At 42.2% G+C, this 72,089-nt stretch overlaps 1 pseudogene; it reads left to right on the top strand.

Annotated features, from left to right (window-relative positions):
• Positions 1 to 18,411: 18,411 nt before the first annotated feature.
• Positions 18,412 to 43,534, top strand: LOC129537103 (HAUS augmin-like complex subunit 8; annotated as a pseudogene).
• Positions 43,535 to 72,089: the final 28,555 nt, after the last annotated feature.

Consider the following 72,089-nt stretch of genomic DNA (forward strand, 5'->3'; position numbering starts at 1 on the left):
ATGTTCCTGTAGATGCTTAACCACCTGTAATGCCTATTCATTGTGTGGAATGCTTCTAATGACAAATGGCTAATGTAGGAACTCTTCAGGCTTATCGTTTCTTTAGATGAATTTTCTTGACAGGGTTAAGAAATGAACATCAGTGTTTGCAAATGAGTGTACCGTGCATCCCCAGTAGCTATTCTTAATGCGGCCTTTGTTCAGACTGTACAAACTGGGATGATAAATCAACTGCATAGTCGCAGGGGAGGGATGGGTTGACTGGGGTGGGAGGGGGGCTGGAGAAGATATTAAAAAGTCCATAAAGTGAAACTGAGTCACCCCTGCTGAATCTATGATTAACCTCTCTATCCAAAATTTTACTCCCTTTCCTGTCCGGCCCTTATTCCCCTCGAGAAAAGGAGTATCAAAAAAAAAAGGAACAGCTGAAGCCAGGCAAGACCATGCAGGGCCTTGCCAAGTTCAAAAAACCCTCCATTTGAACTTTCCCCCATTTCTGAATTGCAGGGGAAAAAAGGCTTTAGTCTCCTAGGCCCTTCTTGAGCTCCAAAGAGCAGGTCCAGGTGGTTAATGATCAGGACCAGATTCAGAGGGTTGCAAGTTCCTTCTGAAGGGAAACAGGTAACATATGCATATCTTTCAGTTGTTCTGTAGGAACTAAGACCCCCACTCAAGAGGAGGGTGGAGGCTACATGCTAGCCACAAGCACAGAGACCGCAGACTGGTTGGAGTCCGATGGTTGAGATCCTCCATACTACCCTGTTACATCACCATCAGCCAATTAGAAGGTGCTCCCTGAGCTGATCACGCAGCCTGTGACTCTCTCCCCTAACACTGTCTTTAAAAACTCTTGCCTGAAAGCTATAGGGGCATTTGGGTCTTTTGAACATAAGCTACCCACTCTCCTGATTGGTGCCCTACAATTAAACTCTCACTTTGCTGCAAACGTTCACTGTCACAGTTTGGTTTTCTATGCATATGAGACCTTGCTGCTGCTGCTGCTGCTAAGTCACTTCAGTCATGTCCAACTCTGTGTGACCCCATAGACGGAGGCCCACCAGGCTCCCCCGTCCCTGGGATTCTCCAGGCAAGAACACTGGAGTGGGTTGCCATTTCCTTCTCCAGTGTGTGAAAGTGGAAAGTGAAAAGTGAAAGTGAAGTCGCTCAGTCGTGTCCGACCCTTAGCGACCCCACGGACTGCAGCCTACCAGGCTCCTCCATCCATGGGATTTTCTAGGCAATAGTACTGGAGTGGCTTGCCATTGCCTTCTCCGATATGAGACCTTAATTAGTAACAAAAGCATGTATATCAACACTGTATTTAATATATTTACAAATTTATTTAAAATGCTTTTCACCTAAAGTGATGGCTTCACTGATTTTTGCTCCAAGTTCCCTAAATGAGCAGGCCCTAAAAATGAAAGCATCTATTACTCAAATCTTGCTGCTGCTTCCTGATTAGGATAATTCATCAAACCAGCTCTAGGGTACAGAGTTCATTACTAAACTACTCATATACATTATTACACTGCCTGTGAGAAAGTATTCTCAATAAATTACAGGCAATAGAACATAAGCACCAAAACACTAGCAGGTACAAAAGTCCTATTGGGTCCAGGGAAGGAGGAATGTATTCAGCCTGAGGGTCAGGGAGGCTTCATAAGGAGGTGATATTTGAATGGAGTCTTGAAGTTCAGTGAGGAGAAGACAGCTGAGTACACGAATTCCAAACGGAAAGAACGGGTACAAAAGGACAAAAACAAGCACATGGCCAGATGCCATAAGCAGCCCACTGCTCCTGAAACATGGAGTGAACAGAGCGGCAGAGGGAGAAAGGTGAAGGAAGGGTGTGAGGCCCAGCAAGCAGCAAGTAGCTCAGACCACCTTCACTTCCTTCCTGTCCCTTTCATTTCCATCAGCAGGAGATCGTAGAGAGAACACAGGCCTCCTAGTCAGAATTTGTCACTTCTTGGTCGTTTAACTTCGGGCAAGTGATCCATTGGACTTCATTCATTAAAATGTTGATTCAGAGACCTGGTTAATCATTGAATCAAAATACTATTTCTCAGTCCCCCTCCCACACCTCCTGAATCAGATATTCTGGAGATGGCCCCAGTAAGCTGTGCATTTTCAGCTCCCAGTTTGTGAATCACTGCCTTAAGTACAATATTATGTGGAGGAAATCACCTTTGTTAAAAATGCCATAAGTGAGTGTTATTTCTTTTGGCCTTATTTCTTCCAAGGAGGAAAAAAAAAAAGAGCAGTAATCTGAGGAGTCTGACTTTATATTTAAAACAAACAATTAAAAAATACCTTTAAAAATCCTTTAGCTGGATTGTGGCATTTGCAGGGGGAGAGAGAGATTATCCCAAGGTAAGAGACTTTTCTTCCTTTGAAGCTGTATTGGTATGAAGTGAATCAAACCATTCATGCAGAGAACAAAAGCACCTTTGACTTCAAGAGCCAGTTAAGATGGTAACTTAAATAAACAGGGAGGAAAAGAGATATGACAAAAGGTCAACTTAGTCATAGCTTCTTGAGCTTCATTTGAAGTAATGCCTAAGGCTGAACAGCTGAATTGGGTTTGCAATTATTCACCCTTCCAGAAGTTCCCAACCTGAAGTTACCAGATCTGTGAATTCAGTTCAGGGGGTGATCTGGAAGTTTTGCTCAGTATTTCAAAATTTCTAACGCAGAGCTTCTCAAAGTGTGGTTCAAGGAACAATGAGATCTGAACAAGCTGAAAAATGAGAACAACGCTTATTAAAAATGAGGATTCCTGTTTCCCAACCCAAGAGATTATATTTCAGAATGTTGGGTATAAAGCCTGGAAATCAGTATTTCTTTTAAAACACTACCTGATTCTGAGAGAATTTGTTTGTGATAAGTCTCATGAAATAGGAGGAAGGGATAGTTAGGCAGTTTGGAGTGGACATGTCACATTGCTATATTTAAAACGGACAACCAGCAAGGACCTACTGTATAGCAGACAACTCTGCTCAACGTTATGCAACAGCCTGAATGGGAGGGGAGTTTGTAGGAGAATAGATACATGTCTCTGTATGGCTGAGTTTCTGCTGTCCACCTGAAACTATTACAACGCTGTTAGTCACCTACACTCCAATATAAGATAAAAAGATTTTTCACAAAAGAAAAACCTTCACATGAAGCCTTCACATCTTTAGCAGAATTGGGTAAAGGAATTACGGTTCATGCATGCACTAAAATATAATGTTGCCATTAATAATGAAGTATAAGAATAGCATGCAATTAAGTGGAAGTAAGTTTTCAGACTTAAAAAATATATAATTTAAATTTATAGCTTTATAGCTGATTTTTGAGAAAGAAAAGAAAAGATGCAGTATAAACACAATATATTCTATTGTTTAATTCTAGTTTTTTAAATTATACTACATATTATTTTTTTAATGACTCATTAAAATATCCCTAAAGTAGCATCCCAATTTATTCTATTTTAGCCAAAAGGATTAAGTCAACTTAGCACATGCTAATTAGAATTTCTAACAATCAGACACAGGTCTTTGATTAATAAAAGGGGGGTAATAAGCTATTATGTAATAAATTTGCTTAGTAGAGAAAAATCTATCAAGACACGGGACTACAGGGTAACTCTTTTAAAGGAACCCTTGATAGTAAAATTTGAAATGGCTTACCTTTGTCTGCTCTCCTCCCCCATTCTTGGGTAAACTTGTTGTCTAGAATCTAGTAGTAAAAAAAAAAAACCCTAGTGGAAGCAAGTACCCTAGTTTATCCTATTTTCTACTCAACATCATTCCCCTTACCGATGTTCTCCACATGCTTCCCTTCTGTCAAATGGAGATAGCTCACAGTTGACATTTGGGCATACGCCATGCGCGCTATGAGGGAACCTACACTGCTGAAATAAAAACCAGTGATCCACCATTAGTGGATATAAAAGGTATTTCCAGAGCTAGATTTTTAAGGCTTTGCCACAAGTTCACTTCTCCTACTTAAGTGGAATGACGTTTGGAAGTTTTGACCTGAACAGTTATTGAAGAGAAAGAGCACTAAAATTTAATCCTGCTATTCCAATGAGCATGTGAAAGTGAAAGTGTCAGCCACTCAGTCGTGTCCGACTCCATGCAACCCCGTGGACTGTAGCCCACCAGGTTCCTTTGTCCTTGGAATTCTCCCCGCAAGAATATTGAAGTGGCTTGCCATTCCCTTCTTCGGGGGATCTTCCTGACCAGAGATTGAACCTGAGTCTCCTGCATTGCAGGCCGATCCTTTACTATCTGAGCCACCAATCATGTGATATGAGTCCATAATTATAAAATATAAAACACAGGATTCCATCAAATTTGGTGACCTTTAAAATTCACTGGGAGAGACATTTGCATAGTTAAAAGCTGAAGAATTACAACATCTAATCAAACAATGTAGGGATTGTAGATTCCCCTAAGTAGAAAATTAAAAATCCTGATTTATGAAACCACCACCTCCCCTGCAGTTATGAATTCAATGACATAACAACTATAATCCAGTTCCATCAATGTTGCCAAAAAGAATCTCCTCTTATTATGCAACCATAAGTTAATTGCAAAATTGCATGGAAAGATGTTTCCAACTGACTTAAGTCAAATTGGTTAGGATCAACCATCAGGTTCTTCTTGGTGAATTCCAGGAGTACTCACCCAGAACCTCACTACTATGCTATTCAGCAGATAAAGCTCAAACCAAATCTACCATACATACAGATACATGAAAGGTAAAACTGAAGGACGAGCAAGATTCATATGCTCTTCACCAAAAGTAAAGACAGTCTCAAATGTTTTAGCCAAACCACATATCTTTAATAGCTCTAATTCCACATATAACAGCATATTTCTCTCATCTTTTATGCTAGCAAGACACTATTTCAAATATCTCTATTGTATGAATTAGACAAAAAGTTTGGTGATAAAGATAGATGAAGCTTTTGCAGAAGCTGCCTGTAGAATTAGATCTTCCTGATCACATGCAACTAACAACACTAGGAGTGTGAATTCCTAATCAGTGTTACTGATTATCCCCACAGTTCAGCTTAAACTAACACCCACAAAAATACACATACTTATATCTCAAAGTGAGCAAGGAGGGGCACGATGCAATCCTTTCCTTAGCACGATCAGTATATTTTAATCTAAGGAAGATTAAAAATAAAGCATAAAATTTGTTTCTGCATTAAAACAAAAAAAATATTACTGTGTTAAGAGAGTTGCACATACTGGATTTATTTGTGTAATGTTTTATAAAATTTACTTTATTAGAATAACAGGTCAATAATAACTGCTTATTGAAATTAAAAATACATATTGGAGGAACTAATTTAAACTTGTGAATTTAAGTTGAAATCTTGCTAAGTCTATGTACAATATTACAAATTTTAACTACACTCAAGTTTGCAATGTCTATAATGCACCTCCTAGATTTACTGATGCTAAAGCTGAAACTCCAATATTTTGGCCACCTCATGCGACGAGTTGACTCACTGGAAAAGACTCTGATGCTGGGAAAGGTTGGGGGCGGGAGGAGAAGGGGATGACAGAGAATGAGATGGCTGGATGGCATCACCGACTCTGTGGATATGAGTTTGAGTGAACTCCGGGAGATGGTGATGGACAGGGAGGCCTGGCGTGATGTGATTCATGGGGTCGCAAAGAGTCAGACACAACTGAGCGACTGAACTGAAGTATAGAGAAAGTTTGAAAGCCAGCTAAAGCCTTTTAGAAGAGTTCAAATCTATAAAATGTTATTCAAAATGTTTCAGTTCAGTTCAGTCGCTCAGTCATGTCCAACTCTTTGTAACTCCATGGACTGCAGCACACCAGGCCTCCCTGTCCATCACCAACTCCTGGAGCTTACTCAAACTCATGTACATCGAGTCAGTGATACAATCCAACCATCTCATCTCCTGTCATCCCCTTCTTCTCACGTCTTCAACCTTTCCCAGCATCAGGGTTTTTTCCAATGAGTCAGTTCTTCGCATCAGGTGGCCAAAATATTGGAGTTTCAGCTTCAGCATCAGTCCTTCCAATGAACACCCAGGATTGATCTCCTTTAGAATAGACTGGTTGGATCTCCTTGCACTCCAAGGGACTCTCAAGAGTCTTCTCCAATACCACAGTTTGAAAGCATCAATTCTTCACTGCTAAGTTTTCTTTATAGTCCAAATCTAACATCCATACATGACCACTGGAAAAACCATAGCCTTGACTAGACAGACCTTTTCTGGCAAAGTAATGTCTCCGCTTTTTAACATGCTGTCTAGGTTGGTCATAACTTTTCTTCCAAGGAGTAAGCGTCTTTTAATTCCATGGCTGCAGTCACCATCTGCAGTGATTTTTGAGCCCAAAAAAATAAAGTCTGTCCTTATTTCCATTGTTTCCCCATCTATTTGCCATGAAGTAATGGGACCAGATGCCATGATCTTTGTTTTCTGAATGTTGAGTTATAAGTCAATTTTTTCACTCTCCTCTTTCACTTTCATCAAGAGGCTCTTTAGTTCTTCTTCACTTTCTGCCATTATTGTGGTATCATCTGCATATCTGAGGTTATTGATATTTCTCCCGGCAATCTTGATTCCAGCTTGTGCTTCATCCAGCCCGGCATTTCACATGATGTACACTGCATAAAAGTTAAATAAGCAGGGTGACAATACACAACCTTGATGTACTGATTTGGAACCAGTCTGTTGTTACATGTCCAATTCTAACTATTGCTTCTTGATCTGCATACAGATTTCTCAGGAGGCAGGTCAGGTGGTCTGGTATTCCCATCTCTTAAAGACTTTTCCACAGTTTGTTGTGATCCACCCAGTCAAAGGCTTTGGCATAGTCAATAAAGCAGAAATAGATGTGTTTCTGGAACTCTCTTGCTTTTTCCATGATCCAGCGGATGTTGGCAATTTGACCTCTGGTTCCTCAGACTTTTCTAAATCCAGCTTGAACATCTAGAAGTTCACGACTCACATACTGTTGAAGCCTGGCTTGGAGAATTTTGAGCATGACTTTACTAGCATGTGAGATGAGTGCAATTGTGCGGTAGTTTGAGCATTCTTTGGGATTGGAATGAAAACTGACATTTTCCAGTCCTGTGGCCACTACTGAGTTTTCCAAATTTGCTAGCATATTGACTGCAGCACTTTCACAGCATCATCTCTTAGGATTTGAAATAGCTTAACTGGAATTCCAGCACCTCCACTAGCTTTGTTTGTAGTGATGCTTCCTAAGGCCCACTTGACTTCACATTTCAGGATGTCTGGCTCTACGTGAGTGATCACACTATCATGGTTATCTGTGTCATGAAGATCTTTTTCTATAGCTCTTCTGTATATTCTTGCCACCTCTTCCTAATATCTTCTGCTTCTGTAAAATGTTTAACAGTATTGAAATGACTAAACATTAATGGGACCAAATATTATTCAAAAATTCATCAGAGCAGTAGCTAAAATTCACTAGATAAAAATTCACCTCAAGCTGAATTAGAGGTTAACAGAAGTAGATTTTTTATTTGTCCAGAAAAACATCTATTTCTGCTTCATTGACTATGCCAAAGCCTTTGACTGTGTGGATCACAATAAACTGTGGAACATTCTGAAAGAGATGGGAATCCCAGACCACCTGACCTGCCTCTTGAGAAACCTGTATGCAGGTCAGGAAGCAACAGTTAGAACCGGTCATGGAACAACAGACTGGTTCCAAATAGGAAAAGGTGTACGTCAAGGTTGTATATTGTCACCTTGCTTATTTAACTTATATGCAGAGTACATCATGAGGAACGCTGGGCTGGAAGAAGCACAAGCTGGAATCAAGATTGCTGGGAGAAATATCAATAACCTTAGATATGCAGATGACACTACCCTTATGGCAGAAAGTGAAGAGGAACTCAAAAGCCTCTTGATGAAAGTGAAAGAGGAGAGTGAAAAGGTTGGCTTGAAGCTCAACATTCAGAAAACAAAGATCATGGCATCTGGTCCCATCACTTCATGGGAAATAGATGGAAAAACAATGGAAACAGTGTCAGACTTTGTTTTTTTGGGCTCCAAAATCACTGCAGATGCTGATTGCAGCCATGAAATTAAAAGACGCTTGCTCCTTGGCAGGAAAGTTATGACCAACCTTGATAGTATATTAAAAAGCAGAGACATTACTTTGCCGACCAAGGTCCGTCTAGTCAAGGCTATGGTTTTTCCCGTGGTCATGTATGGATGTGAGAGTTGGACTGTGAAGAAAGCTGATCGCCGAAGAATCGATGCTTTTGAACTGTGGTGTTGGAGAAGACTCTTGAGAGTCCTTTATACTGCAAGGAGATCCAACCAGTCCATTCTAAAGGAGATCAATCCTGGATGTTCATTGGAGGGACTGATGCTAAAGCTGAAACTCCAATACTTTGGCCACCTCATGAGACGAGTTGACTCACTGGAAAAGACTCTGATGCTGGGAAAGGTTGGGGGCGGGAGGAGAAGGGGACGACGGAGAATGAGATGGCTGGATGGCATCACCGACTCTGTGGACATGAGTTTGAGTGTACTCCGGGAGTTGGTGATGGACAGGGAGGCCTGGCGTGCTGTGATTCATGGGGTCGCGGAGAGTCGGACACGACTGAGCGACTGAACTGAACTGAACTGAACTGAACTTTATTAAACTGAATACTAATTTCTATGACCAAAGTAGAATTGAATTAGCTTTTTCTATGTATAAAATTCACTTTCAGGGTACCAAACGTTCATTATCAACATCATTGAATAACCTCTCTTTGCCACTAAGATGACCTGGGCTTGCAGAATTTCTCATTTTTTTTAATATTAGAGTAATCCCTTTGGGGTCTACAAAGAGAAGAATCAAGCAACTCCATCCCACTGCTTGTGGAGTCAGATTATTACAATAATCAGTGGTAATTTTAGAATTAGACTGGGGTCACAGAGGCCATTTGATCCAATCTATAGAGGAAGAAACAAACTGAGACCCAAGAAGAGTGACTTGTCTGACATACTCTGTAAACCAGTAGCAAAGCCAGGATTAAATATGAGTCTCATGACCCCCAAACCAGCATTCTTTCAATACTATTGAATGATTATTAAGTGCTTACTATGAGTCAGTCACTCTTTCTAGACACAGGAGATACAGAAGTGATGAGGACAAAATCTTTTAACTTCTAAGAGGTTGGAGATAGATGATAAATGCATATATAAACGAGAAAAGGTGAGTTGGTATAATTGCTCTACAGAAAACAAAGCAACAAATGGTGTCATGAAGGACAGTGGTATGCCTGACAGGCGGCTGGGGGTTGGGATGTGACACTTTTATTTAGGTTTGTGGAGGAAAGTCATCTCTACAGGGTTGGCATTTGGACTGGTACTCAAATGATGAGAGAAGACTGCCTGGCAAAGAGCTATGGGAAAAGTATCTTCAGTATTACAAAGTATGGTAAGTACCAAGAGCTTGGGGTGAAGAAGAGCTCGGAAGGCAGGAAGAGTGAACGTTAGAACTTGCAGGCAATGCACGCTTGTTTGGATTTTATTCAGAATACATCAGGAGACCGCTGGAGGATGTTGAGCAAGAGTGACATAATTAGATTTACCTTTTAAAGGATCACACCAGCTACTATGAAGAGAGTGTCCTGAAGGGGTGCAAAGGAGGAGCAGGAAATTGTTAGGAGATTGTGGTATGGGCGGTGGTACAGGGATGGGGGAAACAGTTGGGCTCTGAGTGTATTTTGGAGGTAGGGTCTATAGCGGCGGTCTCCAACCTTACTGGCACCAGGACTGGTTTTGTAGAAGACAGTTTTTCCACGGACTGGTGGTGGTAGGGTGGGGTGATGTCTTGGGGATGAACCAAGCACATTGCATTCATTGTGCACTTTATTTCTGATATTATTACAGCTCCACTTCAGATCATCAGGCATGAGATCCCAGAGGTCCGGGACCTCTGCGATACAGGATGTATACAGACACACTTTTTTGTGTGACTAACAGATATTTCTTGTTTCTCTCTGGTCCTATCTGCTATGTTAAGTGACAAGCAGCCGTGATAGTTGCTCAAAATTTGGGATCCCCATATTTTAAAATAGAAGAGGATATAAGTTTTTGGTTAATTCCAAATAAATAGATCCCCAACCCCAGACAGGACCCATCTCAAATCCCCTCATCATTCAGAGATTCTTAAGATGTCAGCAGTGCCTGAGACATGGATTTTATATGCTAATTACTCAAGAGATAAGGAAATAAAGCAGAAAAGGCCTTAGAGACAGCCGTGTCTGTGCTCAGTAGCTCAGTTGTGGATGACTCTTGGCAGCCCCCTGGACTGTAGCTCGCCAGGCTCCTCTGTCCATGGGATTCTCCAGGCAAGAATGCTGGAGTAGGTTGCCATTTCCTCCTCCAGGGGATCTTTCCAGCCCTGATATTGAAACTCAAGTATCCTGCACTGGCAGGTGGATTCTTTACCCCTGTACTACCTGGAAAACCTAGAAAGAGACCTGGCACACCCCAGCACCACAGCTTACCAGGTCCGTGATCTTGAACAAATTTCCTGATTTTTTTGGACCCTGGCTCTACTTTCTATGAAATGGGTAGAGTTTTTTCTGTTTTTAATATCTAAAATGCTTTGCACATTACCTGATTATGCTTATACTAGGTATTCAGAAAGAATGCTTACTACCTTGAACTTGTTCTCTATGATCTCTCCCATTTTACTAGTAAGAGACTATACCAGAATCTGGTGAATTTCAACCCTTTAAGTTGAGAAGTGAGTATATACCATAAAGGCACATTTTATGGAGCCTTGGAGGATCTCAGTATCATTGTAAATATCTTCTGCTAGGTTCACAAATATTTAAAGTAGAGGGCCACTGATCACAGACTGACCTGAAACTATGATTTTACAGTTGATCTCCTGAGGCTTTGTGAAATTGCCTAGAGCCCCTCATGTGAAATATCTTAATTAAAACTTTCATTGTGAGAGAAATAATCCAGGATGGAAAAAGTTAGAGATGGTCCCCTTGCTGCTGAAATTACCTAGAGCACAAAACAAGAGCCTCAAGGTCAAGCACTATTGAACCAAGCTTAGTAGAGATATTTTCAGACTCTCACACAAATCAAAACTACTAGGTTAAATATAATTCTGAGCACAGTATGCAGACAGGTCAGCTAAGCCTCTCTCCCCTTCCTAACACCTATAATTTGTCATATGTACTTAAATGTTCCCTTTTTGGCATCTTCAGCTCTGCAATTAATGGGAGAATAAATCATATGCTAATGCATTGCCTCTGTCCACAAATATCACCATTTTTAGTTTTCAAGGTCTCTCACCAGACTTTGGCCTCACAGAGTTTTATCTTTGTTATCTTAAAGGTCAACTGCCTGCACTTCTTATGGACAGCAACAGCTCTGCCAAGTGACTGGTCAATAGTCAATTATATATCCATGAGTCTTTCCTTGTCCCCTGTCTCACAGCTCACATCCCTGATCTTTCAAGAATCTTAAACTCATGATTCCTCCCTAAACACAACCACCACCCAAGCATAAACAACGTCCTAGGATGTGCCCCAACATACTTTCCATTCCAATACCAGGGCACGAAATTGGCTGCAGAAAACTAGTAGGGTAATAGAGTCAGACAGTTCATCATCACGCAGACACCAGTATCTTAGGGGTCTCATCAAATTAGTCAGTGTTGATCATTACCTTATACGGTGGTTTTTCATGACATTCCCTTCATAAAGCACTTACTTGTGCAGAGATTCTATTGTTTTGATGGTTCTTGTATTTATCCTGTGCTGTTTTACACAAAAATAACAACTAATATTTACATGGTGCTGTCTGATGCTGGGAAGGATTGGGGGCGGGAGGAGAAGGGGACGACAGAGAATGAGATGGCTGGACGGCATCACCGACTCATCATCATCACTCATCATCACTCACTGACATGAGTTTGAGTGAACTCCAGGAGTTGGTGATGGACAGGGAGGCCTGGCATGCTGTGATTAATGGGGTCGTGAAGAGTCAGACACGACTGAGCGACTGAACTGAACTATATTCTAGGTCAGTGATCATGTTATCGTGATTATCTTGGTCGTGAAGATCTTTTTTGTGACCTAGAGCCAGACATCTTGGAAAGTGAAGTCAAGTGGGCCTTAGAAAGCATCACTACGAACAAAGCTAGTGGAGGTGATGGAATTCCAATTGAGCTATTTCAAATCCTGAAAGATGATGCTGTGAAAGTGCTGCACTCAATATGCCAGCAAATTTGGAAAACTCAGCAGTGGCCACAGGACTGGAAAAGGTCAGTTTTCATCCCAATCCCAAAGAAAGGCAATGCCAAAGAATGCTCAAACTACCGCACAATTGCACTCATCTCACACACTAGTAAAGTCATGCTCAAAATTCTCCAAGCCAGGCTTCAGCAATATGTGAACCATGAACTTCCAGAAGTTCAAGCAGGTTTTAGGAAAGGCAGAGGCACCAGAGATCAAATTGCCAACATCCACTGGATCATGGAGAAAGCAAGAGAGTTCCAGAAAAACATCTATTTCTGCTTCTTTGACTATGCCAAAGCCTTTGACTGGCTGGATCACAATAAACTGTGGAAAATTCTTTAAGAGATGGGAATATCAGACCACCTGACGTGCCTCTTGAGAAACCTGTAGGCAGGTCAGGAAGCAACAGTCAGAACTGTACATGGAACAACAGACTGGTTCCAAATAGGAAAAGGAGTACGTCAAGGTTGTATATTGTCACCCTGCTTATTTAACTTATATGCAGAGTACATCTTGGGGAACGCTGGGCTGGAAGAAGCACAAGCTGGAATCAAGATTGCCGGGAGAAATATCAATAACCTCAGATATGCAGATGACACCACCCTTATGGCAGAAAGTGAAGAGGAACTCAAAAGCCTCTTGATGAAAGTGAAAGAGGAGAGTGAAAAGGTTGGCTTGAAGCTCAGAAAGCAAAGCTCATGGCATCTGGTCCCATCACTTCTTGGGAAATAGATGGAAAAACAGTGGAAACAGTGTCAGACTTTATTTTTTTGGGCTCCAAAATCACTGCAGATGCTGACTGCAGCCATGAAATTAAAAAACGCTTACTCCTTGGAAGGAAAGTTATGACCAACCTAGATAGTACATTAAAAAGCAGAGACATTACTTTGCCAACAAAGGTCCGTCTAGTCAAGGCAATGGTTTTTCCCGTGGTCATGTATGGATGTGAGAGTTGGACTGTGAAGAAAGCTGATTGCTGAAGAATTGATGCTTTTGAACTGTGGTGCTGGAGAAGACTCTTGAGAGTCCCTTGGACTGCAAGGTGATCCAACCAGTCCATTCTAAAGGAGATCAATCCTGGGTGTTCATTGGAAGGACTGATGCTAAAGCTGAAACTCCGATACTTTGGTCACCTCATGCAACGAGTTGACTCACTGGAAAAGACTCTGATGCTGGGAAGGATCGGGGGTGGGAGGAGACGGGGACGACAGAGAATGAGATAGCTGGATGGCATCACCGACTTGATGGACATGAGTTTGAGTGAACTCCGGGAGTTGGTGATGGACAGGGAAGCCTGGCGTATTGTGATTCATGGGGTCGCAGAGAGTCGGACACGACTGAGCGACTGAACTGACTGAACTATATTCTGGGCACTGTTGTGAGAACCACATACATACACTTATTGAATCCCATAATAATTGTATAAGGATCATACTATTACTTCATTTTATAGAATGGGAAGTGAGCGATGAGGTTATGTCATTTGTACAAGGTCAAATGAAACTGAGTCAGTCTGGCCCCGTAAAAGAAGCTTTTAGCTCCTATGCCAGAGTTTCTCCATCTTGGAGATTATCAAAGAGGATAATTGCTTTTTTGGCGGGGGGCTGGGGGGAGCTGTCCTGTACATTTTAAGATGTTTAGCAGCATCCCTGGCCTCTTACCCATTAGGTACCAATAGCTCCCGCAAACAAAATCCCCAGGGTTATAAAAATCAAAAATACATCTGCAGACATAGCTATAAGCCCCGTGGTGGATGGGAGATCAAATCACACTCCTCACCACCACAACCCACTAAGAATCCCCACACTGAACTGTCACTGCACAGAACAGGCAGAGGATAATGACACAGTTAAAGAAGACAAGTTAACAGACTTGTCCCTGAAATCCAGGAATTGTCATCAATTAAATGGATCTTCACCCAAATATAATTGATATTGACTCTGATTCCAATATGCTTTTCTTGTTCCTTCCTCTCTTTTCTCTTCCTAAGTTGGAAAATGGCTCATCTACGGCCCCTAGGCTGCTTAGTTGAAGATCTCAGGCTTTTCTTCGAGTCTGTGACTGAAGCCTTGAAAGAAGTGTACAGCTTTTAAAGCAGTAACTGCAGCTGACCTCCAAAAAATTAAAAGCTTTTACCATCTTGAAGGCGTGAAGAGAGGCAAGCACAAATAGAACTTCACTCCCTTTCAGAAAGGAGAGTTACTTTCCTCTTTGGACCCATTGCAGGTTATTGCTGCTCTGTTCCCTAAACAAATATTGTTTGTGGGTTAAACCATTGCGTGGTTCACAGGATTCTAAAGGTTGATGTGCTCACGCTGTCTAGCTTAGGTTCTCCCTGGATCCTTTCTGCAGGAATATACCAAGAACTTGCCACTTGTTCTTATCTCCTTAATATTTTCTGAGATGAAATACATTGAGTTGAAAATAAAGAAGACTTTATCTCAGCTTTTCAAGTCTCCATAACCAACAGGATGCCTTTGGTAATCTTGGAAACTACTGCCAGAGTGAACATGTTTCGTGGCCAATGCCTGGTAAGTAGGTAGAAGACCGCACCTGATCAATAAACAATGGTGGGCTTGTTCGCATGATCCCTGTTCTCCATGGACTCAACCCAAGCAAATCACCCCATACATAAATCACCAGCCAGCATGGTATCTTGAAGGCATCAGACTATGCTCAACTAGAATAAAAACATTCAATCGCATGTCATCAGGCTTTTGGAAGCTCTTAGAATTTTTCCTTGAGGTAATGATTTTGTTGAACACTGATGTAATAAGCACTTATTGCACGTGCTTGGAACCATTATGCTGTTCTTCACTCACCCACAACTTCTCTGGCAGAAACTACAGTGAAAATTTCAATGAGGTAGAAATCAAGAGATCTTGGGTTCCATTGTTTTTTCTGCTAATAATAAAGTTGCAACCTTTACTAAGCTACATAACCTTATGAGAGTCAGATTCTCCAACCTAAAATTGAGGAGTTTGGATCGTTAGACAAACTGTAAGTTCTCCTACAACAACTCTAGAGTTCTGTAATTTTTTAAATTTCTTTTTCAAGCTTATTGTGTCATGCACTAAAGTTCTAACACTTTACATGTATTGTTACACCTAAATTTCACAATAACACTGTAAGGTAGTTCCTATTATCTCCATGTTAAGGATGAGAAGTAATTCTATAATGCAGTTCAATGTACTGCTTCACTGAGAGGAAGCCTGCTATTCTGATGGATGGAGAAACACACTAGACAGTGAGCAGTCTAAGGCCAAATCACTGACTTCCATCAGCACCCATCACAGGTTCTGGCAAACAAAGGAAGTTAGTAGGTACTGATCATAGACATAGATGAAAGAAAATGTAGTAGCACTTATGTCAGATATATTAATAAGGATGGGAAGCTATACTTTGCAGGTTTGGAGCCCATTCAGAAGCTCATTCTGAGTTTCAAAACAGTTGAGGATACAGTTGTCATTTTAGTTTGTGATGCATCAAGCCTGCAATGTGGGAGACCTGGGTTTGATCCCTGGGTTGAGAAGATTCCCTGGAGAAGGAAAAGGTTACCCACTCCAAAATTCTAGCCTGGAGAATTCCACGGACTCTATAGTCCATGTGGGTCACAAAGAGTCGGACACAATTGAGTGACTTTCACTTTCACTTCCCTTTGAAGAGTATCCTTGACCTGCTTTATAAAGATAAATGTCTTCACATGATGGCAGAACTTTAAAAGTGTATTAAATATTAACCATGGCCTTTCATTGATAATTCTAGACTGTGGGGGAGTGTTCCTTTTCTAACCCTGGTCCAAAAAAATATTTTGAGGGCGTGAACTTCACTGCAATCTTATTCTGAAAATTTTCATAGAGAAATTAAATATTTTGTCACTATCTCAGAGTGTTACTTTGTCCTTTTGGTATGCCTGATACATTTTACAGAAGCAAAAAAATACATAATTTATGAATAAAAAAGAGGCATTCTTATCTAGACTTCAGACAAGGTGAGCTCTCTGTCACTCAGGTGATATGAAGACTGTTGACGTCTATGTCATGTGGTTTAACGGCTCCAAAGCAAAACATCTAACTCCCCATTGCCTGTGCCAGAGTGTGAAATCAGCAGCATTGCTACTCCATCAGGCTGAAGCATTAAGATATTCTGTTAAAATTTAACCGTACTCTTACACCCATTAGAATGGCTACTGACAACAATAACAGCAAAAACAAATAACCAGCTTGGTGGGGATGCCTAGAAGTTGGAATCCTTGTGCACCATCAATAGGATTAGTAAGATGGCTCAACTGCTGTCGAAAACAGCACGGCAGCTCCTCAAAAACTCAAAACAGAATTGCACTATGATCCAGGGATACATATACTTTCTAGGTATACAACCAAAAGAATTAAAAGGAGGGTCTTAAAAAGTATTTGCACATCCATGTTGAAAGAGGAGAGTGAAAAGGTTGGCTTGAAGCTCAACATTCAGAAAACAAACATCATGGCATCTGGTCCCATCACTTCATGGGAAATAGATGGGGAAACAGTGTCAGACTTTATTTTTTTGGGCTCCAAAATCACTGTGGATGCTGACTGCAGCCATGAAATTAAAAGACGCTTACTCCTTGGAAGGAAAGGTATGACCAACCTGGATAGTATATTAAAAAAGCAGAGACATTACTTTGCCAACAAAGGTCCGTCTAGTCAAGGCTATGGTTTTTCCTATGGTCATGTATGGATGTGAGAGTTGGACTGTGAAGAAAGCTGATCGCTGAAGAATTGATGCTTTTGAACTGTGGTGCTGGAGAAGACTCTTGAGAGTCCCTTGGACTGCAAGGAGATCCAACCAGTCCATTCTGGGGGAGATCAATCCTGGGTGTTCAATGGAAGGACTGATGCTAAGGCTGAAGCTCCAATATTTGGCCACCTCATGCGACAAGTTGACTCGCTGGAAAAGACTCTGATGCTGGGAGGGATTGGGGGCAGGAGGAGAAAGGGACGACAGAGAGTGAGATGGTTGGATGGCATCACCGACTCGATGGACATGAGTTTGAGTGAACTGCGGGAGTTGGTGATGGACAGGGAGGTCTGGCGTGCTGTGATTCATGGGGTCGCAAAGAGTTGGACACGACTGAGCGACTGAACTGAACTGATGCACAATAGCCCAAAGGTAGAAGCAACCCAACTGTTGATCAATGGATGAATGAATAAACAAAATGCGGTATGTGCGTGCAATGGAATACTTAAAAAAGAAGGAAAAATGAGGAAGATGAGGGACTTCTCTGGTGGTCCAGTGGTTAAGAGTCTGCCTGCCAGTGTAGGGGACAGGGGTTCAACCCCAGGTCCGGGAACTAAGAGCCCACACGCCACAGGGCAAGTCAGCCCATGGACCATAACTACTCGGCCTGTGCTCTCCAGCCCAGGCACTGCAACTCCTGAAGCCAGCGCACCCGAGAGCCCATGTTCTGCAACAAGAGAAGCCACCGCGATGAGAAGCCCACATGCTGCAGCTAGAGAAAGCCCGCGAGTATCAGTGAAGGCCCAGAACCACCAACAAAAATAAGATGCTTCAGACGGTAAATTTTGTGAAATGCGTTTTTTAACCACAATTTGAAACAATGTTCCATATTCAGTATAACAGGTCATTCTAAACCATCTTCCTCTGTATTTTACCGTGAATTCACTTATCAGATGAGCGTCCTTCCCTGGAGGACGGATGTGTCAGTTTTGATGAGGAAGAGAGAGTGAGATCTCAGACAAGCGGCTATTATTTAGGAAAGGTGGCTCAGGGACCACGGCAGTCTCCAGGCATCCAGACAGCATGGGCGAGGCTCAAAAAATACATTTTCTTCTTCGTCGTCCTATTTCCCCGAAAGCTGCTCTCTTGTGCTGACCTCAGTAACTGGCAGGCAAGGAGCCCCTGCCCTGCAAAGACGGCTCAGACAGGCACCAAGAACCAGAGGCTCTGAAGACCCTGAAGGGCCCTTCTGGCGCGCGCGCCGCCGCCGAGTCCTCGGAGCCGCAGGGGCAGACTTCAGCGCCTCCCGTGAGGGGCGGCGCACTCCGCCGCACTCTGCCGCACTCTGCGCGCCCTGATGATCGTCATTTTTAGGCACGTTTTCCTCTTTCCATGACTGAGTGGGAGCTGTGAAGCATGGGAGAACTCCGAGCCAAGGCAAAGTCTCCGTTTGCAGGAAACCACAGCAGAGAGAGAGAAATGTTGGCCCCGGGCTCCCGTCTCTCTGGCAGAGCAGGGACGTCTGGTGGCCTCGGGCAGGAAAGCAGACGTGAACTTGGGGCTGAGGAAGCCCTCGGAGCCCAACAGTCCCTACTGGCTTCAGCTAATGAAGTGGTGCTGAGTGTTACCCCGGCGCCGCCTCCGGTGGTTGATTCCTCATTGATGGGCTTTCCCAGCCTGCCTGGACCTGCCCCGGGCACTCACAGCCACAGGCAGGCTTCCCAGCCTCCAGCTACTCATCCTGCTTTGTCCAACCTGGCCTGGAGTTCTCAAGGCCCCCCAGGGTTCCCGGCAGAGAAGTTCCATGTGCACAGAATGAAACTACAGGGTTTTCCAAGGGATTTCACTCAGTAAACACAGTGACACAGCTTAGAGCATAAGCCACAGTCCCTTCACTTGAGGACGTATAATAAAAAAATTAGGTAATATGCTTAGTCGCTCAATCATGTCCAACTTTTTGCAACCCTTTAAACTGTAGCCCACCAGGCTCCTCTGTCCGTGGGATTCTCCAGGCAAGAATACTGGAGTGGGTTGTCATTTCCTCCTCCAGGGGAATCTTCCCAACCCAGGGGTTGAACCTGCATCTCCTGTGACATCTGCATTGCAGGTGGACTCTTTACCCGCTGAGCCATCAGAGAAGCCCGTAAAAAACTGTACATTAGCTATTTTAATTCTTTATAAAAATCAGTTGAATTCTGACTCCAAGTCCCACTCCTATTGGACTTTGAAGATGTGAAGCCCTAGGCCTTCTTGGGACTCTCTCCTATAAAGGTAGAAAGCCCTGGGGTCTTGCCTGTCTCCAAGGTGGGGAATACCTCAGGTTGTCAGACACGAGTCCACACTGGCTACAGCTAGGTCACTCATTGTTCCAGGCTCTGCAGCTTCTTTGCTGAAACTGGAAATCTCAAGTGAACTGGAAACATGAGTCGTAGAATCCAAGCCATCTAAGGGTGCCTGCACTGTATATCATACTTCCTTCCAGAGATCTTGTCACGTCCTGGAAGTGAAAGGTGTCAGCCACTCAGTTGTATCCAACTCTGCGACAGCATGGACTGTACCTCACCAGACTCCTCTGTCCATGGGATTCTCCAGGCAAGAATACTAGAGTGGGTAGCCATTTCCTTCTCCAGGGGATCTTCCCAACCTAGGGATTGAACCCACATCTCCTGCATTGCTGGTGGATTCTTTACTGTCTGAGCCACCAGGGAAGACCTGTCACCTCCTGTGCAGAACACAAGTTCTGAAGGCAGGACATCTCTCTCTGTTCCCCAGTTGCCAGAAATCTCACCTTGCAGCCTAACTGCCTCTCCCCACTTCTTACCCCTTCCAGGATACTCTTCAGCTGCTTAGGATTTTAACACAGAGCCTTGAGTTTCATTTAAGCATTTTCTGCTTTCCACCTAGAATAAATTCCTGAGATAAGAACCACAAAGCTAAGCCAATATTAGGAACTAGGATCTCTATTTGAAACAAGGCACAGGAGGTTAAATGTTGTACACAGTACACTGGAGGCAAAATCTGGACACCAAGCCAGGTGCGCTGATGGTAGGCAAGTGTTATTTCCATGACATCTCAAAATGGCAAGTCAGAAAGCCTGCAGCAATTTGAAAGCAGCAGGAAGAAACTAAAGGCTCACTTGGGTTGTATCATCAACAGTGGGGAAGCGGAGTAAAGTCAGTGAGTGGTGGGCAGAGAGCCACAATTCACTTGATTCAGTCTTCACTCTGTGGTTACCAGCCAGTGACATCCAGGGAGAGCCTGACTCTGAAGGAGAGGCCTTGCTGCCCATGCAGAAAGCGCCTGTGTTTGCCTACGCCTACCACCTCTGAAAGCAGACGAGCAGCAACCGGAGGGAGGCAGAAGAGAGGACTCAGACCCTGACATCCAGGGAGGCCAAGCTTTGTCAGGCAGCACGTTCCTCCTCCTCCATCTGGGGGTGAACCACTTGCACCTCATCAGAAGCTCTCTGAAATAGATGTCCAAGTGTGGAGACAAAAGTTAAGTAAGGGGTTGACTTTGCAGTGTTTATGGCTTTGAAGTCAGCTTCACAGACTCGACCAGAGCTTCCCTGGTGGCTCAGACGGTAAAGCATCTGCCTGCAATACAGGAGATCTGGGTTCCATCCCTGGGTCAGGAAGATCCCCTAGAGAGGGAAATGGCAACCCACTCCAGTATTCTTGTCTGGAGAATTCCGTGGACAGAGGAGCCTGGTGGGCTATAGTCCATGCGGTTGCAAAGAGTCAGACATGACTGAGCGACTAACACGCTTTTCACAGAGCAGAGGACAAGGCTGGTATGAAGCTACATCAGGAAAGCCCTGTTATTGACGCCCTCGTACTTTATTTCAGAGCATTTCATATCCCTCTGGACGCCTTGCCCTTCCTGTGCCCAAGGTCACCGAATGGCCTAGCTCCCTTTCTCACGCTCCGCCCAAACCTGAAACACCCAGACTCAAGCTTTCGCACCAAAATGATCCTGCCCTCCGCATCCCCATTACGGAGCCATTTTTTGGATGTCATACTGTCAAAAGTGGGGTGCTGGTGATGAATAAGTTCACATAAATAATTCAGCCTAAAATAGGAGTCCTATGAATATTTTAGTGGAAAAGAAACATTCCAGGCGAGTATAAATTCTATGAACTTGAGAATTTTTGTCAGCTTTGTTTACAACTGTGATGTGATAGAAAATTACCCCATTAAACAAAACAAAACAGGCCAGTAATAATAATATGGTTTAAAATGAGCCTTAGGAGAAAAACGTAGTAATGTTTGCCAGATTTGGAGTGTACTATATCATTTTGGTATTAGTGAAAATCTCAGCAATAATAACAACAGTGAAAAAATACTTTCTCAGTTGGGACCATAATTTCATAATGAGTTTAACTCTGATTTATATGGATTCAGAAAACAAATACTATATTAAACTTCAAAAGGAATGAGTCACAGAGAGATGCCATCAGCAGAAGGTCAAACAAGAGATCAGAGAACATCCTTTTGGCAATGTGAACAGAGTCTGATGAAGAATTTTTCAAATTTCATGTCACGAGTGTGGTAGAACCAATTCAGTGAGTTTTAACCAACCTCTTCTTTCTAGTGGTATAAAACTGAAAGAACTGAATGGACTGAATTAGAACGGAGAGGAATGGAATGGAGATGCTAAGGTGTGTATACACATGCATTTAAAATATGAGTACCTATAATATGAAATGCAATTACACACAGTATGGATTGTGGCCTAAGATGTTTGAAAGCCATACATCTAACCTCAAAATGTATGTGTGCAAGCCTACCATATAAAATAGACCCATGGAAATCCGTTCCCACTGAAGCTGTTGCGAATGGAGTCAGCCCTGCCCGGCCACTCCAGTCCTTCTTCCTCTGAGAAGCAGAGTCTGAGAACCCCTGGTCTAGAACTTAGACTTTTTCAGCCTATGGATCAAGTTTGATGCTTAGCGTTGAAGTGTGAAGAAACCGATAATAGCATCTTCTGTCCCACTGAAATTCTGAATTAGCTCAGAAACAATGCAGTCAAGCAGACGAGGACCGAGTATTAGCATAGCGCGAACAAAGAGTGGGCCAGAGCACAGGCATGGCACAGCAGTGGCTCACCCGGTCTCAACTGCACGCTGTGACAAAAATGAGCAGTCAGGGCAGTGCTGGAAACCCGGAAGGCCCAAAACTTACCTTCCACACAGAGGCAGAGTCTCCGAGGAGACAGGTTCACCCCAGAGGCAGAGGGAGGGAAGGCTAAGTGAGCCCAGGCCAACTCAAAGAAGCCAGGAGCACTGCTGTAAGTGAAGTCCCCCCACAAGGAAAAATGAAGCAGATGGAAAGAAGGTTCATCTTCATGAACCTTAGCAAAATGGAGTATACTTTTCTTTCATGGCACTGAATGGAATTGGAATTCATGCCTGCCTCCCATGAAAGACCATTAAACTTCTTGAAGACAGAGACTGTATCCATTCTACACACTGCTTGCTTGCAGCATTTGCTGCTGCTACTGCTAAGTCACTTCAGTCGTGTCCGACTCTGTGTGACCCCATAGACGGAAGCCCACCAGGCTCCCCCCGTCCCTGGGATTCTCCAGGCAAGAACACTGGAGTGGGTTGCCATTTCCTTCTCCAATGTGTGAAAGTGAAAGTGAAGTCGCTCAGTCGTGTCCGACTTGCAGCATTTAGCACACACTAAGTGCTCATGAGACCCAACCAGTCCATTCTAAAGGAGATCAGTCCTGAGTGTTTATTGGAAGGACTGATGCTAAAGCTGAAGCTCCAATACTTTGGCCACCTCATGCGAAGAGTTGACTCACTGGAAAAGACTGATGCTGGGAGGGATTGGGGGCAGAAGGAGAAGGGGACGACAAAGAATGAGATGGCTGGATGGCATCACCAACTCGATGGACATGAGTTTGAGTGAACTCTGGGAGTTGGTGATGGACAGGGAGGCCTGGCGTGCTGTGATTCATGAGGTCGCAAAGAGCTGGACACAACTGAGCAACTGAACTGAACTGAAATGCTCATGAATGCACTATATGAATAAAACTAATGTAACATGAATAAAACAAATGTATTAATGCTGTCAAGATAATAACCAGAACACTGACACCCCATCTCCAATAACAAGGTATTGGAAAATTGGATAATATTCATTCAGCGGCAGACCTAATTGACAGGCCCACTCTGGAGGGTATTGTAAAGATTACCTCTTGATGAGCAAAGAAAAAACAACTTGGCCTCCTCAGAGAAAAAGGTCCATGAAAACGTAGTAACTCCAGCCTAAAGGAAAGAAAAACAAGAGCAACTCTTCCTCCTTCTGGAAAGTCCCCAAAGAAGTCAATCAGGTTCTTATAAGAGAGACTTTTCTCTCACTCTCTCTTCACTGTAAAGAAGCTACAAATCACACCTTTCATCTTCTTCTGTGGGAAAGCTGCTTTGATTTATCTAGCCTGGCTTCTAAAAAATCTCAAGCCTTTTAAATCTACAAGGTGGTGAGGATGCTGTCACAATCAATGAATCTACAAGGAGCAGAAATTTAAATAATAGAAACTGTGGCCATGTTTCTCCATACTGCAGGTTCATACTTCTCAGAAGCAATGTGTCTCCAGTCACTGAAGAGTCTTATTAACAGGAGCAGCATGTGAGGTTCAGCGGGAATATATATGGACACTAGAACAGCCCCCTGCCAAAAATCTCTCCTTCACTCTCCCCACTAAGGAACCTGAAATTCCCATATTATTTACTCCTGTGATGAAAGGTTATGGAAACTCAAGATTTGAATATATTTTGAGCAGATGAGCCTGTGTGACCTTTATTATCTCCCCCTTATGGACTTTTAGCCCGTCAACTATGATCATTGTTGCTTTAAACAGAAATTAATCTTATCCTTTCCACACAAAAAAGCAATGTTTTAATAATAACAGGCACACTTATTTCTCATGTAAAAGCAACCAGACTGAATGATAACACTCAAAGTTTAGAACAGTAGTCACCCCTGGTGGGCCGGGGTAGGGGCACACAGTGAAGGAGGAAGAGTTTGGACTCGAGACTTCAAAGTTAACTGCAACATTCCTTTTCTTACACTAAATGGTACAGGGATGTTTTTTATTGTTATTCTTTACCCTTATACTTACTGAATTATTATCTCTATTTTAATCTATTTTCAAATATAGCAATACAGTGAGAACAGATGAGATAAACAATTTCCTAATCTGCTTCTCGTTGATTCCGTTTTATTCCTTCCCCAAACACCCTGAGTGCCTATTAAGCTTGAAAACATTGTGTTAGATTTTGATATGACAAGGCTGAAAGAGAAACAGTCCCTGTTTTCAAAGAGTTCTGAGTGTATTTATCTAATAATTAGCATCTACTAAGAAATACAAACCTGTATATGAACGAATCTAATAAAACGCAGAATACAAAATTAATTTAACACAGCCGGGCTTCTCTCAAGTACTCTGCTACATAAATGACCTGAGGAATTTTGTACAGACACACAGTGAGATCAAAAATAAGCTGCCAGCTCTAAAAGTCAGGCCAGCCAATTTTCCAGGTCCTGCCTGGGGCTACAGGGCACCCCTCTGTGCCATGCGCTGTCTTTTTGACACATGGTGAACCCAATCCACAGTTCTGAGAAAGAGCACTGCAACATCAGAAAATGCTGACCAGCTCAATGAGAAAACTTGTTCTTCTGAAATCATCTTTTAAAATATACACCCATTGCCCACAGCCTTGAGAAAATGACATATAGTCATTGAAAAATATGAGGGTGTTCAGCATGTACAGGCCAGCTCACCTCTATTAATCTGGAAAGTCATTTCCTTTTCTTTGAACTAATTTGATTTGGTTTGCTTAAGGGCCTCAATTCCTTTCTTTCACCTTCATTTTAGGGCTGCTGTTAAATTCAGCCCTCGGCCCACACAGAAGTTCCAAATCATTTTACCTCCTTGCTCCTGCATACCACATTTCACGTCTGTGCCAAACAAGTCACTCTATTTGCCAATTATTCCATAACTTTCAGACTAAGACATGTTCAACTGCAATACAGAGATAAGAAAGACATTGAATGTCCTGAAGTTTTTGTGTGTGTTTTTTTTAAAGAATTGAAATGAATAGGGATGTAAATCTACTGGCAAAATAATCATTATGCTCAAGAAAGAAATATCTAATAGAGTTGTAGCTTCAGAGAATCAGGAAAGTAAAGGAGAAAAAGCATGGAATTTCGCGTCAGGGATACTCCTTTTAAATCTTGATTCTTCCATTTTGTTAACCATATGACCCTGGAGAAATTCTAAACCTTTAAAGATAAAACGTCAGACCTTTGAAAATGAAATGACAAAGTGAAAGCCCTGAACACCCAGCAGACAGTAGATGCTTAATAGCCCAACTCTTAGATATTTTCATGATATTCTTATGCAGAGGCAATGTTGAAATATCACTGATAAATGTAAACACGAAAGAAAGTGGTTACCTGCCAAAATTCCTGTTGCTGAATTTTAAGATGTTATTTGAAATCAATCTTGCAACTCAATATCTAGTATCTGAACACTGAATTATGTCAATTGTAACACCATATGGAAGTGATTTTCAATTTTAGTTTGCACATATACATCAGTCACCTGGGAGTTTGTGAAAATACAGGGTTAGCGTACTCTCTCTAGAGAAGATGGTTTAATACGATTGAGGTGGTACAGTAATTTGCATCTTAATAAAGTTCCAGGTGTTCTGATGGAGATGGTCCTCAATCACATTCTGATCCATTCCACCTTATTCACAATGTATTTGTATATTTACAATGCATTTTTGAAATTTTGTTAAAGAAATGGTTCAAATGAGCCATCATCTCTAATGCTAAGAACTATCAGTTCCTAGGACATTAGCGGGATTGGTGAAATAAGAAGCTCCAAAATCTGCTTTAAAGAGAACATGGAAACACTTTATCAAAACCAAACATTTTCAGAACTCTGAAAATTAGCAAAAGGCTAACAACAGTCTGCAGAGATCAGTTATTCAACAACAAAAAATTGCTGAATCTTAATAAGAAACAGTGTCAGACTTTATTTTGGGGGGGCTCCAAAATCACTGCGGATGCTGATTGCAGCCATGAAATTAAAAGACGCTTACTCCTTGGAAGGAAAATTATGACCAACCTTGATAGTATATTAAAAAGCAGAGACATTACTTTGCAAACCAAGGTCTGTCTAGTCAAGGCTATGGTTTTTCCCGTGGTCATGTATGGATGTGAGAGTTGGACTGTGAAGAAAGCTGATCACCGAAGAATCGATGCTTTTGAACTGTGGTGTTGGAGAAGACTCTTGAGAGTCCCTTGGACTGCAAGGAGATCCAACCAGTCCATTCTAAAGGAGATCAATCCTGGGTGTTCATTGGAAGGACTGATGCTAAAGCTGAAACTGCAATACTTTGGCCACCTCATGCGACGAGTTGACTCACTGGAAAAGACTCTGATGCTGGGAAAGGTTGGGGGCAGGAGGAGAAAGGGACAACAGAGAATGAGATGGCTGGATGGCATCACCGACTCTGTGGACATGAGTTTGAGTGAACTGTGGGAGTTGGTGATGGACAGGGAGGCCTGGCGTGCTGTGATTCATGGGGTCGCAGAGAGTCGGATACGACTGAGCGACTGAACTGAACTGAACTGAATAAGAATAGCAAACTTTCTGGAGTTTTAATTTGCCCTATTCCCATTCCACTTGCCATAGCCCTGAAGTAGCTTTGAAAACCAACAGCCTCACAATAATGGTAATGATGAAAGCCAGCTAAAACTTGAACAACCAGACAGAAAACCAGTAAGAAAAGGGAAACTCCAGTTTCCTCATCTATGAAATATAGCCAATACTTTATCCACCTTGGAGTTCTGCGTCTTGTTGCTGCTGTTGTTGTTCAGTCACCCGATTGCGTCCAGTTCTCTGTGACCTCATGGACAGCAGCACATCAGGCCTCCCTGTTACTCATCATCTCCCAGAGTTTGCCCAAGGTCATGTCCATTACACCAGTGATGCCATACAGTCATCTCATCCTCTGATGCCCTCTTGTCTTTCTGCCCTTACTCTTCCCAGCATCAGGGACTTTTCCAATGAGTCAGCTGTTCACATCAGACAACCAAAATACTGTAGCTTCAACTTCAGCATCAGTCCTTCCAACGAGTTTTCAGAGTTGATTTCCCTTTAAACTGACTGGTTGGATCTCCTGGCTGTCCAAGGGACTTTCAGGAGTCTTCTCTAGCACCACAGTTCAAAGGCATCAATTCTTTGACATTCTGCCTTCTTTACGGTCCAGCTTTCACAACCATACATGACCACGAGGAAGACCACAGCCTTGACTATATGGACCTTTGCTGGCAGAGTGATGTCTCTGGTTTTCAACACACTGTCTAGGTTTAGCATAGATTTCCTGCCAAGAAGCAATAATATTCTGATTTCATGGCTGTAGTCAATATCTACAGCGATTTTAGAACCCAAGAGGAAATCTGTCACTGCTTCCACCTTTTCCCCTTCTGTTTTCCATGAAGTAATGGGGCCAGATGCCATGATCTTAGTTTTTTTAATATTTAGTTATAAGCCAGCTCTTTCACTCTCCTACCTCACCCTCATCAAGAGGGCTCTTTATTTCCTCTTCATTTTCTGCTGTTAGAGTGGTATCATCCACATATCTGAGGTTAATGATGTTTCTCCTGCCTATCTTGATTCCAGCTTGTAACTCATCCAGCCCAGCATTTCTTATGATCTGCTCAGTGTATAGGTTAAACAAACAGGGTGACAGCAGGCAGCCCTGCCTTACTCCTTTCTCAAGCTTGAATCAATCAGTTGTTCTATACAGGGTTCGAACTATTGCTTCTTGACCCACATATAGGTTTCTCAGGAGACAGGTAAGATGGTCTGGTATTCCCATCTCTTTAAGAGCTTTCCACAGTTTGTTATGATCCACACAGTCAAAGGCTTTAGCATAGTCAATGAAACAGAGGTTGGTGTTTTTCTGGAATTCCCGAGCTTTCTCTGTGATCCAGCAAATGTTGGCAATTTGATCTATGGTTCCTCTTCCTTTTCTAAACCCACCTTGGACATCTGGGAGTTCTTGGTTCACATAATTCTGAAGCCTACCTAGCATGCAAGATTTTAAGCATGACCTTAGTAGCATGGGAGATGAGTGCAACTGTTCAACAGTTAGCACGTTCTTTAGTACCACCCTTCTTGGAAATTGAGATGAGGATTGACCTTTTCCAGTTCTGTGGTCACTGCTGGTTCTTCCAGATTTGCTGACATATTGAATGCATCACCTTCATGGCATCATCCTTTAGGGTTTGGAATAGTTCTGGAATTCCATCAGATCCACTAGTTTTATTAACAGCAGTGGTTCCTAAGGCCCACTTGACTTTGCTCTCCAGAATGTCTGGTTCCAGGTGATTGACCACACCATCATAGTTATCAGTTCATTAAGATCTTTTTTGTACAGTTCTGTGTATTCTTTCCATCTCTTCTTGATCTCTTCAGTGTCTACTAGGCCTCTACCATTTCTGTCATTTATAGAGAACTGTTCAGTTCAGTTCAGTTCAGTTCAGTCGCTCAGTTGTGTCCGACTCTCCGCGACCCCATGAATCACAGCACACCAGGCCTCCCCATCCATCACCAACTCCCGGAGTACACCCAAACTCATGTCCACAGAGTCAGTGATGCCACCCAGCCATCTCATTCTCCGTCGTCCCCTTCTCCTCCCGCCCCCAACCTTTCCCAGCATCAGAGTCTTTTCCAGTGAGTCAACTCGTCGCATGAGGTGGCCAAAGTATTGCAGTTTCAGCTTTAGCATCAGTCCCTCCAATGAACTGTTCAGTTCAGTTCAGTTCAGTCGCTCAGTCGTGTCCGACTCTTTGCGACCCCATGAATCACAGCACGCCAGGCCTCCCTGTCCATCACCAACTCCCGGAGTTCACTCAAACTCATGTCCACAGAGTCGGTGATGCCATCCAGCCATCTCATTCTCCGTCGTCCCCTTCTCCTCCCGCCCCCAACCTTTCCCAGCATCAGAGTCTTTTCCAGTGAGTCAACTCGTCGCATGAGGTGGCCAAAGTATTGCAGTTTCAGCTTTAGCATCAGTCCCTCCAATGAACATCCAGGATTGATCTCCTCTAGAATGGACTGGTTGGATCTCCTTGCAGTGCAAGGGACTCTCAAGAGTCTTCTCCAACACCACAGTTCAAAAGCATCGATTCTTCGGCGGTCAGCCTTCTTCACAGTCCAACTCACATCCATACATGACCACGGGAAAAACCATTGCCTTGACTAGACGGACCTTCGTTGGCAAAGTAATGTCTGTAGTGAAGGTTAAATGAGATAATGCATGTCACGCTCTTAGCACAGTGCCTGGTAGATAATAAGTAAATAGGAAAGATACTAGGAAAATTACCATACCAAATGCAGAGAATTCCACAGACTAACTTGTATATTGTCACATATCCTTTTTCAGTTAAAACCAATTTCTTTTTTTTTAAATAACAAGATTTCTATAGTTTCTTCCTCTTGTACTCAAGAATCTTCACAGCTTCCATTGGACATATTTTCTTTTTAGGAATGAAGGAAAATTCTCCCATCCTTTTATGTCAATTCTACAAAATTGCATGTAACTTTATACTTCAAAAAGATACAGTTTTGCAAATGTTCAATATTCTGCTAATTTGATTTTGAATTGTAGATGTCAAGTATTCTGTTTATAATAAAACATACTAATATGTTTTATTATACTTTGTTGGAAAGGAAAACTTGTACATTTTTAGAATGTTTTTATGAGTAAATTTAATGTACTGAAAATAAAAATTAAGAAAAAGATTCCTATGTGCTGATGGAGACATTTATGCAAACAAGTAAATGAAGAATTTTCCCCACAGTGATTTCTACTGCTGAGTTAGAGAAGAGGACAACATGTTCAGATATCATACAGGACTGTCTCTAGGAAGAGTAGGCAATCTAAGAGAATGTAGTTGCTAGCTGCATTTGTAATAACACTGAAAATGTAAAAAAAGAAAAAAAAGAAAGAAAGAAAGAAAAATCAGCAACCTGAGAGATAGGCAGGATTTCCTGACTTACCCCAATTTTATCAGAGAATATCACTGTCACAAGAGGCTAAATCACCTGACTAATTTACAGACTACACGTCTCATTCTTCATCTCACCCTCTCTTTTACATTTGTCTCTCCTTGACCTTTTATGTCATTAGAAAAGACAGACCTGATTTTCTTCTCATCTCAGTGATTCAGCACTCTTCAAAATATCAAAGTTCTCCTTGTTATGATCCATGAAAGTTTGAGGAAAATACTCTTCAAGGATTCAAGATAAAATTTTTAGGAAGGATCCAATATTAATTTTTTATTTTTCTAAGGCTAAGCTTTGGCAAACAATCTATTTTAAATTCTCCTCTCAAACATCCAAATAAAATAATTATGATCACACCTTTTTAGTTGAAACATTAAATTTTTACTTTGAAAGTTCAGTGCCCAATAATCTACACTGAAGACATGAGCCTCCCTCACGTGTATGGCAGGTACCTCGCTGGAGATTTCATGGAACAATATCCAGATGTTAAGTCCACGGTAACACAGAAACAGAAAATGACTTCATTTCCACTTGGGATCGTACTTAAATATTCTAATTTTCCTGGAAAACTACTCCATTAAGAAATCTAAAGATAAAAAAAAGACCTAGTATTAAAACCTACGATTACCATTAAAGGATAATTGACATATTATCCAGGCAATCAGCAATTCCTTTGGATAAAGATGATTACAATTTCTCAATTAATCTGTTAGCAGATGTTTCTTCTCGATCTGTATTCCTTTTTACATAGTCAACAAATAATTATTAAGAATCTATTTCTTCGCAGTTTTAAAAAGGAGCAAATTACTAATATACAAAACAACACAGATGGATTTCAAAAGCATTATGCTAAGGGAAAGAAGACAGGCACAAAAGACTACCCACTGTATGAGCCCATTTATATGATATTCCAGAAAAGGCAGCACTATAGGAACAGGAAACAAACTGATTTCCAGGAGCTGGGGATGAAAGCAAAGTAAGGGACTGATGGCACAGAGGAAGGAGAGAACTTTAAAAGTGATGGAACTGTTCTTTATCTTGATCCTGGTAAAAGTTACATGACTCCATATGTTTGTCAAAACACATGAAAATATCCACTTCAAATTTTAAATTGCATTGTGTGTCAATTATTTTGCAATTACAAAAAGAAGAATCAGTTACAAAATCCTAACACACACACAGCAAATCACAAAGAACCAACCATACATCAGAGGGGAGCTTAGCATTGGAAAGGAAATGTGAACAAGAGACACCGAGTCCTTGGTCTCAGGAGCTTGTACCTAGGGAGGCAAGTAGACTTTTTAAAAACAGTCACAGGGACTTCCCTGGTGGTTCAGTGGTTAAGAATATGCCGGCCAATGCAGGGGACAGGAGTGGCAGGTGACACAAGTTCAATCCCTGATCCAGGAAATTTCCACTAAGCCCAGGCTAGAATTGAAGTCCAAACACCCTAGAGCCCATGCTCTACAACAAAAGAAACCACTGCAAGAAGAAGCCCACACACCATAACTAGAGAATAGCCCCCTGTCACTGCAACTAGAGAAAGCCCTCGCACACCAAAAAAGACCCAGTGCAGCCAAAAACAAAATTTTAAAAAATAAAATAAAAATAATCACAGGAAGATATATAATCACAAATCTGAGTCAGTACAACAACAGGTCAGTGAGACTAGATGATATACAGAGACCCAAATGGGACCTTTGTGAATTATACGGATTTGATTTGAAAGGTTTTAAGTGGCAAGACTTATCTAGAGCTCACAGGAAAGCAGGGCTTTCATTTCATCACTGGGATCCTAGAAACTGGGAAAATAGCTACAGTTTTTCTGAAAGACTAAAAAACAGAGACTAGAGAAGTCTGTTAAGTCAAAAGGAATCTCCTCATATTAAAATTCCGGGACACTTCCACTCACTCCCTGGACAAGGGAACAAACTGTGTGTGAGATTGTTACTCATAGAAAAGGCAGCTTTAATTAAGTTCATTTGTATGTTATTAATAAAAGCGTGCAATATTTATGAGCTTGATTCTTGTCTGCTCCTTGCCTCTCATTCTGTTTAATTAGCTGTGTGTAGGAGGTGCTGAATTGCAAGAGCCTCTTTATTTTACAGTGATATTCCCAGTACAGTTTGAGATGCATTTGAAACATAACAAAGAGAAAATCAAATTGTTCCTTTGGCCCTAATATAAAAGGAAGTCTGTGGGCTCACACCTTCTCTGCAATTGCTCCCACATTTGAATTACATTCTATCCCTGGTGGTTAATTTGAGAAAGAACTTGCCCCATGAGTAGAATATTTGCAGAATTACCGAAAAAGAAAATTCAATCCATTATTGAGTATTGTGAAAATAAACAAGCACACACTTAAACATCACCATATACATGTGCACAAATACATATACACACATGCACCCACATGTGCGTCACATACACATTTTTTTAAATTTATTTAATTGGAGGCTAATTATTTTACAGTGGTTTTGCCATACATTGACATGAATCAGTCACGGGTGTACATGTGTTCCCCACTCTGAACCCCCCTCCCACCTCCCTCCCCATCCCATCCCTCTGGGTCGTCCCAGTGCACCAGCCCTGAGAAACCTGTCTCATGCATCAAACCTGGACTGGCGCTCTGTTTCACATATGATAATATACATGTTTCAATGCTATTCTCTCAAATCATCCCACCCTCGCCTTCTCCCACAGAGTCCAAAAGTCTGTTCTTTACATCTGGGTCTCTTTTGCTATCTCGCATATAGGGTCATCGTTACCAACTTTCTAAATTCCACTTATATGCATTAATATACTGTATTGGGGTTTTTCTTTCTGACTTACTTAACTCTGTATAATAGGCTCCAGTTTCATCCACCTCATTAGAACTGGTTCAAATGCATTCTTTTTAATAGCTGAGTGATATTCCATTGTGTATAGGTACCACAGCTTTCTTATCCATTTGTCTGCTGATGGACATCTAGGTTGCTTCCATGTCCCGGCTATTGTAAACAGTGCTGAGATGAACACTGGTGTACACATGTCTCTTTCAATTCTGGTTTCTATTGGAGAAGGAAATGGCAACCCACTCCAGTGTTCTTGCCTGGAGAATCCCAGGGATGGGGGAGCCTGGTGGGCTTCCGTCTATGGGGTCACACAGAGTCAGACACGACTGAAGTGACTCAGCAGCAGCAGCAGCAGCAGTAAATCACAGCAGGATCCTCTATGATCCACCTCTCAGAGTAATGAAAATAAAAGCAAAAATAAACAAATGGGACCTAATTAAACTTAAAAGCTCTTGCACAAAGAAGGAAACTATAAGCAAGGTGAAAAGACAGCCTCCAGAATGGGAGAAAATAATAGCAAACGAAGCAACTGACAAAGAATTAATCTCAAATATACAAGCAGCTCATGCAGCTCAATTCCAGAAAAATAAATGACCCAATCAAAAAATGGGCCAAAGAACTAAACAGACATTTCCCCAAAGAAGACACACAGATGGCTAACAAACACATGAAAAGATGCTCAACATCACTCATAATCAGAGAAATGCAAATCAAAACCACAACAAGGTACCATTTCACGCCGATCAGAATGGCTGCTATCCAAAAGTCTACAAGCAATAAATGCTGGAGAGGGTGTGGAGAAAAGGGAACCCTCTTACACTGTTGGTGGGAATGCAAACTAGTACAGCCACTAAGGAGAACAATGTGGAGATTCCTTAAAAAACTGGAAATAGAACTCCCATACGATCCAGCAATCCCACTGCTGGGCATACATTCTTTTTTTTTTTTTTTAATCTATTGTTTTAATTAAAGGATAATTGCTTTACAGAATTTTGTTGTTTTCTGTCAAACATCAACATAAATCAGCCATAGGACATACACATATATTCTTAAGAAAAAGAAAGTTCAGCTTTTGTATTTGTAAAGTTGATTAACAATGAACTCTACACCTTTAAGCACCTCAAACATGAATTCACTGCAAAAGAAGACAATAGGAGTATAATTAAAATAATAATGAACATTTATTTGGCACTGTATGCCAGGCATTCTTCTATGAGCCTTTATAAATATTGACTCATTTTAAACTCTCAGCATTCCTATAAGATAAATACTTTTATCACCAGTCTCATTTAAAATGGGAAATGAGACTTCAAGAGGCTAAGCAACTTACATGACTAAGTTAAGTAAGAGGAGAGGTGGGGTTGGAACCTAAGATGCAAGCATGCTCCATCGCTTCAGTTGTATCTGACTCTTTGTGACCCCATGGACCGCAGCCCACCAGGCTTCCTCTGTCCATGGGATTCTCCAGGCAAGAGTACTGGAGTGGGTTGCCGAGCCCTCCTTCCAGGGGATCTTCCTGACCCAGGGATCAAACCCATGTCTCCTGCATTGCAGGTGGATTCTTTACCACTGAGCCACCAGGGAAAGCCAGAACCTAAAATATTTGGCTCTAAATAGATCTCTGGATTCTGTTAGCTATGTGTCAATTGCATCAATTATGCATAGAACATGTTTTGACACCCAGAGAAGTAGTTTTGCTTAACACTAAAACCACTGTAGATGTGTAGGTCTTAGATTTCTATCGTGAATTAATTTTGTTTATTCCTAATCAGAGAGATCTATCCTTCTTATAAGAAAAACCTAAGAGTAAGTAATATAACTATCAAATAGCATAATTATGAATCCAAACACTGGAAAATCAAAGTTCCTTGAATTTTTACATGGTATTCAAAAAAGGTAGAGTGGGGCTAAGCACTTGGGTGGGTAAGGACATTTATTAGATATATTACCATTTTATTTTATTGACTTAAAAATTTTCAATAACACAGACACTGAGTTCAGCTACTTCTCCATCTCAGTGTGGACCTGCGAAATTTAGTCCTCACTCCTTGACTCCATCTCTCCGCCTCCACCTTGCGTGTCGGGTGTTTTACAGGCCACAGTGGGGTCTGAGGCTACAGTGGCCCAGGCTTCTCAGCTTCCCTTCCCTAGCTCATCTTCCTTCTCTCAGGAAGACCCACCAGTAAGTGTTCTCCTTTTGCACTTAACGCTTCCCTCCACCGCCTTTTCAACCTCTAATTACAGTTCCCTCTGCCCCGTTCCCTGAAATCTCAGCTGGTAAAGAATCCACCTGCAATGCAAGAGACCCCGGTTCAACTCCTGGGTTGGGAAGATCCCCGGAGAAGGGAAAGGCTACCCACTCCAGTATTCTGCCCTGGAGAATTCCATGGACTGTATAGACAATGGTTGGAAAGAGTCGGACACGACTGAGCGACTTTCACTTTCACACTTTGTCTTGTTAGACTTCCATAGTGGTTCAACAGTAAAGAATCTGCCTGCAGTGCAGGAGATGCGGGAGACATGGGTTTAATCCTGGATCAGGAGGACTCCCAGTGCTGGAAATGGCAACTCACTCCAATATCCTTGCCTGGAAAATCCGATGGACAGAGGAGCCAGGAGGGCTACAGTCCATGGTGTGACCAAGAGTTGGACGTAGACTGAGCATGCACGCACTGCCAGTTAAGACCACCAGCACTCCCCTACCTAGAAAAGGCACTGCTGATGTGACACCCTGACTTCAGTTCCCTCTCTGGAATTTCAGCATGCTATTTCCCCCTTGGGTTATGCAATGGAAAATCATAGTATGAAATTTGAAGATTACATTTTCTCATGTCAAGTGAGATTAAACTTGAATGGCACTTTACTTGGATGGCATGGCCAAATCCATATGAAAAGCAGTAGCTACTGAACTTGGGACAAATTCAGTAGGAAGGTGAAATGAAAGACACGGTAACGACAGAAGGAGTAACAAATCTAACAAGGCCTTTGGCAGTGTTTGGGGTAAACAGTAGGTTGCAGTCTGATAAGACTATGTTGTATTTGTTGAATACTAAATAGGCATTGTCGTCAAACAGAGAGAGAGGGGTTCTTAAAACAAAGTATCTGTCTTTAAAGCGTTTGTGTTCTTTGTTCTAACTGGGAGAATCAGTTCAGTTCAGTTCAGTTCAGTTCAGTCGCTCAGTCGTGTCCGACTCTCCGCAACCCCATGAATCACAGCACGCCAGGCCTCCCTGTCCATCACCAACTCCCGGAGTTCACCCAAACTCATGTCCACAGAGTCAGTGATGCCATCCAGCCATCTCATTCTCGGTTGTCCCCTTCTCCTCATGTACAAATGATGAAATGTGGCAAAATGTCCTCACACAAACTGAACACGTAAGTGCCAAGAATAAAGTGTTGATTAAAAGGATGTGCGCTAACTGGGCTTCCAAAATGATTGGGTTTTGAAACCAGTTTTGAAGATGGTGACAGAAGGCAACTAGCCCAGAAGAAGCGGAGAATTTCTAGAGGTTATATAAGAAGCTATTCAGAAACCTGATGTGGTAAGGCTGAAATTTTGATAGCTGGTTGTTAAGTATGTAAGATAGTTATTTCAAAGATGCCAACGAGTTGTTTCTGCTAGTTTTATATTTTTAAAATTTAGCCGGAAGTGGAGGCATCATTCATAGTGGGTGGGCAAGGGATCCTCTTTTGTCTTGGATAAAATTCTTAGAGCATTTGATTACATGAAAAGAAAGCCTAACGTCAAGTCCAGAATGGAAAACGTGAGACCATGAAGAATAAACTGCTCTGTACGATTTCGTCAAAGGTTGTCATCCAAGTGGTCTAAAGTGCTCTCTGGGAGAAGAAGGGACTTCCATAACTCTCTAGAGCCAATGAAGACCTGATGGCCTGGACCATTAGGCCAGGCAGGAAAGACAAGGTCACAGGCCACTGTGTGGTAAGGCACACGTGTTCAGTCGTGTCTGATTCTTTGCGACCCCACGGACTGTAGCCTGAGAGGTTCCTCTGTCCATGGGATTTGTTAAACTGGTCCCTGTAACATGGTAGCAGGACTGGGTTTAGAGGAAGTCTGAAAGATTAAGAGAACAGTAAGAGACCTCTTTTGAGTGACTTGACCAATGAACTCTAGTGATAGCTAGCTTTCAGGTTACTTTTCCTTTTCTGCAGAGTAATTCTCTTCTGTCATCCTCAAATCATTGCTAAAGTTTTGTAAACTAGGTAGCCTGGTCTTAGAAGGGCTGAGAAAGTGAACTGTGTCCACACTGAGAGATTCTCAGCAGCCTGGAGAAGCAGTTGTGAAACCTCCAGAGTCCACCCACAGAAAAACCTAGAACACTAAGCCAGACTTGAGAGCCATTTAAAGGCTAGACTTCTTGACAATTTGGGAGTGCAAAGGGGGCCTGTAAATCGTAATTAGGTATTAAATAGAAGGTTAAGCCCTGGAGCCCGGAGAACTTGTGATATATCAGGGTATCCTGAGATACATCAGTATAGAAAATAGATACTCTCATAGCATTTATATTTTAATTAGAAAGACAGGCAATAATTAAATAAAGCAAGTGGTAAGTACTATTAATATTAAAAAAGACTACTGTGAAGGAGACGTGTTACTGAGACCATAAAAGTCCAGATTTGGAATTCTATCAATTAAAAGCACAGAGATGCACCACTCATTAGAAATCCACAGGGGTGAGCACTAGCTACTTACAGTTATCTGTAACTAGCTGCAAAACCCAGAGTAAGTCAGGTAACTTCTCTGAGCCACAATTGCATCGCCTACATAAGTGAAGGAAATTAGATTGGATCAATTCTTTAATGTTTTTTCCTACCTCCTTTCGAAGACAATGGGCTGCTTTTCTGGGTGCCTGCTGTCCTCTGACGGAATTCAGAAGTTGTTCTGTGGAATTTACTCAGTGTTCAAATGTTCTTTTGATGAATTTGTGGGGGAGAAAGTGGTCTCCCCGTCCTATTCCTCCACCATCTTCTTCCCTCCCCCCGGATCAATTCTTAAGATAAATAGGAAAACTTTAAAAAAGAATGAAAGGAAAAGCTGAAGGAAAAAGCAAGCCATTGTAGTAAACAGCAATTTCTCAAAAGGTCTGTAGCCATATGCCCTACTACTGTACCTTATTTTATTATGATTATCATAGATATATTATTACCCACCTTCTTAGGAATTCACTGGTGGCTCAGATGGTAAAGCGTCTGCCTGCAATGAAGAAGACCCGGGTTCGATCCCTGGGTTGGGAAGATCCCCTGGAGAAGGAAATGGCAACCCACTCCAGTACTTTTGCCTGGAAAATTCCATGGACAGAGGAACCTGGTAGGCTACAGTCCATGGGGTTGCAAAGAGTCAGACACAACTGAGCAACTTCACTTCACTTTAGAAATTCACAATGCTTTAGTGACTAACCCCTCTGCTTCACAGTGGTTTCTTTTTTATCTTAAAAGTACTTATCTCTTGCTTTATTTAATTACAGCCTGTCTTTCTGATTAAAATGTAAGTGCTATGAGAACTTGTCTGTTTTCTTTACTGATCTGTTTTCAGCATTTAACACAGTATTTGGCAAATGGTGGATTACCTTTTAGATTGGACACTGAAGTGGTTAAATTTTGCATATTACAGTAAATAATAACACAAAAGCAAAGTATTAAGATTCCCTAGCAATGCTTTCAGTTACCGACCATGCACAGACTAATTCTACCTGAAAGATTTGTCTCCAGTGAAAAGTGTCTGATCAGACACGGTGAGGTGCCCCAGGATCCCACAAGACAGTTACTTTATGAAGTCAGGCACTGGACAATTTCTGGTAAGCTTTTTTTTTAATTTGCATTTCTCTTTAATGATCTGAGACCTTGATAACATAGAAAACACGAGGAGAAAGTCATGCTGGGTTGAGTGGGAATGGGGAACAAAGCTGAAGGCCTGTTAAGGCACCTGGTCTCATGAGATTACCTCGCCATCATCCCCTTCATCAATAATTATCGGCAATGAAGTTCTTACTATAATCAAAGCATGATAGCATGAATTTAAAACACCAAAGAACAACTTCTGGCACAAATAAAAAATGAACCCTGCACCCAGAGAGAAAAAGACCAATATCTGGCTTGTTGAGCCTATTCCTAGGACCTAAGAGATTTCAAAGTTCCAGCTAAAGCTCTCACGTCACTGGCTCCTAATGGAACCTAACTTCTTATCAGGAATATAAACAGTTCCATCTGATCAATAATATCGGTGAAGTTTACCCATGAAAGCACCAATTTTTGCAATTAAAACTAAACTCAGCTCCTTCCAACTATGTTTTAAGCGAGAAATGGGCCATGAACTGGTATTGGAAGAAACCCAAAGGGAGAAAAGAAAGTTGTGCAATGTCCATAAATTTTCCAACTAGACATAACACACATTGAGGTGAAGTCTACAGGATGGGACTTTATTATTTACAGAGATAACCTCAAAAGTTTCAACATCAGGTCTGAAGCACTGTAGACTACTACTCAGGTAACAGAATAGTCTGAACACCGACCGAGCAGTGTTAGAGAGAGCTATGCTGCCGGGGTATATACTTTCCTGAATTGAGCCCAAGAGTCACATCCCTAGTTTTACCAAAGACCTTCTTTTTCCCACAGCAGAAAATAACACTTCACATCAAAAAGATTCCTTCTAGTCCACGAGTTTGTCAAGAGTAATTTGTTTAGAAAAAAGCTGAAGAACTCACTATAGGAAGCAGAAATCAACTTGTATCTGTATACAATTTGTTTTTTCATTCAAAAACATCTTCTCACTCAGCTCCAACTTGCATGGACACCTTTCCATGAATTACCTGTCTTTCACCTTACACACACACACACACACACACACAGTTTCAGGACTAGCTAATACATGTTTAGGACTTGAGCTTCCTAGGACATAACTAATATGCTCCATGTCCACACAGAATACTCACTCTTAAGATATATACCAAGCACCAGTCTGCCATTCAAAACCTTAGTCCTGTTCTGTTTTTAGCTATTGATCTTGATATTTCTTTTCCCATTACCACTTCACTCTTTCAACTCCAGCATCTGGTATAATTTTGACCCTTCACAACAATGATTCCAGTTCTAATCTTAGTCTCATGTCACTTCAGACTCCATTATACTACTTCAGCTCTGTCCCCACGTCTTCACATCAACTCTAGGCCAATAAAAAGAATCTGGATTTCCCATAAGTCTTATGTTCACCTTTCAACTAACAGACATTTTTTAAAGTTTTTTGAAACTTAAAAATGGAGTCAAAACAGTTTTGGTTATTGGGAACCAGAAAATATAACAACTGAATACCCTGCACCGAAGACAATAAAAATTAGTAAGAATGGTTGCTCCTAAAAAGTCACATAGCTATGCTAGCCCTGCAACTTGGTTTTTAGTATGTAATAGGTAATGTTATTTTGCTTCCTGATGCTACAGTGCTTTGGAAAAAACATTAATTGATCAAATTACCATAAACACTCTGCTTGCTAGAAATGTAGTCAGAGCTTAAATTTTCTCTTTTACATTTCAACCAGTGGTTTTCCTTGATGGCAAGGTTTCTGATTATGAGATTTTTTTTTTAAGAAAGTCATTAAAAGTCTCTTTTATAATCCACATTAACAATAAAAGCATCCATGGATGCTAACTACCATTCTGGGAATAGGTTAATATCTCATTTTCATTCAAGTGTTGGTTGAGAACTCCCTATATATCAAGGCCCTGGGATATGCACAGAAGTTTCAACAATGAGACACACTATTCTCCTTAAGGGCTTTATAACCCAATGGAAGAAACAAGTAATGAGCAGCCAAGGACAAAACAATGGGACATGACCAGGTGTTAAGGTAGCACAAAAGTGGGATAACCCACAAGTAAACCCAGGTCATGCTGGGTTCTAATTTAAGGGGCTTCCCTGGTGGTTCAGACAGTTAAGAATCCACTTGCAATGCAGGAGATCCAGGTTTGATTCCTGGGTCAGGAAGATACCCTAGAGAAGGGAATCACAACCTACTCTAGTATTCTTGCCTGGGAATTTCATGGACAGAGGAGCCTGGCGGGTTACAGACCACGGGGTCACAGAGACTTAGACATGACTGAGAGACTCACACTTTCACTTCACTTTCAAGGTAGAAGATGAGGATTCTAGGAAATACGAATGGGGACATGTATTGGTTATCTGTTTATCTAACAAAAGACCACAAATTGAGCAGCTTATAGCAACATCCATTTATCACCTCACGGTTCTGCAGGTTAGAAATCCAAATGCACTTTCACTGGTTCTCTGATCAGGGTCTCAAGAGACTGAAATCAAGGTGTGTTCAGGCTGGGAGGTTATCTAGTGGCTTTAGAGAAGAATTCACTTCCTGATTCAAACTATTGGCTGAATTTATTTCCTTGTACTTGTAGGACTGAAGTCCCTGGTCCCCTACCAGCTGTCAGCCAGGAGCAGTTCTCACTTCCTAAAGGCTGCCCACATCCCTTGGCACAAGTATTTTTCCATCCTCAAAGCCAACAATGCTGTGTCCAGTGCTCCCCTGCGTCTTTAATCTCTCCCACTATCCTGTCTCCTACTTTGGCTTCATCTGCCACCAGCCAAAGAAAGCTTTGTTTCTAAGAGCTCCTGTGATTACAATGGACCTACCAGATAATCCTGTATGACCTCCTTATTTTAGGATCAACTGTGCAATGTAACATAACAAGCAGAGAAATCTTATCACATTCACGGGTTCTAGGGACCAGGGACAGGGCATTTTTGGGAGACCACTTTATTGTTTTTTAATTAATTTTTATTGCAATATAGTTGATTTACCAGAGAAGGAAATGGCAACCCACTCCAGTACTCTTGCCTGGAAACTCCCATGGATGGAGGAGCCTGGTAGACTGCAGTCCATGGGATCACTAAGGGTCGGACACGACTGAGCAACTTCACTTTCACTTTTCACTTTCACACATTGGAGAAGGAAATGGCAACCCACTCCAGTGTTCTTGCCTGGAAAATCCCAGGGACGGGGGAGCCTGGTGGGCTGCCATCTCTGGGGTCGCACAGAGTCGGACACGACTGAAGTGACTTAGAAGCAGCAGTTGATTTACAATGGTGTGTTTCAGGTGTGCAACAAAGTGAATCAGTTGTACATATACATAGAGCCACTCTTTTTTAGATTCTTTTCCCACAAAGTCATTACAGAGTATTAAGTAGAGTTTCCTGTTCGATTTCTAGGTCAGGAAGATTCCCTGGAGTAAGAAATAGCAGCCCACTCCAGTATTCTTGCCTGGAAAACTCCATGGACAGAGGAGCCTGGCGGGCTACAGTCCCTGGGGCAGCAGAGAGTCAAACACAGCTAAGGGCCGTGGGAAGATGCCTGAAGGTGGAACAAAACCCAGCCCAGTCCAGACGAGCAAAGACGGCAGTGGAGTCGACATAGGCAACCCACAGTCTACCTTGCTGGAAGGGCATGGCACTGCCCCATCTGACCTGGATCTCTCTGCCATTAATGTTAAAAAGTGTGGTCCGAAAGTGAAAGTCCCTCAGTCTGTCCGACTCTTTGCGACCCCATGGCCCATACAGTCCATGGGATTCTCCAGGCCAGGATACTGGAGTGGGTGGCCTTTTCCTTCTCCAGGAGATCTTCCCAATTCCAGGATCGAACCTAGGTCCCTCGCATGGCAGGCAGATTCTTTACCAGCTGAGCCACAAGGGAAGCCCTAAAGACTCCACAATTGAAAAAAAAAAAGTCAAAGAAAGCTGAGTCGTCATCATTTTCTGCCTCAAGTAGAAAGAGCCCAGATCTCTCTAAAGCAATGGGAATGATGGGGTCCTAGATGCTCCTTCTGACCCTGCTGACGGTGAAAATGGAGAACGACCTGCCTACATTCGAAGAACAGGCAGAAAAGAACCCGCAAATAATGTGCAAAGAGGAGAAACTCCAGAAAAAGACTGACGAGCTGAAGCTCAGACTTCTCCTCTGCTAGAGGAAGAGGGAGCTGGCGGATGTCCCGGACACACTGGTCGCGGTGCTGAGCCCCTTTGAGGCCATGGCAGCCGCTTCCCGAACAGGACAAGGCGTGCGCAACGGCCCCGGGCACCGTGCGACTCGAGCTGCCCGTGCAATTCCCCCACCCAGATGGGACAGGCAGCTCTTAGACGAGCTGCAGCGGGACTGGACGGCCACACGCCGTCTGCTGGGATAACTTGGCATCAGCAGCTAAGAAGAAAACACGAAGGCGTTGGACCTGATGAGGGAACTCAGGGAGTTGACCCAGAAGAAGCACCTGGAGCTGCGAAGGAGCTTCAGCCAAGTTCTGAAACTCTCCGCCGAGGCGAGTAAGGAGTCTACCTTAGTCAAGCAGGAGGCCTGGGAAGAGACCCAGGGCCCCAAGGCCCCTAGCTGGTGATCCTTTGATCCCAAGGAGGCCACTGGTGGGGAAACTTGGGGAGAGGTCAGGAGCCTCTTGGGCCACGAAGAGCTATGAATCCACACGCAGGCCATGTCCCTGATCCAAGTGGGGAACTTCCTGTGCCCCATGGGGAAGGAAGCACGTTCTGCACCCCTCCTTCGGGGCACAGGGAACCTGCAGTGACCCACCTGTGATGTCCTGAAAACTTGAGCACCTTATGCACTTAGCCTAGCCATATAGTTATTTTTGTGTAATAATCTCATTTGATAATTTAACAAATAAAAACTATTTTGCAGTGAAAAAAATAAAAAGGCAGGAGCAGCAGTGTGAATATGTCAACCCCAATCTGGGAGGCTGTTTTAGAAATTCTGTTACCAGAGGCCTCTAACCAACTTCATTCTTGAATTACAGCAATTTATATATACAATGTACTTGATACAGACTTTTGTACAGTGAGGCCTCGTGTTCCTTAAAGATAAGGTCGCTTGAAAAATCAGGGTTGTATGGACAGTTGTGAATCTTAGAACTAGAAGGGTCTTCAAAAGGTTATCTTTGAAGCGCATAAGAAACAACTGTCTTCATTCCATAATGAAGGTGCCTAAATCCAGAGGGAGGGAGGGAGGGAGATATACTCAGCACCGCTCCCGGTAGCAGAAAGGCAGCAGAACCTCCCCGGTTGCTCTTCAGAGAGTCAGCAAGTTCACACAAGGCCTCCTTCTCTCAGATCTTCCCCAGAGCTGTGGAACTCCTCACTGGAACTCATTTGGCATCAATGAGCTGCTCTGTTTAAACACAAACCAGCATCTCCTGCAGCAAACCCAAAGATTCAGACTTTCCTTGCCTGAGTGTCTTTCCTGTGGATAGTCATTAAGGGCCCAGTTAAAAATCAAATATGTGCTTATATTTAGGTAAAATATCACTGATTCAATGGACATGAGTGTGAGCAAGCTCCAGGAGATGGTGAAGGACAGGAAAGCCTGGCGTGCTGCAGTCCATGGGGTCGCAAAGAGTCAGACACAACTGAGCTGCTGAACAACAAATCATGCTTTTTAAAGCACGGGCTCTGCAGGCAGGCTTGAGCATCTGTCAGCCTTCCTTCAGGAAGTTTCTTAACCTCTTCTCTGTACAGTGGGTGTGATACTACTACCCATCACACAGGGCTACTTGGAGGAGTAACTGAGATAGCACATGGACATTTTTCGCTTACCACAGTGACAAGACAATTATTATTGTTTACTAGATCGCCACACGGGTTTTCACGACAGTAATTGCATTGACTGCCCTCTTCTGTGGCCATTTCTACTGCTATCCAGTTAGAGGAAATGGCCTTACCCTCTTTTTTCCTACTCCTCTTGGCATCAGTCTAATTGAATAAAACTAAGAAACTGCAGTTTAAGCCTTACACACACCGCTCTGGAAACATCACCCCTGCTGCTCCTCTGCTCACAAGCACACAAGCCCCTTTGGCCTTCAGAGGAGTTTAATAGTGATATGCAAAGTTGATCACTGGGGCAACCAACTGTACCAGGAATGAGGGATTTCAGGGATATGGGAACTTCAGTGATAAGACTGAGATGATCCCAGAAAAAATGGGACTGCTGTTTACCCTAGGACAGACTGCCTTTGTGATCTTGGGTAGGTTTCTAACCTTTCTGGGTCTCAGTTTCCACATACAGAGATTACAGCAACCCTACTTCACAGAGTTGTTTTTTGGTTTATTTTGAAGAGTAAATGAGTTAATACATAAAGTGCTTAGGATCATGCCTAGTATAGAGTAAATACTCAATAAAAGTTGGTTATTATTATGATTCCGTTCCGTTCCGTCACTCAGTCGTGTCTGACTCTTTGCGACCCCGTGGACTGTAGCCTACCAGGCTTCTCCGTCCATGGGATTCTCCAGGCAAGAATACTGGAGTGGGTTACCATTTCCTTCTCCAGGGGATCTTCCCGACTCAGGGATCGAACCCAGGTCTCCCGCATTGGAGGCAGACGCTTTAACCTCTGAGCCACCAGCGAAGCCCCATTATTATGATTTCTAACCACTAAAAGGAAACATGAAGGAATAAACTAACACACAAGGACAGGGCAGAGAGCCCAGAGGCTCATGAAGTCCTTATAGCCCAAGAGCGGAGCCCCTGAAAAGATGTTTTTTCCCGTGAATCACTGTGTCATAATTCTCCAACAGATCATGAAAACAAAGAAAAATAAGAATATTCTATTATCTGAAGAAAGAATAATGAGAGAAATACAAATGAAAACCACCCTAAGCTACCATTTCAAACAAACAAACAGAAACAAATAAAAAAAAATAGCAGGAATCTGGCTACACTCAGTTACTTAAATTGAAGGAAACAGGCCCTCTCACACCGTACCAGACAGCTGTAAAATGGTCAGGCTGCATGGAAGGACATCTTCCAACATCCATCAAAATCACCATCGCAACTGAACTACAATGCTGCTTCTGGGAACCTCTCCTGTGGGTCCTCTCACACATCACATCATGGATCTATGTACAAGACCATCCACTGAGAACTGTTTGTTATAACAAAACCTAGAAACAATCCAAATGTCCAAAAATAAGGGACAGCCATGCAGCGGAATATGACATGGAAGCAAAAAAAAAAAAAAGCCAGAACAAAGAGGCTCTCTGTGCATTAATGTGGAAAGATCTCCAAATACATTTCGTTATTGTTGTTTAGTCACTAAGTCCTGTCTGACTCTGCGACCCCATGGATTGTGGCACACAATGTGGATTTGCTCACATTCATGTCCGTTGAGTCAGTGACACTCTCCAACAACTTTATCCTCTGCTGCCCCGTTCTCCTTTTGCCTTCAGTTTTTCCCAGCATCAGGGTCTTTCTCTAATGAGTCCAAATATATTATTCAGTAACAAAAAATAAAACATACATATAATATGCTGTCTTTTATGGGAAAAGGAAATATATATATATATACATTTATAAGTATACATACATAAATTCATATATGCTTGCATATGCCTAAAGAAATACTGGAAGAATAAGCAAGAGAATAATTAAAATGACTATTTCTTAAGGGCAGAAAAAAATAGAGTAGATGGAAATGGGGTAGTAACAAAATATCTCCACTTAGCTCTTTATATTGCATTTTTATTTTGGCATCTCTAAATATCTTACCCACAAAAAGATAGACTTTTGAAAATGTGAAAAATCAAGAGCTCTTTATTTATATCATCCACTGAAAGATTAGTACCACTCTCTTCTATGAAATGTCTCATTTGAGAAAACAGGAAGTTGCGCTGAAAACAATGCTGTACTCCATCCACCCAAACAAATGAAGCAAAGATTTCTGACATGCGACTTTGACGACCACCCCGCATCCAAATGGAAAGGAACCGAGGGGCTGTTCTGAGGGTACTGCTCTGCAGTCCCCCCTGATTCGTGAATACATCCCCCTCTCAACCCAGTGGTGTGGCCCAGCATCTAAGGGGACAGAGGATGCTGAGTGTTTTCCTGGCTCAGCCAGGAGGTTTCATCATCGTACACTTGCACGTTAGGAGCTCTGTTCTGCTTTTTATGTTAATTGGAATCGGCTGCTTTGGGCTCTGACACAGGCATTTAGCACTAGCAGTCAATTGCTCTTTCCTCAGCCATCTGGCAAAAGAGTTGAAACCAGCAATTTTCTGAGTCAGAATTAGACATCTGAAAAAGAATGTGCACATAGGCAAACCCCTTAGAAGTGTGGAATGAAAGAAAGGGGCAGGTAGAGGGATGGAAGGCTACAAACCCCACTGTGGAGTAACAGGATTTCAAAGATGAGAAGGCAAAATGGCACTTTGATTTCCCGACACCAGCAGCCCTCTTCCCCCGTGCAGGACAGAGCACTCAGGATTAGGCACTATCTCTCCCTCACCTTCCATCCTGCACGACAGAGGTTGCCTTCACTTTGGTGGTCTACCTTCTCCCTCCCTCCTGAAGACATTCTCATCAGTAGCTCATGGCCAGCCCCTTTAGCATCAGCAGGACTCAGGGAGCACCCGCGCTTCTGTGACAGCATCGTCCCCTGGTCCTTCACGCCCTGCCTGCCCTTGCTCCATCGCCTTCACACGGCCCTCTTTTCCCGTCTGCCCTTAGATGCTGGTCTTCTCTTCAGCTTCTGCCCTCCACTCATCGTACTGTGCACACCTACTCTCTTGTCTGCAGGTTTGAGGTCTTCACAGACCCAAATGCCTGCATGAAAACAGTGCTGGCTTAGGCCCTGATGGCCCAGACAGTAAAGAGTCTGCCTGCAATGCAGGAGACCCAGGTTCAATCCCTGGGAACCTGGGTTGGGAAGATCCCCTGGAGAAAGGAATGGTTACCCACTCCAGTATTCTTGCCTGGAGAATTTCATAGACAGAGGAGCCTGGTGGGCTACAGTCCATGGGGTACAAAGAGTCAGATACAACTGAGCAATAAACACTTTTTAGCTCTTAAAGGGAAACTCATATTAGACCCATTCTGACCCTGCTTACTTTCTATATGAGCCCATTCTGTATCTCATGAGGAGAACCATGCTCTCTTCACACAAAGCCAGCAGTGAATATACTTCTGTCTGTCATTCCCTGTTTGGTAAAGAGTTAAGAGTCTCCAAAATTTGGGCAGGATGCCCCCACCACCACCACCACCAGTGTCATTGGCTCAAACACTATACAAGTAAACCTTAAGTATTATTGTAATAAGGTACAAATGTCATTTCCAGATTGATGGCCATGTCATCCCTAAATTATCCACACACTGGTGATGACCATTATCACCCCATTTTGTCCCACCTATCCTCTGCCGAGAAAATGCACAAATACACAAAGAGCTCATCAAGTTAGCTGCGCTCAGCATACCTGCCACTGCATCTTTCCCAGAGAGGAAATCTGTGCTGGTTCTAAGCATCTTCCATCTGCCTGAACATACAGATGTCTGTGTGTGTGTCTGTGTGTGTCTGTGTATGTGTGTGTTAGTCACTCAGTCATGTCCAACTCTTTCCTACCCCATGGAATTCTCCAGGCAAGGTATACTGGAGTGGGTTACCATTCCTTTCTCCAGGGGATCTTCCTGACCCAGGGATTGAACCTGGGTCCCCTGCATTGCAGACAGATTCTTTACTGTCTGAGCCCCCAGGGGAGCCCTCTGAACCCCCTTGCTTGCCTGAAACTCTGGCCCTCATATGCACATGGCCAGGAAGGAAGGCTAGCGTGGCAGACAGGACACAGGAAGACCGCAGCACAGGCTGCTGGGTCTGTGGTCCTTCTGCCCACGTGCACTTGCCCTGGGCGCGCTGTTTCCTCTGACTGCTTCTCACTCTGTGTTTTAAAATGATTCAATGAGCTACGTTATTCCAGCATATTAAGTGAATCTGTGAGCCTTTCCATTTCATGACTTCTATGATAACTCGTCTGGGATGGTATGTGGAGGCTAGCACTGTACCAGAGTAATTTCCCACAAGAACTTTTATTGACAGGTCTCTCTTATCTGTGAACTACCTCTTCATCTCTATTTTGTGATATGATTAGAAGTTTTTTCTTTCCAGTTTTCAGATTTTCCTATAATAATTCTGTAGTTTGGAAAGTAATTACGCTTTTCAAAAGGGCAAAAGAATCTACTGCTCCCTACCGGAGCCCAAGTGCTGAGTTTTGTTACCCAATACCCAGACTAATGCCCAGTGGGGTGACGCAGTGGATGGAATGGGAGTCAATTCTACGTATGTTGGCTCCTCTCCTCTGTCAGACCATCTACTTGTGCTCTCTGTCCCCTCATTCCCCACCTTAATCGTGTGTTTATGACTTACGTGAAGACTCGACAGTAGCCTAAAGCATAGGACTGGCTCAAGGCAGAGTTCTTGGAGCTAGTGTGTCTACTGGAATTCAGGTGAATTTAGTCGGGGCGAGGAACCATGGGAAATCACTTCAGAAAGCCTGACTCGCCACTAGCTGGGAAAGGCACTGCCAGCCCCGGTGCTGCAGACAGACTGTAACATGTGTCCTTCTAGACCCCTTTTAAACCTGCCGTTCAGATCTCTTCCATCTGTTGACGCCTTCTGTCTCCAAACCAAGCACACTGTAATTCCTGAAATGCCAACTTCTAAGAGCATCACACACAAACCTCCCTGACATTACAGACCCAGGCCAACCTGATTGGATTTGGAAAGTTCATGGTCTCATGGTCATTGTACAGGTCATTATACAGAATCCCATTTCTCTAGCATTTCCTATTTTCATTTTCAAAATGGGTCTGCAATTTCAGAGGATGCAAAATGGCAGCCCATACACATTAAATAATTAAGAAATGTAATTATTTTTTAAAAATCCAAATGTATAGCCTCTCTTGAAAAATGGGAGCTCTGGATCTGCCATGGCAACAATAGGCCGCCCTCTTGAGATAGGCCATAGGCTCTCCAGTTTCTCAGAGACCCTACCCTTCTACAGTAATCTGCTCATTTATGTTTCCTGGGAGACTCTCCTGGGATGCATTATGGCATTAGTCTTTCTGGAGCTTGTCCCATGCTTTACCAAGATGATGTCAACCTGTCATCCACTCTCCTTGTCTAATCTGTAAGGCTTGGGAGGTCCAGTTGTCTTGCCTATATTCTTGTTCTCTGACTGTGATTTGACCTTGGCCAGTCTTCTCGTTACTTCGTCCTTAAACCACTAAGATGCCCTGACATCAAGAACTACCATAAGGCCCGGGGGCCTCTTGTAGTGGCCTTAATGTTCATTTTCAGTGTTTCAACATAGGGGTCATCACACCAATCCAGCAAATATTGTCAGAACCCCAAAAGCTTCTTTGAAAATTAGTCAAGGGCCTCAGAAGTCTCATTCTCCATCCCTCGGGTCTGTGACCTATCCATTCAGTTGGCATCAAATGCCTCCTGAGATTAAACAAAGGCCTGAGAGATAATGAGATGAAATGACTTGACCTTCACATTTGAGATCTCTCCTTTCCTTCCAAGCCTGTCTCTGGTTCAGATTATTTTTATCATTTTTCAAAGCAGCAACGTTTATTTCCTCTGCTTCACTGAGCTGTGCAGATGCAAGGTCTGGAAGGAATATTTAGTGGTCGCCATGGTTACCATTAGTCATATGAAGTTATAGCTGGTGTGCTGATTCCTCTCTTCACAGCTGTAAAAAGAAAGCACACTCCAATAAGCAGGCTTGCTGGGGCTCTGAAGACTGTAAGGCACTAGGCCCCTCTGCTGATTTATCTTCATCTGCAAGTTTAATTCACACTTTAAAGATCTTAGGCAGGGAAGGTTTCAGAGAACTTGAAAGCTAGAAAAGAATTTAGAGATAATTTAGACTTAGCCTCTCATTCTACACATAAGGAAATGGAAGACCAGAAAGGAGAAGGGACTTGGGTTCACACAATAAGTCCATTCGTTATCTAAAGGTGTATAGTAAGTGAGTACCAGGGACAGGGTTCCTTTGCCCCTACCAAGTCGCTCATCCTAAGTAATCAGCAAGGATAAGAAATATAAAGATTTAGGATGGACAAAGATTATCCAAGTTCAGTGCAAGGCAGGGAAATCTGATCCTACACCGACAAGTTGGATCTTTGAGATGGAGCTTAAGTCAAAAACTACAAATGGTCTCTAAGGCCATATTGGCCTCGGAGTGTCAACTGAGCTTTAAGACTGGTTAAGTTTAGACGGTATAGTCGTTATTTCAAAATGGGGCTGTTTGTCTGCTGATTCCTACAAGTTTTCTGAAAATTGGGTGTCCCACAATTTCTGTACCCTCTTCCGGCATCCTGACCTCTGACTAGTTCTCAATTCCTCTATTCTCCTGACTCAGTGCACAGTAGAGCCTCACTTCATGAAGCCTAGGCATATGGCTCTCATTACTGCTTTGCAATTGATTGGACGTAAAAATAATATTGTATATAGAACGAGAGTTGAAGAGCTGACTCACTGGAAAAGACCCTGATGCTGGGAAAGATTGAAAGCAAAAGGAGAAGAGGGCCGCAGAGGATGAGGTGGTTAGAGAGCATCACCAACTCAATGGACATGAACTTGAGCAAACTCCAGGAGTTAGTGGAGGACAGAGCAGCCTGGCATGCTACAGAAAATGGAGTTGCAAAGAGTCAGACACAACTTAGTGACTGAAGAAGAAGAATAAGAGTAGAACATTTAAGACAAGGTCAGGAAGTGCCCTAATGTCTTCATACTTTCTGATTCAAGAAAGGTTTTCTAACTCTTTTACAATTCACAATATTCTTTTGTCTGAAGAGTCTCAACATTAGATGATCTGCCCAAATGCTTCCCTGCAGATCTTGTTTCTCAGGACCGTTCCTTGCTAAATGGAACCGGAACTTAAAGGGAGGAGGGCTGGGATAAAGAAACACAAGAAGCATTTACAGTATATTGTTATCCTAAAAAGGAAGGAAGTACTCAAAAAAAATGATAGGAGATGTTACGGACTGAAAGAAAGTCTGTGTCCCTTCATAAATCATATGTGAAGCCTTAACCCCAATGTAACTGCATTTAGAGCTAGGGTCTATGAGGAGCTGCTAAAGGTTAGATGATGTCATGAGGATAGGACCCTAATCCAATAGGGCTTGTGACCTTAGAAGAAGAAAGAGACATGCCAGATTTCTCTTCAACAACATCGGGATTCAGAGCGAAGGTAGCCATCTGTGAGCCGGAAGAGAGCTCTCATGAGGAACCAAATACACCAGAACTGGGATTCCCAGCCTCCGGAGATGTCAGAAAGATGTTTCTGCTACTACTTAAGCCTCTAGTCTGTAGTATTTTGTCATGCAGCCCAAACAGAGTAATAGAAGAGATAGGTCAGAAAGACTCAGGAGCCACTTTAAGGGCACCCACTGATCTAATCTGGGACAATTAGAGCTTCAAAATGAACGAACTGATAGTTCACTCACTCAGTCATGTCTGACTCTTTTGCAACTCCATGGATTGCAGCACACCAGGCTTCCCTGTCCATCACCAACTCCCAGAGCCTATTCAAACTCATGTCCATCACGTTGGTGATGCCATCCAACCATCTCATCCTCTGTCATCCCCTTCTTCTCCTGCCTTCAATCTTTCCCAGCATCAGGGTCTTTTCAAATGAGTCAGTTTTTCCCATCAGCTGGCCAAAGTATTGGAGTTTAAGCTTCAACATCAGTCCTTCCAATGAACATTCAGGACTGATTTCCTTTAGGATTGACTGGTTGGATCTCCTTGCAGTCCAAGGGACTCTCAGGAGTCTTCTTCAACACCTCAGTTCAAAACTATCGATTCTTTGGTGTTCAGCTTTCTCTATAGTCCAACTCTCACATCCATACATGACTACTGGAAAAACCATAGCTTTGACAAGACAGACCTTTGTTGGCAGAGAAATGTCTCTGCTTTTATAATGTGCTGTCTAGGTTGGTCATAGCTTTTCTTCCAAGGAGCAAGCATCTTTTCATTTCATGGCTGCATGGCTGCAGTGATTCTGGAGCCCCCCAAAATAAAGTCTCTAACTGTTTCCATTGTTTTCCCATCTATTTGCCATGAAGTGATGGAACCAGATGCCATGATCTTAGTTTTCTGAATGTTGAGCTTTAAGCCAACTTTTTCACTCTCCTCTTTCACTTTCATCAAGAGGCTCTTTAGTTCTTTGCTTTCTGCCATAAGGGTGGTACTGGATTATAACATACTTAACAAAAAATAAGAATCCGTTAATTCAACAAAAGTGCATAGAAGGCAGTTTCTACCCAAGCATCTGGTTTGTATACCTCAAAGGAAAAAAAAAAAAAAAGCAATGTCATAAAAGACCAAACTAAGGAATTGTTTCAAATGTAGGAGATTAAAATATAGTCTGAGGTCCTGGATTGGATCCTGGTTCAAAGAGAAAATAAACTAATATAAAAGCATTATTAGGACAAATGTCAAAATTTGAATATAATCTATGTTAAATGTCTAGAAAGTGATGATGGTACTATCATTCTCTAAAGGATAAAGGAATATGATGTCTGAAACTAACTCTAAAATAGTAGACAAATAAAGGTAGGCAAAAAAAAGAGAGGGTAAAGGTAAATGAAGCAAAAATATTAAAGCAGGTTAATCCAGGTGGGTTTAGAGTTAGTTCTTTATACTATTATTAAAATTTCTGCTAAGTTTGAAATGATTTCAAAATAAACATAAAATCTAAAAACTTTTCAATTTCAAGGAATCCATGCAAGTAGCAGGTAGATAAAAATAAGATAAGCTCAAGCTGAAATTTCACAAGTAAATAATGATTTAACCACAATAAGAAGCTCTAGCCAAAGGAACATATATTGATTAACTCTTATGGAACATTTATTCAGCAATACTAATAATAGTTAATGTTTGTGAACACTTTATGTGGTTCCATGCTTTCCATTTTGGGGAAGATTGTGTTTCCTAAATATGACCATATATCCTATACACTCTTCTTAAAACATGATGTTAACATTCTCCATCAAGAGGCGCATTTTCCTTTTTCTTGAGCCTATGCAGACCTTTAGCTGCCTCGACCAAAATAATACCATGGAAAAGATGCTGAGTGACTTCTAAGGCTGGGTCATAAAAGGTATCAAAACTTTTACCTTATCTCTCTGACTGCTCCCTTAGAGGATACAGAACAGCCATGCATAAAAAGCAGCAGGAACACGCGCGTGCATGCTCAATCACTCAGTCACGTCCAACTCTCAACCCCACGGACTGTAGCCCACAAGGCTCCTCTGTCCGTGGGATTCTCCAAGCAAGAATACAAGCGTGGGTTGCCATTCCCTTGTCCAAGGAGCACACTTATGAGAAAAGAATTAATCTGTCTGAATGGAGCTTCACTAAGAGATTCCTGAGACCCCTTATTTGCCACCCCAACCAATGGCGGAGCTGCCACAGACTTACATGACCCTGCTGAACAAGCAGACACCTGCCTGATATTGCCCCAATATGATTGTGTTTTGTTCAAGAAAATTTAGTTTCATGCCTTAGAGAACTGTGATATTGTGATGAAATAAGAAATCTGTATTTGGTCTTTTCCCCATGTTCCTGACACAGAGTTCCCAAAACACCTGGAATTCCCTGAATGATAAGAGTATTTTGGGTATGAAATAACTCTTGGCTGAGGGGGTCCTAGATAGCTTCAGGATGGGGACTGGTTAGCAGAAAGACCAAGTCCTTGGTCTGGACGAGGAGCTGGAGATTGAATGCAGTCACCAATGGTCAAGGATTTAATCTTCATGTCTACACAGTGGAACTGCCATAAAACCTCCTAAGTGACGGGATTTAGGGTGCTTCTGAGCTGGCAAACACTCTCATGTGCCAGATGGGTGGTGCACCCCAACTTCACAGGGACAGAGCTCCCATGCTCCAGATTCTTCTAGACCTTAGCCTTTATCCCTCACTCTCCAGTTGTTCATTTATCTCCTTTATAATAAACTGGTAGCAGTAAGTAAGGGGCTTCCCAGGTGGCGCTAGTGGTAAAGAATCTGCCTGCCAGTGCAGAAGACGCAGGTTCAGTTCCTGGGTGGGGAAGATCCGCTGTGGGGATCTCCTGGGAATCTCTTCAATTCCTGGGTGGGGAGGAAGGCATGGCAACCCACTCCAGTATTCTTGCCTGGAGAATCCCCATGGACAGAGGATCCTGTTAGTAAAGCATTTCCCTGAATTCTGTGAGATATTACAGCAAATGAGCAAACCTGAGACACGCGTCACAGGAACCTCCAATTTATAGCCAGCTGGTCAGAGGTACAGAAGTCCAGGAAGTCTGAGACTTGAGACTGGCCCCTGAAAGCAGGTGGAGGACCTCCTCTACTCCTAGTCTTGTAGGACTGAGCTCTTAACCAATGGGTTCTGTGCTAACCCTGGGTGGTCGGTGTCAGAAATGAATTGATTTGTAGGGGACCCAGTTAGTATCCTGAAAGTGGGGAACTGGTTGATGCGAGGAAACAAGCTCACATTTTGCATGAGAAGTGACTGGTAGAAAAACCACCTCACAATAACCCAATGGGTTAACACAGTAGACATTGCTATCTAAGAATTTAAACACAAACATTTTGCAAACAACGCACAAACCTGAATTTGACACCCGCCATGCACCCGCCTGATACTGACAGCACAGGTGCGGAGCTGCTACATCGCCACATGCAGCAAAAGCCCACCCCGGCATTGCCAGCAGTCCCTTCCCTTTACCTTGCTCACCGCAGCAGCTGGGACCCGCATGTAATAAATAACAATAACGGCTTTTCTCTTCAGTGCCCCATTTCCTTCTACTTCCTCTTAGTAAATTCTTTCCATTCTCTAAGACACGGCAGTTCCATGTTCCTCAAAACAGCACATTAAAGATCCACACAAACCGTCCCCTTCCCGGAGCATCCTTAATGCTCGGAATCAAAGCAATTAGCACCAAAACTTATGCTTCTGGACCCTTAATAGTCTGATATCGTCTGGAGCTTATAAGCTCTTGGTCAAGGACCCAGATGTGGCATCAAGACACCATTTCAACCCTGTGCACCTTTTACAACTTTTAGAACCGAGCATGACATTAAGAGATACTTGCCGATTAACAGACTGATACTAAACTAGTAAAGTGTTCTCTTCTATAATCCTATTTATGTTGATAACTTTTCTTTAATCCCATACAAAAAAATATTTGAAGGCAAATGTAAGTTTACTACACCCTAGTGAAAGGACTGGCCTGGTGAACGATGTATTTTAGGGGGATGTCTCTGTCGCATTGTTAACCCAGAGTTATTTTGTCACTTTATGGTCCTGCTGACCCAGAGCTAACTTGTCACTTTACGGTCACTGGACTGGTCACAAAAGGAACACAGGACTGACATCCCTTGCCAAGAATGTAGATAGCACTGAACAGGCTTATGAGCAGAGAGTCTGGAATCAGGCAGGAATGAGTTCAAAGCCTCACTTTTCCTTGGATGCGGGACCTTGCGCGATTTAACTTCTATAAACCTTAGCCCCGTGTCTTCCAAACGGGGATACTGATCCACTGTCCTCAAAGGGATGCTGCCGCTGCTGCTGCTGCTGAGTCACTTCAGTCGTGTCCGACTCTGCATGACCCCATAGACGGAAGCCCACCAGGCTCCCCCGTCCCTGGGATTCTCCAGGCAAGAACACTGGAGTGGGTTGCCATTTCCTTCTCCAATGTGTGATGCAGATAGGCTTAAATGAGACATGTAAAGTACTTAGCACAATTACCTGAAAAGAGTGGGAGAAGTACTGGGGATTCTTCTTCAAAGGAGCGTATCCGGGACCCTTTGCATGTCTGGGGGATGAAAACAGGGAGACGCTGTCCTCGGTCCTTTCGTTCTCTTCTTGCAGGCAGCACGTCTGAAAAAGGACAACCGTGCACAAGTAAAGCGAGAACACTCAAGTCACAGGGGAGACCAGCTCTTGCTAGCTCCTCAGGCCTTTTTCTTTCTGATTCTTTCTTTCTCTCCCTCAGCTCAACTCATTTCCAGATAAATCCTTCATTTATTTCTCTCCTCTAATCATCATAATGTTTGGGAGAAATGCCCTCATTTGGTTGTCTTGGATTACTTCCCATAAACTTTAATTCAGCCAGTGTAAATCTAATCTGACAAGCTAAACTTTTCAAACTAGGAAACAGTTCCAGGGCTGATGTTTCTATTTGGGGCCATTCAGACATGAAAGTTATTGATCGAAAGGCACTCCTGCCAGCCAAACAGGGGGTGACAGCTTGAACTCACCAAGGACTCAATCGTAGCATCTGCTAAAAATAAAAAGAAAGAAACCATCCTAAAACTAAACCCCTATTTCCCAGAAAAAAACTAGATGCTCAATTCTTTAGAGACTTGTGCTGGAGACAACTTATAGTGCATGGTCTGGGTGACTCGTGTGGCCACTTGGACAGATCATTTAACCTCAGGGCTGACCAGATCAATGTCCTTGCCATTTGAGAGAAAAGAGATTAAGATGGGTATTCAGACCCTGGGTAGAAATGGAGCTCTGTATTCAGTCCTCAGCTCATGGACATCAATCTTACCCCCAAGTCACCTTTGGAATAACAGGGAAGGTTAGCTGGGGAGAGAGACATTCCAAAAGGATTAAGGAGAGAGAATAAGGTGACATCATTTTGATCGCTCCCAAATGACAGGCTTTTGTGTCAGGGCCTGGGCTTGAATTCTATGTAAAGACCTGAGTTCTGACACTAGATAACTTCAGATAATTACCTGACCCGTCATCCACAACAAATCCCCACATCTAATGATTCATTTTGAAAAGCTCCTGAACAAGCACCAACTCGGGAATCTTCCATTCCAATTCTCTTGAATTGAGAAAAGAATATGTTTCAGAGTTGCTGAGCACGGGGCAGAGTATGGGGTGAGGGCATGTTTGGAAGCAGGAGATGAACCAATAGCAAAGATTAATGAGACTTTGAAAGAGCAAGCTTAGACAATGTGCTTATGAATCTGGAGTGACTGCAAACCAATCAAAACCAGAAAAAGATATGGCTGTCTTTTACCCTTATGTTTTGGCCACCCTGTAGAACAGCTGCATCTTACTGCCTTACTGGCTACCCTGGGCCAACGATGATTTTGAAACCCCAGTCTCAATACTCCCTCCAACTGAAAAAAATAATAACAATAATAATAAAAGAAGGGGAGGGACCAGCAATAAGGGAGAACTATGAATTGCAGTGGTGTTTAAAAGCCTGTAACCCTGCCCTTTTACTAATCAGTCTTATACTTGGCATGATCATTTTTATAAGATATTGCCTCATTGGAATTTCAGCAAAGCAGTGCCAGTGTTCCCCATAATCCTGGCAAAAGACAGTAAAATAAGGAAAGACAAGAGTCTCCAGCAATGATAAGCAACCCTAATCTCTAGGATTCAAGTGATTCGACCTGAGAGCTAGAATCAGTGAAAGCTAAGAGTAGGCAGTACTATGTTGCTACTACTCAAATATGCCTGGAGATTAACATTAGTGGTTGAAAAGTAAAACACATTTCTTATTACCTTTCTTTTATTCAACAAACTAGATATTTCCAATTGCCAATAACCGCCCCCCACCCCCGACTATGGGACTCATTAAAACTATTACCATTTCGAATGAAGGAAAAAAGTTAACCTAGAAGGATTTTTATTTTTTTAACATAAACAAAGTAGGGTAGTTTTGTAATGGTTCATAGCATTTATAACCTTGTATATGTATTAAGCCAAAATCGTGAAAGCTTTATGTATTGGATGTTTGGTATCTTGTAGAAAGCTTGTCAAATCTCCAGGCTGACAGTATGAAAATAAGTTTTCTTCAATCTCAACAGCTGACTAACTAAGATCAAGTTCAAAAGAGTGAATAGCAAGGGCACAGAATCAGTTCACTCCTCTAAGTTTAAACCATATGTGAGATTAAGAGGAGATCTCAGGACTTCCCTAGCAATCCAGTGGCTAAGACTCTGCTTCAATTGAAGGGGGCACTGGTTCCAGCCCTGGTCAGGGAACTATTAATAAGATCCTGCATGTGTTGTGGCACAGCCAGAAAAAAAATTTAAGAGGTGATCTCATTTGAGAAATCAACCATAAAGGTACAGTGAATGTCGAGCAAAAAGAGATGGTATGAATTCTTTGTTAAAAGGGACAAGGACCCATGCCAACCCCTGCTCCCCATCTAGGACTGGGGAAGACAGGACTGGCAACAGACCCCAGCCAGGTTTTCTGAGGTTGTTTAAATAGATTCCAACTGGACATCAACCCCAGAGTCATAAGAGAGTCAGATGCCCAGATGACCCAGGAAGAAAGGTGCCTGGCCCCTCCCCATTCTTGTACAGAACAGGGTAACTCCTTGTGGCAGCCCATGGCCCAAATGTGATCGTGAAATTCCACAGCCCTCAACATTTCTAGATACCTAGTTCTACCTGGGCCTGGAAGAGCTGCAGAAAAACTTGTAAGCACCTCAGGGCACATTTGGGACTACTAGGATTGGCTGCAGCTATTTATCTAGACCTTGCTGAGACTGCAGAGAAACATTGATTACGATACAACCAGGTTATGGTTGAGCCAAAGACGCTGAGGTGAGAGATGAACAGGAAAACCAGGGGGAACAGGAATGCTCAGAGAGGAATTAGGTGCAGAGCTGGGTGTACCAGTCTTCAGGCATAGCAGACCAACAGGATGGCAGGCGTGAATAAGGCTCAGCCTGAAAGAAGGAAGCAGCGTGAGGTGGACGTGCAGAGGAGAGCAGACTCCCTCCAGGCTTCCTAAATCTACACACGAAGAGCTGCAAGTGCTATGGCCATAATCTAGGGTGATCCCAAAACTGGTTTGGGTTGAGTTTGTGAGTAAGGGCAACGAGCTCAGCTGGAAATACCAAGAAAGAGCAGCACATGTCTCTTGTATTTTATAGAGGAAGTATCTAAATGGACATTTCTTTGAAGAAGACACACTGACAGCCAATATGAAAGGATGCTCAACATCGCTCATTATTAGAGAAATGCAAATCAAAACTACAATGAGTTCTCACCTCACAGCGATCAAAATGGCCAGCATCAAAAAAGTCTACAACAGTAAATTCTGGAGAGGGTGTGGAGAAAAGGGAACCCTCCTACACTGTTGGTGGGAATGTAATATGGTACAGTCACTGTGGAAAATACTGTGGAGGTTCCTTTAAAAAAACTAAAAGTAGAGCTATGATCAGTTCAGTTCAGTTCAGTTCAGTCGCTCAGTCGTGTCCGACTCTCCGTGACCCCATGAATCACAGCATGCCAGTCCTCCCTGTCCATCACCAAATCCCGCAGTTCACTCAAATTCATGTCCACAGAGTCGGTGATGCCATCCAGCCATCTCATTCTCTGTCGTCCCCTTCTCCTCCCGCCCCCAACCTTTCCCAGCATCAGAGTCTTTTCCAGTGAGTCAACTCGACGCAGGAGGTGGCCAAAGTATTGCAGTTTCAGCTTTAGCATCAGTCCTTCCAATAAACACCCAGGATCGATCTCCCTTAGAATGGACTGGCTGGATCTCCTTGCGGTACAAGGGACTCTCAAGAGTCTTCTCCAACACCACAATTCAAAAGCATCAATTCTTCGGCGATCAGCTTTCTTCACAGTCCAACTCTCACATCCATACATGACCACGGGAAAAACCATAGCCTTGACTAGATGGACCTTTGTTGGCAAAGTAATGTCTCTGCTTTTTAATATACTATCAAGGTTGGTCATAACTTTCCTTCTAAGGAGTAAGCGTCTTTTAATTTCATGGGACCCAGCAATTCCCTCCTGGGCATATATCCAGAGAAAACCATAATTCAAAAGGATGCAAGCACCCCAGTGTTCATGGCATCACTATTTACAATAGCCAGGACATGAAAGCAACCTCAACACCCATCTACAGAGGAATGGATAAAGAAGATGCGGTGTATACACACAAACACACACACACACACAATGTAACATTCAGTTCAGTTCAGTTCAGTTCAGTCGCACATTACTCAGCCATAAAAAGGAATGAAATAGTGCCACTCGCACAGATATGAATGGACCCAGAGATTGTCACACAGAGTGAAATAAGTCAGAGAAAAGGAGATACTGTATACTATCTCTACACGTGGAATCTAGACAAATGGTCCAGATGAACTAATCCGCAAAGCAGAAATAGAATCACAGATATGGAGACCAACTTTCTGATTTGTAGAAAGTGAGATTGATCCCTGGTAGCCAAGTGGTGTGGTGGTCACCAGGTCCACCTCCCCTAGCCCTAAGTGGGCTAGTGCTCGGGGCAGCGGTAGATGTCTATTTGGGGAGGAAAGAAAGACAGCATCTACTAATTGGTTTTAGCAAAACAATTAAAAAAATTTTTTTTTGCTCTATATAGGAAATAGGTAATAAATCTCATTTTATGCTGTATTTTATATCTTAAATATTTTGATTTTTGGAGATACATCAAAATAAATAACAGCATTTGTTGTAAAAACAAGGAGGGGATGGGAGATGGAAGTGGGATGAATTGGGAGATTGGGATTGACATATATACACAATTGATACTGTGTATAAAACAGATAGGGCTTCCCAGGTAGCATAGCAGTAAAAAAAATCTGCCTGTTAATGCAGGAGGCACAAGAGACATGGGTTCAATCCCTGGATTGGGGTTTGATTACCTGAAGTAGGAAATGTCAAGCCTACTCAATGATCTGAAGTGGCCTAAATGGGAAGGAAATCTAAAAAAGAGTGGATATATGTATATGTATAACTGATTCACTTTGCTATACAGCAGAAACCAACACACACTGTAAAGTAACTATACTCCAATAAAAATTCATTTGGATGTATCTTCAAAAATCAAAATGCTTTCAAACACAAGTAAGATATAAAATACAGCATAAAATGAGATTCATACCTCTTTCCTACACAAAGCAAAAAATTTTTTTTGAAATTGTCTTGCTAAAACTAATTAGTAGATTCTGTTTTTCTCTCCTTCCCAAGTAGGCACCTACCCCTGCCCTGAGCGCGAGCCCACTCAGGGACAATCAAAAGGTGGGCCAAAGAACTAAACAGATGTTTCCCCAAAGAAGACATACAGGTGGCTAATAAACACATGAAAAGGTGCTCAACATTGCTCATTATTAGAGAAATGCAAATCAAAACCACAATGAAGTGTCACCTCACACTGGTCAGAAAGGCCACCATCAAAAAGTCTACAAACAATAAATGCTGGAGAGGGTGTGGAGAAAAGGGAATCCTCTTACACTGTTGGTGGGAATGCAAACTAGTACAGCCACTATGGAGAACAGGAGATTCCTTAAAAAACTGGAAATAGAACTCCCATATGACCCAGCAATCCCACTGCTGGGCATACACACTGAGGAAACCAGAATTGAAAGAGACATGTGTACCCCAATGTTCACTGCAGCACCTTTACAATAGTTATGACATGGAAGCCACCTAGATTCCATCAGCAGATGAGTGGATAAGAATACTCAGCCATTAAAAAGAATACATTTGAATCAGTTCTAATGAAGTGGATGAAGCTGGAGCCTATTATACAGAGTGAAGTAAGCCAGAAAGAAAAACACCAATACAGTATACTAACGCATGTATACGGAATTTAGAAAGACGGTAACCATGATCCTATATGCAAGGCAGCAAAAGAGATACAAATGTAAAGAACAGACTTTTGGACTGTGTGGGAGAAGGCGAGGGTGGGATGATATGAGAGAATTTACATATCACCACAGGTAAAATAGATGACCAGTACAAGTTTGATGCATGAAGTAGGGCACTCAAAGCAGTTCTCTGAGACAACCCAGAGGGATGGGGTGGGGAGGGAGGGGGGAGGGGGGTTCGGGATTGGGGGACACATGTGCACCCATGGCTGATTCATGTTAATGTATGGCAAAAACCACCACAATATGGTAATCATCCTCCAATTAAAATAAATTAATTTTAAAAGTCTCTTATTTTATAATGAGAAAATAGAGAAATTAAGGAAACAATTCCATTCACCATTGCAATGAAAAGCATAAAATACTTAGGAATATATCTACCTAAAGAAACAAAATACCTATATATAGAAAACTATAAAACACTGGTGAAAAAAACCACAATGAGGTACCGTTTCACGCCAGTCAGAATGGCTGCTATCCAAACGTCTACAAGCAATAAATGCTGGAGAGGGTGTGGAGAAAAGGGAACCCTCTTACACTGTTGGTGGGAATGCAAACTAGTACAGCCACTATGGAGAACAGTGTGGAGATTCCTCAAAAAACTGGAAATAGAACTGCCATATGACCCAGCAATCCCACTCCTGGGTATACACACCAAGGAAACCAGAATTGAAAGAGACACATGTATTCCAATGTTCATCGCAGCACTGTTTAGCCAGGACATGGAAGCAACCTAGATATCCATCTGCAGAGGAATGGATAAGAAAGCTGTGGTACATTTACACAATGGAGTATTACTCAGCAATTAAAAAGAATACATTTGAATCAGTTCTAATGAGGTGGATGAAACTGGAGCCTATTTAACAGAGTGAAGTAAGCCAGAAACAAAAACACAGTATACTAATGCATATATATGGAATTTCAAAAGATGATAACGATAACCCTGTATACGAGACAGCAAAAGAGACACAAGTGTATAGAACAGTCTTTTGGACGCTGTGGGAGAGGGCGAGGGTGGGATGATTTGGGAGAATGGCATTGAAACATGTATATCATCATATGTGAAACGAATTGCCAGTCCAGGTTCGATGCATGATACAGGATGCTCGGGGCTGGTGCACTGGGATGAACCAGAGGGATGGGATGGGGAGGGAGGTAGGAGGGGGTTCAAGATGGGGAACACATGTACACCCGGGGCAGATTCATGTCAATGTATGGCAAAGTCAATACAATAATGTAAAGTAATTAGTCTCCAATTAAAATAATTAAATTAAAAAAAAATAAAAGTGTCTCATTTTAAATATGATACTGTAGAATTCAAAGGCAGATTTGTAAAATCCATTATTTATTTAGCACACCCCACATACCAAACATTCTGCAAAGCACAGGACTTTATTCAATTATCCAACCATCCCACCAGGCAGATATTAAGACACTTTGCAAACAAGGTGTGTGTGTGCTCAACTGTGTCTGACTCTCTGCAACCCCATGGACTGTAGTCTACCAGGCTCCTCTTCCATGGGATTTCCCAAGCAAGAATACTGAAGTGGGTTGCCATTCCCTTTTCCATAGGGTCTTCCTGATCCAGGGGGATCCAACTCGAGTCTCCTGCATTGCAGGAAAATTCTTTACCACTTGTGCCACCTGGGAAGCCCTTACAGACAAAGCAATGATTCATGTTGATGTTTGGCAGAAACCAACACAATTCTGTAAAGCAAGTATCCTTCAATTAAAAAAAAAATTCGAAAGAAAAAAAGTTAAGACATTTCTTCTCTCCACATCAAAAAAAGAAACAAAAACACTTCTCTATCTCCAAAGTCTGCCCCATTGCATAACATTGGTTTGCCTCATCAAGATAAGGCCTCCAGTTTTAATCCTTCTATTATCTGGCCATGTAGGGTCAGAAAAATCATTAAACCTGAGGTTCTCACTTATTCATTTGTACTGTAAAGGGAACTCCATGATCTCCAAGATCTTCTCTAAAACTTCAATTCAGGGCCATGGTTCTACAAGGTGATATGAGAAACACAGCAATACTTCAGACTTGGGATGGGAAGACTGTTAACCTCTGAAGAGCTACAGATTATTAATAATCACTCACAGGCATTATGGAGTTTGTCACGTATGAGAATTCAGTGAATGAAGGGAGTTTGCATGCCCAGCAAATCCCTACCTGGTCTGCAATAAAATGCCCACCCCAGAGGCAAAGTGAAATTGCCTGATTTATGAATTGCCAGAAATGGCACTCCTCTCATGTTTTTATAGAGTGACCTGGTGTTATAATTAAGGAGCCCAGTGGGTAGCCTCTGTTCACTGTAACTAAATGAATTCTGATGTGCTTTGATCAGGAAAAATGTGACTGCATGATATTTCTGACTTTTAGTGTTCCTACTCCTCCCTTGATATTTCAAATCAACTATGGCTTCCCTCAGCTCAGCTTTTATGATCTAAATTGACACTTATTGCTGAGCTCTCTGTAAGAAACCATACAACTGCTCTGGGTACAATTCTCCTTGCCTAGGAAATCAGCTTTCACATGCATCTCTCTCTCTGTACCTCTGAAAACTGAGTAAGATGTTTACTCAGTTTGAAAGCAAGCTTACAAGTAAAGAATCTGCCTGCAGTGCAGGAGACCAGGGCCTGATCCCTGGGTCAGGGAGATCCTCTGGAGAAGGGAATGGCAACCCACTTCAGTATTCTGGCCAAGAGAATTCCATGGACAGACCACGGGGTCAAAAAGAGTCAGATACAACTGAGCAGCTAACACATTACACTACTCACAGTTCTTATATAAGGGGTTTGAGACTGATCCAGGAAAAATACCTGATAGTAGGGATTACAATTAGTCACAGCAACAATTAGAACCTTTTGAAATTTCTTCTTTAAATTCTGAATAATTTCCCAGGAAATTATTCCCAAGTGTATTGGGAAGAACACTGGGTTTAGAGTCAAAGATATCTGAAACCACATTTGAGCTCCACAATTTATTAGGTTTTGACCTTGGACATCACACTGAATTTCATTTCCTCACCTGTCAACTATCATCATTAATAGTCATTTCACAGAACTGTTGTGAAGATGCAAGAGCTTACTTGTGTTAAACCTCTGAATGATTCTGGTATGTTGTTCTGAATTAACTAACAGCCACCATTTATTAAATTCCTGCTGTATGCCAGGCTCTGGACCAAGACCTTCATGCAAATCAACTATAGAGGTCGCAACAACCCAGGTGAGTCCTGTATTGTGTTCGACTGAAGGCATAGGCAGGCAAAGCAATGGACCCAAGTTCCTCTTGCCAGGTAAGCAACAACCCGGGATGACCATGCATCTTTTTATTTTCACATGCATCAGAATAGACAGGAATCAAAAATGCATAATTTGAGGAGCTTCCCTGGTGGTCCAGTGGTTAAGAATCCACACTGCAAAGTGGGGGATGGTCGGAGAACTAAAGATACCATGTGCCGCTGAGGATCTGAGTCTGCGCACTTCAGCTACTGAGCCCTCAGGCCGCAGCCAAGAGCTAAGAGCTGCAAGGAAACACCCATATGCTGCAACTAATACTCGAGGCAACCAAATACACACATGTATTTTTTTATGTGTAATTTGAAATCGTCACTCCCCTGGAAAATAGAGAACTCAATTCAGCGAAGTCTCATCAATGAAGAAAATGTTTCTAATGATATACTTGAGGGAAGGAAAGTGTAAAACTGCTCCTCATACACTCAATATTGTGACCTTGGATGGGTCCAAGGATTACTTTGGCAGACAGCTTGATAGGGAGCTGGCTAAAGGGATGGAAAGATGCACAATCGCGTGACACAGGGATTCCACAGGGAATTCACCTGAATAGGGGTTCAGCTGGAGCTCTGTGGCTGCCCACATGTCCCTGAACCAGTGCTTTCCACATGGGCCTTATCACAGACCAAGTGGACTGTCCTTGCTTTTTTTGCAACTACAACACACAAAGACAATCTCTAAAGACAGCTTAATTATCAGGAAGGAGGAATACTTAATAGTACACTGATATTTGAAATGGAATGCTGTTACACTCCCCTGAGTTGAAAGAGGTGTTAAGCAGGCAGGTTCACAGATTGGCTTCAGTACCATCTGGAATCTCACATCACAATTCCCTTTAGAAATCTGAGGTCAATACCATGCCTTACTCCCCCGACACTTTCAATCAGTGTTTCAAAGATACGTCCCTCCAGTCAACTATCCTGCCTTTAACCCTTAACACTAGACTAACTTTTGGATCAGGGAGAACCAAATGCCCACATCTCCTATTCCCTCCCAAATCTTCCCTCTTCCTCTCCAGAACCTCATTTCCTGGTCATCAAATTCTAGTGCATCTTTCATCCTCCAAAAGAGAATCTTTCACCATATCTTTGCTGAACTCGAGCCTGGTCCTCCCCCGGGTACTCTTCCTGTCTGCAGCCCTCACTAAGGGTGCCTTTGAGTCTCACAAGCCCCACTTGACATGAGGCTTGGAGGTGGGCCAGCACCCTCTGCAGGCTTGTGTCTTCTAGTTCAGTCAGTCAGTCAGTCAGTTCAGTCGCTCAGTCGTGTCCGACTCTCCGCGACCCCATGAATCACAGCACGCCAGGCCTTCCTGTCCATCACCAACTCCCGGAGTACACTCAAACTCATGTCCACAGAGTCGGTGATGCCATCCAGCCATCTCATTCTCCGTCGTCCCCTTCTCCTCCCGCCCCCAACCTTTCCCAGCATCAGAGTCTTTTCCAGTGAGTCAACTCGTCACGTGAGGTGGCCAAAGTATTGCAGTTTCAGCTTTAGCATCAGTCCCTCCAATGAACATCCAGGATTGATCTCCCTTAGAATGGACTGGTTGGATCTCCTTGCAGTATAAGGGACTCCCAAGAGTCTTCTCCAACACCACAGTTCAAAAGCATCGATTCTTTGGCGATCAGCCTTCTTCACAGTCCAGCTCTCACATCCATACATGACCACGGGAAATTACTATCTTAAATGCCTTTCTCTTCGTGATCATCAGCCAACCCCCTCACATTCATCCCCAAACATGAACAGCGGCTGATTCACACTCTCCTCTCCACCCTAGCCTTACAGTCACTTGCGTGATTTCATAATCTATGTGCAAACCCCACAAAATGCCTTTCTCCCCAGTTCCTAGGCTTTCTCAATCTCATAACCCTTGATTCTACTCTGTCACCTGCATATATAACCACACCCGGAAACTTGTCCCACAGAATTGCTTCACTGATGAAAACTTAATCACCAATATCCCACAACCTGACCACACAACCTACTTAAACTTCCTGTTCTGTCAATTCTTTTAAACTTGTTTTTCAACTTCATAAATAAAGAATACTAGTCTTTTGACCCATTTCCCCAGGAACCCATTTTCCCTGATCAATCAGTTCCCTTCTGCCCTCATTTCCCTTCCTTTTCTAGCCTAATTAAGCTCCTCAAATAGTCTCTTATCAGTAACGTTGATTTTCTCATTCCATTGCGCTTCCTCTAAAATCCTGAGCTTGAGCCTGTACTCGGGCATCCAGGCAAAGAAGAAGAAAGCACTGTACAACATACTCCGATGACCCCGTGTCTTCTTCCGCAGCTCCGCCTCAGTATTTTTCTGTGTAGTTCTCCCTCGCTGTCATCTCCCACAAAGGTGGCTTCAACTCTTCACCACACTCAGCTACCCATGCTCTTACTCCCAGGAGATGCCCTTACCTCTGTCTTCACCAAAGACACAAAGAGATCAGGTAGGAGTCACCTCAACTTCCAATTCCTCTCCTCTCTCCACTCACCCAACCATCTTGTCGGCACCTTCCCTTACCTCCTTTTTACCCATTCCAGAGACAGTATCTCAAAGTCTTACCTCAAACTAATCCTCCGTCTAGATCACATCCTCTTATCCTTTAACTACTTTTCTACAATCCATGCATTAAAGAAGAAACTGAAAAGGGAACTATAAAATATTTTGAACCAAAGGAAAATTAAACAGAGCATATCAACATTTGTGGAGGTCTACTGAGTGACTGAACTGACCTGAAGTATTAGTTGGGGGAAATCTTCAGCATTAATCTTGTGCATCATGAAAGAAAGTGAAAGTGAAGTCATTCAGTCGTGTCCGACTCTTTGCAACCCCATGGACTGTAGCCCACCAGGCTCCTCCATCCATGGGATTCTCCCGGCAAGAATACTGGAGTTGGTTGCCATTCCCTTCTCCAGGGGATCTTCCCAACCCAAGGATCGAACCCAGGTCTCCCACATTGCAGGCAGATGCTTTAACCTCTGAGCCACCAGGGAAGCCCAAAAAAGATCTCAAATCGATGATCTAACTTTAACCTTAAGAAACTAGATATGTTAAGTGCAAAATATGCCCAAAGTAAGCAGAAGAAAGGAAATAATAAAGATCAGAAATAAAATCAATGAAACAGAAAACAAAGAAAATCAATGACATAAAAAGTTGGCTCTTGAGGACGATGAAATTGACAAAGCTCTACACGGACTGAAGAAGGGGGAGGAGAGCACCAACAATGGCAGCAACAGCAACAACAGAAGAGGCGAAGGTATCAGGAATAAGAGATCTAAGATCATTACAGACTCTGATTGTCTGGAGGAGTTAATATGTTATCAAGAACCTTGTAAAAATAATTTTGACAACTCAAATGAAATTTAAAAAATTTACTGAAGATAATACCTACCAAAGCTCATTTAAAGAAATCGATAACCTGTATAGCCATATATCTACTAAAGAAATTCAACCTGTTTTTCAAAATCTTCTTGAAAGCTCCAAGCCCAGATGGCTTCACTGATGACATCTTCCAAACATGTAAGAAAGAAAGAATACCAATTCATACAAACTCTTCCAGAAAATTGAAAAGAGAATGCTTCCCAATTTGTTCTATGAAGCCAGAATTACCGTAATACCAAAGATGTTACAAGAAATGAAAACTACAGAGCAATATTTTTCATGAACACAGTTTTTGTTTCAAAAGCAAAAAAATTTTTTTGTTTTAGCTACCACATGTTTAATTTACTGTACTCTCTCAGGTCAACTGGACTTATACCACACATTTTCTGCAAATAGATGCAATATTTTATGATTTCTGTGGTTGTGACAATTTTACAAGTTACCCAACTCATCCTGGCTCTATATGATTTTTGCTAAGCACCAAACTTAAAAAGAAAAGGGAAAACCAGAGAAATAGAAATAACTTCCCTAAATCCTCACACCTTAATTCTTATTCTCATAAATAAAAATACCAAAAAAGTCTATAAAAGTTTATCCTGTGTAATGAAATGATAAATATGGATTGTGTGTAGATTCTTTTGATTATGCTCCTGGCTTTAGCAAATGCCATAGATGATATATGCAGAGCAAAATGTTCCTTTATTGATAGTTAGGGAATTTGGGATGGGCATGTACACACTGCTATATTTAAAATAGATAACCAACAAGTATCTACTGTATAGCACAGGAAACTCCGCTCAATGTTACGTAGCACTCTGGATGGGAGGAGAGTTTGGAAGAGAATGGATACATGTACAAATATGACTGAGTCCCTTTGCTGTTCACCTGAAACTATTACAACATTGTTAATTGTCTATACCCAAATACAAAAAAAGTTTTTAAAAATGCTCCTTTGTTTAAAAAAAAACAGACTTGATCTTTCTTTAGAACATTTAAATAATCTTTGAATTGATTCATGAGATTTTGCTATTCCTTGGTACACTTAAATCTCTTCATTCAAAATATCAGTAAAAGCTGTCATTAATTTCAATGATTATTAAGTAATTTAAGCATCTTAGTTATTCTTATAACAATCATACGAGAAGTTTTTATTTTCATTTTTATAGAAGAGGAAACTGAAGTTTAAAGAAATCAAATGACTTTCCAATTTCACAGTTAGTGAGTGGTAGTGCTGAACCTGAACTGAAGTCTATGCAATTTCAGAGCCGAAATTTGAGTTTTTAATAACAATGCATATTTTGCCTCCTCAAATGTACCTAACTTACACACAAGTGAGTGTTTATACCCATACCATCTTGCTCCTGCTAAATGGAGGGGTTTAAAATAGTCTTTCTGCTATCACAAGGCAATGAACTTAAGATACTTTTCCAACGTGCAAAAAATAAGCTAAATTCTAAAATAAATCACAAAGTTCAAGTATTTTAACTCAATAAAAGATATATCTCTTTCCCAATTTGTAAACAATTTTCAATGATCTGTATTTCTATTCCCTTTAGTCACTTGTATAACCTAATTTCAGCATATTTGGAGCACACAAACATCTTTGAATAAGCAAAAACAATGATTATTCATTGGAAATTGAAAGAATTCCATGTCATGACAGTAATCGAAATCAAAATAAAATTTCATTAAGCTTCACACCTAAAAGTGTCATACATTTTATAAGTTCACTGTTAACTTGTGATATGGCGATGTGTAAACAAACAATGTGATGTGGCATACAATAAGAGAGGCATTTTTCTGCTATTCTAAGCTAAACAAATTGCACACTAATTGCCAAAATACCTAATTCCTTTGCAAATCAACCTTTATTGCCTCTGCTGCAGATTTAGTTCAGTTAACAATATTGAAAATTATGTAAGTAAAAATAACAACAAATGATATTTGGAGAAGGAAATGGTAACCCACTCCAGTATTTTTGCCTTGAAAAATCCCACGGACAGAGGAGACTGGCGGGCTATAGTCCATAAGGTCGCAAAAGAGTCGGACATCACTTAGCTACTAAACAACAGTATTAAAATTTAAAATACCAGGGCAATATCATTAGTAAAATATGTATTGAAAAAATGTAGTTGCTTTATAGGACAAACATATTTCTTAACCATGTTCATGTATGCATATCCAGTTTTTCATATTTCAGGTCAAAGGTATCATCAGATAAGTCTAGGAAATAAAAAAGAAGAGCAATTCAATTAGGGGCCTGAGAGAGGGTAAAACAGACCTCTCTATCAATGTACAATTCAGTCACAGAGTTTTGGCCCCATTAATGCTAAACACGACTGCTATTGGCAGCCCAGCATTTACTCTCTCAGAACTGTGATATAATTGGCATGCCAACTTACCCTGTGGATTTTCTAAATTCCAACTGAGCCATGCTCTCTAGACTGGGCTTTGGAGATGTAAACTGTTATCAAGTAGGAAGTAAGATAAAACACTGGGCTAAGTTCACTTTGGGCCACTGACTTATCTGAACCCCTATTCCCAGAAAAGGCAGCACAAGGTAATTCCACTCTTCATTTTTCTCAGGACTCTTACTTGAGTTTGTCATTTTATCCCTCCTTGGCTACTAAGCAACACGAAATCCCTGAACTTTCTTCTACAGCATATACAGACATCTTCAGTGCCTAGACATCTGCTTTATTGAGGCAATATGAGAAAAAAGGAAAGAAATTAGATGGTAAATATGTCAATATGATTGACAAGAAGCTTCATTTTGTAAAGGTCTAGGGATCTTCAAAAGAAAACTGCCTGGAGAAAGCATTCAGCCTGTGGATCAACATTACTCCCAAGGATTAAACCATCTTTAAAGAAACCAAAACCTGAGTTAGATTCTCCATGACTCCTAAGTCTTTTCATGTTGCAATTAAACATGTCATTGTCCATGGTGGATGAACACCATTTAGCAAGGGTTAACCAGATGCCAAAGGTT

This window comes from Moschus berezovskii, chromosome 6 (assembly GCF_049115385.1).
Source record: "Moschus berezovskii isolate FMDL1 chromosome 6, NW_MosBer_1.0, whole genome shotgun sequence".
Classification (NCBI taxonomy): Eukaryota; Metazoa; Chordata; class Mammalia; order Artiodactyla; family Moschidae; genus Moschus; species Moschus berezovskii.